The sequence below is a fragment of the Anoplopoma fimbria genome, chromosome 2 (genome assembly GCF_027596085.1).
Source record: "Anoplopoma fimbria isolate UVic2021 breed Golden Eagle Sablefish chromosome 2, Afim_UVic_2022, whole genome shotgun sequence".
Taxonomy (NCBI): Eukaryota; Metazoa; Chordata; class Actinopteri; order Perciformes; family Anoplopomatidae; genus Anoplopoma; species Anoplopoma fimbria.
This window is the reverse complement of record NC_072450.1, coordinates 24,041,929-24,100,274: the sequence shown is the minus strand read 5'-3', so window position 1 is coordinate 24,100,274 and position 58,346 is coordinate 24,041,929. Positions and strand designations below refer to the sequence as shown.

The 58,346-nt window shown below is 38.7% G+C and overlaps 6 protein-coding genes across 12 annotated transcripts; 4 read left to right on the top strand and 2 right to left on the bottom strand.

Annotated features, from left to right (window-relative positions):
• Positions 1 to 6,116: 6,116 nt before the first annotated feature.
• On the bottom strand, positions 6,117 to 24,965 carry LOC129099641 (coiled-coil domain-containing protein 81-like). Of its 3 annotated transcripts, XM_054608975.1 has the most exons (17): positions 24,757 to 24,965; positions 21,584 to 23,218; positions 14,688 to 14,749; positions 14,165 to 14,318; positions 13,760 to 13,944; positions 13,596 to 13,670; positions 13,325 to 13,496; positions 12,275 to 12,389; positions 11,497 to 11,590; positions 10,944 to 11,090; positions 9,691 to 9,789; positions 9,227 to 9,396; positions 9,065 to 9,143; positions 8,171 to 8,281; positions 7,741 to 7,850; positions 7,521 to 7,646; positions 6,117 to 7,381 (listed from the first exon to the last, which is right to left on the bottom strand). In XM_054608975.1, exons 2-17 carry the CDS (start codon positions 21,618 to 21,620, stop codon positions 7,243 to 7,245), a joined length of 1,875 nt encoding a protein of 624 aa, XP_054464950.1. In that variant the 5' UTR covers positions 21,621 to 23,218; positions 24,757 to 24,965; the 3' UTR covers positions 6,117 to 7,242. The 3 variants fall into 3 exon arrangements, with proteins under 3 accessions (XP_054464950.1, XP_054464932.1, XP_054464942.1); XM_054608957.1 differs by lacking the exons at positions 21,584 to 23,218; positions 24,757 to 24,965 and adding an exon at positions 14,908 to 15,062; XM_054608967.1 differs by lacking the exons at positions 21,584 to 23,218; positions 24,757 to 24,965 and adding an exon at positions 14,908 to 15,062 and having other exon boundaries at positions 12,275 to 12,386.
• LOC129099667 (interleukin-18 receptor 1-like) lies at positions 16,060 to 23,103 on the top strand. The gene is made up of 10 exons (XM_054609000.1): positions 16,060 to 16,191; positions 17,413 to 17,665; positions 18,675 to 18,861; positions 18,954 to 19,098; positions 19,184 to 19,246; positions 19,332 to 19,455; positions 19,546 to 19,691; positions 19,928 to 20,068; positions 20,174 to 20,326; positions 20,419 to 23,103. The coding sequence occupies exons 1-10, from the start codon at positions 16,140 to 16,142 to the stop codon at positions 20,751 to 20,753; spliced, it is 1,599 nt and encodes a 532-aa protein (XP_054464975.1). The 5' UTR covers positions 16,060 to 16,139; the 3' UTR covers positions 20,754 to 23,103.
• A 308-nt stretch (positions 24,966 to 25,273) lies between the features above and the next one.
• On the top strand, positions 25,274 to 31,363 carry LOC129099659 (interleukin-18 receptor 1-like). Its single transcript, XM_054608987.1, has 10 exons — positions 25,274 to 25,535; positions 26,776 to 27,028; positions 27,664 to 27,841; positions 27,934 to 28,078; positions 28,175 to 28,237; positions 28,349 to 28,469; positions 28,581 to 28,726; positions 29,099 to 29,242; positions 29,347 to 29,499; positions 29,583 to 31,363. Exons 1-10 carry the CDS (start codon positions 25,316 to 25,318, stop codon positions 29,915 to 29,917), a joined length of 1,758 nt encoding a protein of 585 aa, XP_054464962.1. The 5' UTR covers positions 25,274 to 25,315; the 3' UTR covers positions 29,918 to 31,363.
• An 842-nt stretch (positions 31,364 to 32,205) lies between these two features.
• LOC129106246 (interleukin-18 receptor accessory protein-like) lies at positions 32,206 to 41,133 on the top strand. 2 transcript variants are annotated; one of them, XM_054617628.1, is made up of 13 exons: positions 32,206 to 32,284; positions 32,453 to 32,491; positions 32,592 to 32,787; positions 33,770 to 33,935; positions 34,026 to 34,194; positions 35,991 to 36,059; positions 36,478 to 36,607; positions 36,761 to 36,915; positions 37,667 to 37,813; positions 38,730 to 38,840; positions 38,931 to 39,074; positions 39,192 to 39,307; positions 40,400 to 41,133. In XM_054617628.1, the coding sequence occupies exons 3-13, from the start codon at positions 32,642 to 32,644 to the stop codon at positions 40,655 to 40,657; spliced, it is 1,611 nt and encodes a 536-aa protein (XP_054473603.1). In that variant the 5' UTR covers positions 32,206 to 32,284; positions 32,453 to 32,491; positions 32,592 to 32,641; the 3' UTR covers positions 40,658 to 41,133. The 2 variants fall into 2 exon arrangements, with proteins under 2 accessions (XP_054473603.1, XP_054473596.1); XM_054617621.1 differs by lacking the exon at positions 32,206 to 32,284 and having other exon boundaries at positions 32,300 to 32,491.
• Positions 41,134 to 41,141: 8 nt separating this feature from the next.
• Positions 41,142 to 44,824, bottom strand: LOC129106259 (PEST proteolytic signal-containing nuclear protein-like). Of its 2 annotated transcripts, none has more exons than XM_054617641.1 (5): positions 44,707 to 44,824; positions 43,620 to 43,849; positions 43,297 to 43,374; positions 43,151 to 43,206; positions 41,142 to 42,997 (listed from the first exon to the last, which is right to left on the bottom strand). In XM_054617641.1, exons 1-5 carry the CDS (start codon positions 44,750 to 44,752, stop codon positions 42,886 to 42,888), a joined length of 522 nt encoding a protein of 173 aa, XP_054473616.1. In that variant the 5' UTR covers positions 44,753 to 44,824; the 3' UTR covers positions 41,142 to 42,885. The 2 variants fall into 2 exon arrangements, with proteins under 2 accessions (XP_054473616.1, XP_054473624.1); XM_054617649.1 differs by having other exon boundaries at positions 43,620 to 43,846.
• A 688-nt stretch (positions 44,825 to 45,512) lies between these two features.
• stk16 (serine/threonine kinase 16) lies at positions 45,513 to 50,682 on the top strand. 3 transcript variants are annotated; one of them, XM_054614731.1, is made up of 8 exons: positions 45,513 to 45,594; positions 46,001 to 46,125; positions 46,457 to 46,676; positions 46,763 to 46,896; positions 47,218 to 47,305; positions 48,622 to 48,750; positions 48,896 to 49,017; positions 49,917 to 50,682. In XM_054614731.1, the coding sequence occupies exons 1-8, from the start codon at positions 45,589 to 45,591 to the stop codon at positions 50,053 to 50,055; spliced, it is 963 nt and encodes a 320-aa protein (XP_054470706.1). In that variant the 5' UTR covers positions 45,513 to 45,588; the 3' UTR covers positions 50,056 to 50,682. The 3 variants fall into 3 exon arrangements, with proteins under 3 accessions (XP_054470706.1, XP_054470715.1, XP_054470698.1); XM_054614740.1 differs by having other exon boundaries at positions 45,560 to 45,626; XM_054614723.1 differs by lacking the exon at positions 45,513 to 45,594 and adding an exon at positions 45,701 to 45,878.
• Positions 50,683 to 58,346: the final 7,664 nt, after the last annotated feature.

Genomic DNA, 58,346 nt, shown 5'->3' with positions numbered 1-58,346 from the left:
GAGTGTGTGTGAACTCTGTTGGTGGTCAGTAGTGGTGGAAGGTGACTTAAGTAGATGACTTCAAGTTCTGTATTTAGTTTGGCTACAATTCTGAGGTACTTATACATCAGATTAAAATTCCCTAAACGAATAATAAAGTACTGAAATGAACATATGCCAGGAAACAAAATGAAATATATTAGTAACAGTGTCAGCTTTATATTTTTTTAATTTGTGCTCATATTTTTTTGGGAAAGATGACAAATTTGGAGGAAATGTGATTAAGTGACATAGGGCAACTACAGCAAGTTATATTTTCTCTAATCTCTATAAACAGATTCTGCATTCACATGTAGAAATAAAACCCCTTGATCCCAGAGGCTTATCCGTCATCAGACCGATGGGTTCAGAGGTTGTATTTTCTGTCTTTTTCCTCCTCTCTTTCTCTCCATCCGTCAATCACTTTTTCTCCATCTTCCCATGTCTACTGGCTGTGCTCTGAGCGACCTCAATGGCATAGTTTGACCATAAACAGGCATGAGAGAGGGTTGGACTCTTAGAAACACACAAACATAACATGTAGATGTGCACATGTACGTACTCACAAAGACACACAACTGAAAAAAATGATTAATGTAAGTTGGGAGTCGTTTGAAATGCAAACTCTACCTGCTACTTTTAGCACATAAAAATATAAAGCAACGCACAACAAAGACAGCTGCAGATGCTGTTTGGGAAACTTTAGAGCTAATTTATCTTCTGCTTATCATAGAAGTAATTATGCTCAGTTTTAATTGCAGATCACTGCCTGAACAGTTGAAGTCCTGTGAAGCAACTGACAGCTTGAGAAACTGTGTCTAATGACATTTTACTGTTCAATTTAACAGTGTTGTACCACAAAAACGCAGTAAGCGTTTTGGAACATCCATATTGACCTCTCTGCGCGGCTCCCTGCAGCAGCTGTGTCTTCATGCTCATAACTGAAGGAATGTGTGTTGCGTTAAAGTGGACAGGAACCTCAGGTAAAACACAAGAGACCGGCAAACACAAAGGATAGATGAAAGTATGATGGGATAACTATGTGGAGAAGTGGTGGTGAAGGAGAGGAAGTCATCTAGAAGGACATTAATCAAATTCACAAAGAAAAACGTGAAGAGAAGGAAATAGGCTGGTCAAAGAAAAAAGCAAAATGTGCACAAAAGAGGAGGAGAAGGGGAGTTCTGTGTGAACCATTGGGATGTACCTTATGATCGGAAAGAGGAAAAGGAAAGGCGTAGGTTTCAAGAGAACAGTACAAGTATATTTTCATCAGGAAATAACATTTTTTGACATGCATAGTATGTGACATGGGATCCCCCCTCTGGTTTTGTGAGACTGTGTGTGTGCGTGCGTGTGCGTGCGTGTGCGTGCGTGTGCGTGTGCGTGTGTGCGTGTGCGCACTCACGTGTTAGAATGTAAGACACTCTATTAAGGGCTTGAGGGAGCAGGCGTGGTATTTTCTGTGCTCTCGTCTGCACTGGTTTCATCGCAGGTTCTCATTCGTGTAGAAAATGACACTAATCAAGAACAGATCTCTCTTTCATCATCAATTCTTTCTGATATCATTTTGTCATTTTGATTTTTTTTGTCAGTGATAAAAATGTTATTGCAAAACTGAACTCATAGTTGCTCATTCTGTTTTTTTTAAATCCCAACAGCGGACAATGTCTTCATTAAAGAGCTATAATCCTCCACGTATAGTTCTATCGAACTAACACCTTTGTTTGTTGTTACAATCAGGTGGTTCAGGTTGCTGGCTGGCTTTAATCCATACGTGTTTGTATTTCCCAATAGTATATTTTCACCTTCAACATTAAGAGAAAAGGCTGTGATCTTAGCCTTACGTACTGCAGTCTTGGGAATTGTTGGCAGTAGTTGCTGGGCTTTATAAACTTCCCCAAATCCAGTTAAGAGCAGGCAGGAGAGAGCTGCTAACATTCCCCTAAACACAGTGGGACAGTATAACACTGTGGATGTGCCAGTCCATAACAGAGTTTTTTTTAACATAACTGAGTTTTATGCTCCAGATCCACACTCAAAGCTATTCAATATGTGTCGTTTAACCACTGATTGATGGTTTGATCCACGGCTCCTCCCGTCCGCATGTTGAAATGTTGTTGAGTGAAACACTGACCCCCAAGTTGTTCCCCGGGCTCTTCACAGCACCTAATGCTTAAATGCAGAGGCCAAATTTCATGTATATGCACCTGTTTGTTGTTTTTGTTATACGTTAAAGTAGAATAAGTTCATCAGGACTTTTTGCTTAAAACAAGGAGTCAAGATTTATGAGAGCAGTGAGAGTGAACCAAACAGAAAAGTTGTGGGATTTAAAACCAAAACCAATGGGCTGAAATAATTTAAAACGTTGAGCTGAGGGGAATGCAGAGTCATTTTCTGTGGGTTGGTCACTTTAAGAACCCCCTTTTACAATTCATGAAATAATTTGATCTGTTGTTAATATAAAAATGTTGACTAGTGCAGCTTTAAAGTGTCATCATATAGACACAGGGCATCCCACAGTATTCAGGGTAAAACTGTCTGAACTACTTGAACATACAAGGACCGTTTCGTTTTCCTTCTTATTTCATCTGAACCCTATTCATCATTTTTACAAACCAGTTTTTTTTACAGCTGACATACACACAGTGTCATTCCACATTAGAGTGTATACAGCTGATCATGAGCTGGTTGTCCCTCAAAGACCCAGCCCAATTGCTCCCACGGTGCTTTTGGTTTAAGGGGATTTTGCACCGGTCATTGTAGGATGGCGTGTGGGCAGGGTGGAAACATCTGGATCTGAAATGAAGCTCGGACACTAACTGTCACAAAGCCAACCACAATTTGCCTGCCAGTAAAACTAGGATGAATATCCATTAGATCTACTGGCCCTGGGAAACACCACACACGCACACACACGCACACACACACGCACACACACACGCACACACGCACACACACTAAAGAGAAAATCCGAGGGAAGAGAGAGGGAAACGGAGGGTGTTCACTATGTTTCACAAGTTTCCTTAATTTCACAGATTTCCCCCAGAGGAAATAACTTCACTTTTCAGCCAGATATGTGATGACACTTTTGTGCTGTTGCAGAGCAAATTTGCTCAGCCTCATGTAACCCCATTCATTGTCAATCAGTCATCATGTGCGTGACAAACAGTATAAATATGTTGTCGTTGGTCTTATACTGTCTGCTTCTCACGGAGGGGCATAGAAGACCGTGTCCTCCACCCCTCTTATTTATAACGCTCAATGCTCTCCAGTGGCTCGCTCAGACAACATCGCCCCAGTGAACCTAATATAAGGCAATGAAGAGTCCACACATCACAGCTGCACATATGGGTAGTTAACAAAATGTCATGGCCACGCCTCTTTTTGGGGGGATAGAAAACCCCAAAGATCATACAGAAGCTGATGCCATTAGCCTTGTCAAGATTCTGATCAAACAAGAGTTTGTGTGCATTTATTTATTGTTAAGCAAACGTTTGTTTTATAGACATGTCTAATAATTGTTTTGTGACCTTGCATGAATTCAAGTGTTCGAAATACTTTAATTAATTAAGGTTGGTTGCCGTCATGCGCCTTCAGTCTTGAAGTCCAAGTGGATCAATGATATTCATACATATTTGATTGAATTAAGTCAGACTAAATGTTTTCTGTAATACCTGTTAATAGCCAACTGTTTAAAGGTCAGACTGATATTTATAATGCAGAAACCTCCCACTCAAGTCAGATATCCATCAGTATTAACTGTCACCAGCATTGTTAAGCCATTAACCCCATTGACAGTGAATATTCATGTATCATATGTGCTTCAAATACAGTATGAAAGCCTACAGCAGCCTTTCTATATTTCCCTTAAGTGACAGTGTGTTTCTTTTCCCAAAAAGTGAGTTCCCCATCTTGGAGTCATAAAGCCCTTCTATCAGGATCTTTTTGGGACATGGCAGGGTAATAAATCAAAGATCAGCGTTTTGTTTTTTTATTTATTGATAGTTTAACCAAACACACAGCAACTCTTTGGCATAGAGTTATTAATTGGAACTGTTTTTTTCAAAGTAGACGTGTTGGGACATGTGTCAACCAACTCTGTTGCTGTCACCGTCTAGGATTGTTTTCCCCGATAAGGGGCGTGGTGATGAGAGCCTGCTCTGAATGACGTATAGCGTTAAGGAATTAGTCCTAAAACTCTGAAATAAGTCTGGACTTCTGGTTCCCACATCTCAAAGTCAATGTTTTTTCTTTTTGTTTTTTTTGGTTAGATGCCAAAATAAAGGATAAATTATTTATATAGATAAAATGATTAAATTTAATGAGGGGGAATGGCCGGGTCCAACACAGAGACAATCAAACACTTGAGGCAGAGGAGAAAAGAGTGGGTGAGGGATCTCTCCCTCACTAAATCTGTTAAATGACCGTGTCTCTGACTCATGTATGGATTTCCCCATGCATGTCTCATCGGGTAATGTTTTACAAGCTTATACAAATATGGATAAGTCATGCTGTTGTAGCAGCAATTTATTGTACAGTAACTAGTTTTATAGCTTCAGGGTGGGTCCTGTTCTGGATCACACATCTCTTTCCTGAGATATACAGCATGCGTTGTGAGGTATGTTTCTGCACCACAACACACACTCACATGTTTTTGTCAATACACACAATCTGTCTGTCAGTCAGTAAATTAATCATCCAGAGAGTGTGGGCAGTTAATTGTGCATCTGTTTTGATACAAAGACCTTCAAATTGCCTCCATGAGCTCATTAAGGGAGTTCTGGTTCACAGAGAACCTGGACTAAAGCCAGAATAATATTGCCATGATCCTGCAACACATTCATCATCTATAGAAACTCCCCACTGCATGAACCCATCCTCCCATATCAAATCCACATACCTTCTTTCATCCTCATCTTGTTTTGTTTCCCTCACTTTTCTTTTTTTGCTCCAATTTGTTTTCAACCTATAATGACATGTGAGGAAACACACAATGATTTGCAAGGTTTTTCTGCGTTTCCTTCCATCTGTCCCTGCTGTCCTCTCAAACTTGGGGCCCATGTTGGGGCCCTCCTGCTTTTCATCTCTCTTTAAGTTATGTACTTTTCTGTATGTATGACTACTGTAGCATATACAACTACCCCCATCACTTGTGGGGGTCAGATATGGGACAGTTGCCTCTCAAAGTATGTAATGCCTAACAGACTCCCGTAGCCACTGTGCTGCACTGGAGAAAATCATGAATTTTCAAAGTTTCAGTATCTGGAAAAAAAACTTTTTTATGTTACAGTTCTTCTCATGTTTTGTAATTTTTTTTTTGAAACGGCCTCAACATTCTCTGAACTGTAAGTGTCCCAACTGTTTCATGCGACATCACAACTCTGCATGTCTGCAAAGGGTAGTAACTCACCCGAAACATTTCGTTCATGTCTCAAAACATAGTTGTGTTTCAGTAAATTAACAACAAAAATGAAAAGTTGTTTTGTCATTTTGCTACTTTGGTGTCAGATGTGAAGGAATTTCAGCATAGCCACATCTCCTGAAGGGTCCAGTGCGTCCAATTTCTGTGGTTCAATGGTTCATGCGGTCTCCTTTTTCTGGTAGTACTAATGTCATTCCACATTAGAGTGTATACAGCTGATAATGTGCTGGTTGTCCCTCAAAGACACAGCCCGCCTTCTCCCATGATTTGTTTAGTTCATGGGGATTTTGCTTGGGTCATTGTGGGATAATCTTTTTCATTTGTTTTCTTCCCAGGAAATATAGTTTTTAGTTTTTCCTAAGAATTACATTTAGTTTCAATTTTCTAACAACCATTTTTCAGTGCTTATTTTATCCGGTTTCAGTTTTAGTTTACCCCAGTACAGGTCAAAATGTTTAGATTTCTTTTCAACATATATGGCAGTTCTAAAAGTTTATTGGGAAATATCAATACCGTAGTAGAGAGAAAAATGCATCGCACATTTGTATGGAAATTTATCTTTGATTTTTCAGATAAAGTCATAGCAAAACCAGCAAAAAGAATAAACCTGCAGTACTTTAGTAAAAAAAATAAATGAAAATGTACCTCCTCGCAGTATGTAATACCTATTTGTTATAACTGAATGTAGGCCTTGTTTACACCGTACTTAAATGCATTGACTTCAATCTACATGCTAACTACTGTAGCTACGTAGTGATCAACTTGTCTCCAATTATACACAGGGCATCTTAACCAAACTAAATGAGAACATCAGAGTAGAGATTTGTTCATGGGGGTCAGTTCAAGTCAGTTTTATTTTTACAACCTTAAATCACAAATTTATCTCAACGGACGTATGCTTGGGAGTTGCAAAATAACACAGGGCATTGCTAGTTGATTGCTGAGTGTTTGTGAGGTTGTTTTTTCTTAAGTGTTTGGTACTGTTAGATTATGTGAGTGTCACTAAATTGCTGCTAGGTGGTTGCTATGGTGTTCAGGGTGGTTGCCAAGGTATCTAGGTATCAGTTGCATGGACAGTATGCCTACACTATTACTTGTATTTTTTGTGAACAGATCTTTGACCTGAACTAAATATGACGCTGCGTTCCATTTATCTCAGATGTCTGAGCTGGAAATGACATCACACTGAAGTTGAAGGCATTCCAGTAAAAGAAGTCGGAAAACGTAATGTTCTTTGCTCCAGCCATGTTAGCCGTTGTAAGCCATACAGGTTGAAAACATTCATTATGCCATTTTTTTCTGCATACAAACAACTTAGCAACATGTCTGCAGATAGGAGTTTGACAGCAATGTGTATGTCTGATCTATTGAGACACAAATAAGACAGAAGTGCTCATAAACAGTATTCACTGCAGCTTTTTTTCTGTAGATGCGCAAAGCTGCCATCTTGGATTTTGAGGTCGGGGATGCTAAGATTTGCCCGACTCTCCCAGTGGGAAATCTGACTTAAGGCGGATTTCCTGCTGAAATTTCTAACGGGGAACTCAAACATTTTCGAAATACTAAAATCAACTATATTCTAGGGAAAATATAAGTACATCAAACATGATTTTTGCGCAGACAAAAGGAGAAAGAATAAATCTCACATTAACACAGCTGATAAAAGTACATGCTTCATATATGCTTATCGTATTATTTAAATCTTAAGTGACTGTCACATGATGAGGCACAAGGATTGATAGCTTGTTTAGGTTCTGAGGAATTGATGTTTAAGTTGTAGATGCTATAGGCTACACTGTTCATCAGATCATGAACTGTGAGCCAGAGAGGTAATGAGAGTCCTTCCAGATGTTGGTCTCTCCACAGTTGGCGGTCTTCCTCTTACACTGGCAGCAGCGCCTGTACTGTGCCAGTTTATCTACCAGAAGCTCACCAGCAGACCTGACCGCAGGGAAGACAGAATAAGTCAGTAAGTATGTGAACGGTTAACTTATATATATATATATATATATATATATATATATATAAAAATGTAAACGCATGGGTGAATGCTGACGGAGGTGATCCCACATCCACAGACCTCAGGAAGCGCCTCTCCTCCTCCTCTCGCTGGTGTTTGAGCTTTGCACTGCGACTCCACTCGTCCTCCAGTGACTTACTGATGTCCCGCCTCTTCTCAAAGCGATTGATGCGGTCCATTATAAACCTGGATAGGAAACATACCAGAGAGAGCCAAACTACCATAGGTTCCTCATCCTCATTGTTATCCATTTATTTCATTCTACCTTTCCATTACTCACTCCATTTTGTTGTGTTTGAGAACTTCTCTTTCTTTCTCCACCTGTTTATGGCGGTTGTGCAGTTCTTCCTTCTTCCGCTGAGTGGCAGCACTGAAATTTACTTGGAAGAGCTGCCGATAGAAATAATAATCCACTGTATATAAAGTATTTAGCTACATCTCAACCAGCTGCAGCATGAAACTGTTAATGCATGTTAATGCATAAATAATATTAATTCAAGAATATATAACCACAGAACATATTCTATACATTGTTATTGCTACTTTAAATTGAGTACAGGATCTGAGTACCTCTTTCACCACTGCAAAAAAAACCCAACCTATGCAGATGCTTTTAATTGAACAACAATGACTTTGATTATTTCTGATGTCTGCACAAGGCCAACAAAGAAAAAATAAGGTTGTTGGCAGCCATAACAAACAGAGTTGACCTTCTGTGCCCTCTCTCGGCCTCCTGCGTTGTTGGCTGGTGTCTCACAGCGGTTGAACCCGGAGTTGTCAGCTTGGCACTCTGGAGGATCTGTGCACTTTTTATCTTCCATCTAAAGAACAGAACAGACTTATTTTAATTGTAAGGATGCCACTGAGCAGACCATGACTTTCTACAGGGTGAAAACTAAACCGAACGAAAAATTTAACATAACCAGGCAGCAGCCTCTGGGTCTGTATGGTGAAGCCAATTAGGATGTACCTTAAACCTGCATTCTCTCTAATGGCCATCAGGGGGCAACTCCTCTGATTGCAAGAAGAAGTCTGATTGTATGGTCTATATGAAAATGATTCTAATTCTCAATTGATTTATTACCTTAGTAAACACTTAAAACATGAGTATATGGTCTCAATTGCTAATTTCAATTCCTCTTCAATACAGAATAATGTTAATTTAGTAAATGATGCCTTGTGAATGACATGTCGCCACCATGGCATTGACCGGTCTGTGTTTCGTCTTACTACTTAACCATTTTTATAGTTTTTTTTTCAGTTCATGAAAGTTGATTGTAGCACCTAAGTCGCCTTAAAAACTGTCTAAAAAGTATTAAGTGTTTGGGTTTTAGTTAGCTCCACCCTTTCGTGTCACTTCTAGTTGCAAAAATCTTCATAACTTTACTACTTACTTCTAATGCTGACTTAAAAGCTATTTTTGATATATACTAATATTTGGAAAAATGAATGACTGTTAGACTTAATATGTGAAGTAACTTTGCTCACTTACCTTACCATATTGTCACTTGTGATCACTGCTGTTTTGGTTTACAAACAAAAAATAATTTCACCAACATCCTTCTCAAAAGTCTGAAAGTCAGCTTTGTGAAGTATTTTCTTGCCTGTGTGTCAAGAGCCCTCTTGTAATGCGTAGTTCTCTCGTGTTTCTGCTGAAGCTGCTGAGCCTTCTGCAAAGCTATCCTAAAACACAACCACCAGGTTACACACTAGCTATCTCAATAGATTATGATCTTAACTTCCTGAGCAGTACCACTGTTACTCACTCCTGGACCAGCTGAACCTGGTCTAGACGCTCCATGAGCAGATGGTTCTGCTGGTCTTGAGCCTCATGTTGCCGCCGCGCCTCTATCTGGCTCTGAAGCTCGTTCATGTACCGATGCTGCTGGATCCTCCTGGCTGGGGTGAAGGGCCGAGCCGGGAAGACGAACGAAGTCTAAACACATTTCAACAAGTCACTGTAACACTTAAAAGATACAGTGAGTGATAGTCTGCAATAGCTTTTGAATGTATTTACATTCTGACCATGACCGTTGATCAAAAGTGTTTTAAAATAAACAAGATATGGCCATTTTCAACATTTTTACTTTGACCTGCTGTTGTGTGGAAAACTATTTGTGCCGCATGCAGTTTGTTTGGCTGTAATGTAAACCGATACAAAAGTTGGCTGCTCGAGGAATGTTGCCTACCAGGATTAAATCTTACAACTCTAACATGAAGTTCTACTCACAGGGAAGAGAGGGCAGCAGGTCTTCTCTTTCTTCTCTGATATTTGCAGGTTGAAAGTAGCAACCTGCTTTGCATGCTTACGTTGCTCATTCAGCTTCTCCTGCCAGACAAACACACAAAAACACAAGCTTTGTATCATCATGTTGACTGAAACCGCAAAGACATTACACGCATGATACTTACCAGGTTAAAAAGTTCAATTTATTAGTTTATTTAAACCATGAAATAATTGGCAAAAACAACATGCAAAGCAATTCAAGAATGTTTCATTTTGAATTTTTATATGCCACATGTCCCACACATCTTCCCCAGTGGTGTAAAGAGGATAAAGCTGGTTTCTCAGCTCCCTGGCTCCAACCAGTCTGGAACCAACCTGAACGCCTCAATTGTTGAGATGTTTTTATTGTTTGTGTTTTTATTGCGGCTTTTACTCTTTTGACATAATGGTATGAGTTTACCTCTGCCTTGGGCCTTGTGAAACCAGCAGTTTCACACCCTCAATAAGTGTGTTGTTTTCTGATCGCTTCTTTTCTTCTTTTTAGAAACCACAAATAAAATCCCCAGAGCAATGAGCAAACTGTTTTCTGTCAAAATGTCTGGCAGTCGGGGATGCACTCAGCAACAACATGTCCTTGAGCATGCCACCATATCGTGCAACCCACAATATTATGCAGTTTGCTTCAGCTGAATGTGAGATTAGTCGTGGACAGACAGAGGTGCACACTCACTCACGGATGCATACACGTACACACGGGCAATCACATAATTCTCCTGGCAAAGCTAGCTCATCACATTCCTATCTGCTTCAGCTGTACAAAACAGCAGTTTCAGTGCATTAGCAAATGTTAGCATGCTAAAGCAACTGAACTTAGTTGTGAGGTTTGGCTGTGTGTTCAGATAGAACGTGAATTTTAGTGATTGCATTCAAAGTAAATGTAAAGACTCTGCCACAAAATTGCCCAGGGCTGTGCAATTTGAAAGTTTGTCAACTTGAGTGCTTATCCCCGAGCTTTATTAGTCTGCTTCATAAACGTACAGAGACGAGAGGAAAGAGGAGAAAGACTGAAAAAAAAGGACAGGAGTTGCTGGTGGTGACAACACATTCCCACAGATACAGTCTGTGCGTCTGATTGTAGCTAGCCTATAGATAATGATTTTGCAGTGTCATTTGTGCATTTTTTGCTTGGAGAGAAACACTTATTGTAGAAAAAGAGCTCAAACACACCAAGAGCACACATTCATGCACATGCACACCTGTTCTTTCTCCATGTACTGCTTGTCTCTCTGTTGTTCTTTAAGCAGTAAGAGTTTCTCCTGAGCTCTCTCCTCGGCCTGCTGCTGCTCCCTCAGGTAGACTGGAACATCTCTTTGGTCCCGCTGCATGCACAGGTAGCACAGTTCCTGCGATGACAAGACAGGTATTACAATAATACACAGTAATTAATCTGAAATGTAAACATATAGTTATTTACATGCTGTCTTATATATATATATATACTTTGTAGCTAATGCATTGTTTGGGTTTTATATAATATTCAGATTTAGGAACATCCCCACTCCTTTGACAGAGATCGGCTGTCAAGGGAGCTTTACATCTGGCATTGTATTGTCAAGCTCTACTTCCTACGTTATTTAGGAGTGGAACCAGAGCTATATTAGACTCAAACGCTCATAGCAATAAAAGCTAACTCCCTATGAATAACATCTAATTTCAGTCTTCCCAACCGCTATAGCAAAAATAGTGAATCCAACTCAGTAAAATTCAGTTACGATCTCCACCTATATACCTACAGTACACAGTACACACCTGTCCAGCACGGGTGTGGCCAGAACAGCTAACAGTCACGCGAGGCTTCTCCAGTTTGGGAGTGACTTCTGGTGGTGTGATGGAGGTGAAGGGCCTGGGAGAGGAAACAGATCCTTTACCACTGCATACTGCTCATCAAAGAGAGCGGCTCCCTGGTGCACGTACAGTTTGGTGTTATCTTATTACAGTCAAGTGGATTAACTAACCAGTGTGATTTCCTTGTGCGTTATACATTTGAATTCTTCCAAGATTAATATATTGGAGTTTACCTGACTGCATGAACATGTCAATTTGAGGGCTATCCTTGACCAAAGGAATCTTTAGTTGACTAACAATATGATCTTGTCAACTAATATATTGGCTGATTTAATAGACAGATCTATTGACAGATCTGTCTGTGGAGTTTCTCCACTAAAATGTCATGCAAAAGCATCACTTTAAGTCCCGTGTTTACCAGAGATGTGATCATAAGTTAATTCATTGTCAGATCCTAGTACTGGGTTGTTTCACTAAACCCAGTACTAGTACAAGATACAAAATAACAGGGATATTGTAAGAATTGTGTGTGTGTGCTGACAGTGAAGGTGAGGTGATGACAGAGGAAGAATCTGTCCCACAGGTAGTTTTGCATCATTGATGAAGCTAGAAGCTGCCTCGGGGTGGTAACAATATAAGACCACCTCAGAGCTCTCAGCTCACACTGACCCATCTACCTGCAAACTGAACCTCTCCATAGACTGTGTGTGCTTGTCTGTCTGTGTCTTTGTGTGTGTTGTACCTGTGTGTGGCCTCCATGGGGGGTTTTGGATTCAGCTCTTCAGACAGGCTGACAGCTTTCATCTTGGCAAGCTGCAGGGGCTGATGGGATTTAGATTCTCTCTGTTGGGGAACTTCTGTAGAGACACACAACACTCTGAGTGGGTTCACTGTTAATATAACTGCACTTCATATGACAGCACCAGATCTATCCTTATTGATTTTAGACTCAACCTCTTCTACATAATTCAGAGAGATGGGTTTAATTGTTTGCAAGTAAAGTTTCAAGTCTCTTCTGGTTGTAAGGAACGTTCTATCATCCGCGCTGCTCAGAACATGGCATAGCTGTATCTAAGGAATTCAAAACACGTACTCTAACATTACTCCTTTATCTATTTAAAAATGAACTTTGCACTTTAAAATCCCACAGGAAAATTACAAGAGAGATTTTAATCAAATCCTTTGCATTTGATTGGATCGTTTAAAAGTGGGTCAGTCGACTCATTAAGCTTTAACTTATACCATCCTTGTATAATCCAGCTGTTTAACAGAGCTGTCTAACCATAAATATTGGTTATCGTACACCACTTTGAAAGTAGCAGTTGGAGTAATTATAGATAACATGAGAACCGGTGCAACCTGCTGGTGCAACCAGTTCATCAAGTGCAATGACACAGCTTAAAGGAACACCTTGACAATTAGATGAACGTTAGTTGAGAAGATCAACACCACTCGCGGTGGTGATGGTGTTAGCTTAGCTTAGCATAAAACTGGAAGCAGGAGAAAACAGATGTATGTACAAAAGAAAAAGGTAAAAGTCTTTACCCTAAGGTTGCCAGGCAACCAGCCGAGACTCCAGAAAGTCACAAAAAACACTTTGGGACATAACTCCCTTTTACAGTTAGTTCTTTCTTTTTTTTTTACTGTGGCTCCAGCCTTACAGCGAGGAACAGATATCATTCTCCTTTGCTGCACGATTTGAAAGGATTGGACGTGATTCAATGTTTAATTTAGATTCATTGAAGAGCTATCAAACCCAAAATGGTCAGCCTTGTGCCAAAAGCCCTTTCACCTCCTGCATTCCTCTGGTCTGGAGCTGGTGACAAGCCCCGTACATCTTTGTCCCCAGCTTTGTTGTCTAGCTGAGGAGAGCAGACAGTTGGCAGGGTGACGGGGTTGGCAGTCTGTGGCCTCTGAAGCCCGGACAGTCCACCAGACAGTAAAGAGACACTGCTCCCAGGTCTCTGCAGGGACAAAAGTACAGATCATCTGTACCAATACATACACTGCACATTCATTATACACTATAACATTCAAACACACATGTATGTCTTCATACTCACATTGTTAAAGGCTAACAGCAGCTGACCAGTTCCATCCATAGCATTAATAAAACCTCTGTTGAACTTCATCCGCACCTTTGAATTACATCATATGAGATTACATCCAACAGAAAACCATTGATTGAACCATTGACTGAGAAATACAGTATGAGCAAGCGAGCCACCTTGTTGTTCTTGAAGGACAAAACTCCAATTCCCTGGAAGGTGAGGTATATGTTTTGTTCAGAGGCCAGAGCTCTGAAGAGGAGAAGAAGAGTTTCTCTAACGCAGCCCTCCACTACGTCTCGACTGAAAGGAGTCTCTTGTGACACAGCTGCGAAGTTCAGTTGCACCACTGGTAGGTGTGTTGCTGCAAGGAACAAACAAACAAGCCTGTATTATGAAATTATAATACTTATTTTAAAAACGTATCCATTACTCAGAAGCTGATTAGAAATAACGTTTTTCGGGGTCATTCATTTTCCTGCTCTGTGTAGCTATATTTAATCAATTTATCCTTTTTGTTTTTTTGTAGATGAGTTTGTGGTGACGTAAATCCTCAGAAGCCATTTCTTCAAAAACATGCTCACCTGCAGCCAGTGGCCTGACCTGCTTTAAACCCAGAGACTGGACAAGCTTCCCAGCCAAGAGGAAGATGGGTCGTTGGATCACTGTGTACTTGTTTCCTATGTCCAACTTCTGCTGAGAGAAGGTGAACGTCCCCAGTCCTGCCAGGTGGACCCCCTGTTGGATCAATAAATTACGGATGGATGGATGGATGGATGGATGGATGGATGGATGGATGGATAGATAGATAGATAGATAGATAGATAGATAGATAGATAGATAGATAGATAGATAGATAGATAGATAGATGGATGATAGATAGATAGATAGATGGATGGATGGATAGGACCATGATAGATAGATAGATAGATAGATATCATTATTCAATAGATAACATACTTGGATGGATGGATGGATGGATGGATGGATGGATGGATGGATAGATAGATAGATAGATAGATAGATAGATAGATAGATAGATAGATAGATAGATAGATAGATAGATAGATAGATAGATAGATAGATAGATAGATAGGCAGGCCTAACCTTTTGTAAGGTCATCTGACGTTCAATGTAGGCAGATACATCAGCCCAAATAAATTGTATGTCTGAAAAACAAACAAACAAGAAGTTTGGTTATATGACGACATGGAGACAACTTGCGCACTTCATTAGCGGTGTAAACACCGACTATATACAATAACAGCAGCTGAATTAACAGTATACCACGCTGTCACTGGTTTATAAAAACAAGTTTTTGTCTGACCGTTTTCAGAGAGCTGGGAGAGAGGAGGTACAGTCCGCCCGTCCGCTTCTGACAGCAGCCGCAGTATGTCCGTCATCTCTGATAAACTAAATATCCTCACAGAATGAATGTCCCTCTATGATGTCCGTCTTCTACCTGTTTAGCTGCAACTACCAGAGATTAAGACGAGCACTGGAGAGCAGAGGTTGCCCGTAGCAATGCACCCCCCGCAGGGCACGCACTGGTCCGGGACCAGTTCAGTTCAAGTTTCATCCTGTAGCTCTCAGCAATATAATTGATTGATTGATTGTCTTTATTTCGAACATGCAAGCAATAAAAAACATGATTATTAATCAATTAATGATTATCAATTGATTATTAATAGATGAAAATAAAAAATAAAAGAGACAACAAAAGAACACACAAAAGAAGTAAAATTTTAAAAAAAACTTTCTACATGCTCGAAAGGGGGTAGGAGGAAGTAAAAAAAACTTATCTAGTCCTACCCCTTAATAGATCAATTTAGCTTGGATAGATGTCACCAACATGTCAGTATAATGCAAGCTATAATAATGCATACAAATATGAATACAGAATACAGAATAACGTTGGACACACGTCTGACAGAGAGAAGCCAGATAAAGTCATATACAGGAGGGGTCTCTGGGAATAGTCAAATAGCCTTTATTTCAATATAGACTAATAATTAATAATGATAATAAAGTGAAATGGATACAGGTTATTTACAATACCCTAATTGTTCATTAATCAATGTGATTTGAAGAATTGTTATGAAATAGCATTCAGACCTCAATGTTTCTAAATATTGCCCAAACTAACATAACAAAAATGCATAAACACAGCCTCCTTAAAAAAAATCTATGAAAACAGGTTTCGCTTCAAGTGCAACCATTAAAGAATGTGTTCCCGGAGAGTTTACTGATAAGACATTAACCTCTCCCCTACACGTGAAATATTCAGAAATTCAAATACTCTTATGGAGAGTGAATTCATTTTGCTGTCCGTTACTAAGGGAAACACAAATATTGCCACATATAACAGGCATACTTTTTTTTTTAAGTGCTAAATAAACACAGCCCGTGTTATATAACTCAGGGTTGTTATAGGCTAAGTAAGGGCGTGTTTAAATGCTTTCGTTTTCATTTCCTTCCATGGAGAAGCTAAGGGATTCCACGTAAAACCGAGACTTTCTCAGTGACAGTCGTGGATCCCTGATGTGAGGTGTTATCATCATGATGGAGAAAACACTGATGATTCTGATTATTCTCCTCACGTCATTGACAGGTAGGTCTAAGAAAAATAAATCAGTAGCTGCAGGTTGAGTCATGTGTTCATCTGTTTAAATATTCATCATTCAAAGTGAGGAAAACCATCTCCTATATTCAGGTTCATTAAATGTTATTAGCCTATGTTTATGGTATTTGAATACACTGGTATTTAATAGCCTGTGGTGGTAAGTCACTATACTCCAGTGCTGATCTTGAGGAACTAACTTTACTTACCATTTGTTTTGTTCAGTTTTATACTACTTTACCTTAAAGTATACTCAATTTCAGAGGGAAACATTGTACAATTTACTTAACTATCTTATATTTAATACAAAAATAATACAATTTAAAAAAAAAAGAATGAAATAAAACACAAATTTAAGCTTAAACCAGTGGTTACCAACCCCTGGCTCCAGATATATGAGTTGTTATAATTTCCACCAAAGAGTCAGTATTAACAATCCAAGAATAGAAGGGGATGTTGTTATGTGTAATAATAATTTATCACTCAAACATTCTGCTCTCAATGCTTCTGTATTTTGATGGAGTCTGAATTTAGGTCCTGTAACCAACAATCCTATATTAGGAAATATCCATGTGTTTATGAGACATGCGGAACAGCATACAGCATTCAACATAAGCTGGCAACTTCCCTTTAGAAAATAAATCACAAGACGAATTTAGCGATTAAGAAATTGGGATATGCCCCGACAAGCCTAACACTAAACATACACTATGGGTTGTGTTCTATAGTCCTATTTCCACCGTCAGGGTTGCTGAAATGTGAATTGACTGTGGTTAAAGGGAAACTAGATGATCATGACTCAAATTTAAAGGATATTTTGTCATTTTGGGTTATACTCATTCTTGTTGCTGAGAGTTAGATGAAGAGATCAATACCACTTTTGTGGTTGTATGATAAATATGAAGGTAAGGCCAGGACATGGTTAGCTTAGCATAAATACTGGAAACAAGGGGAAACAGCTAGCCAGGCTCTGTCCAAAGGAAACAAAATCCACCTTTAAGCACCTCTGAAACTCACTAAGTAACACATGAGTGTGTAACAATTTCTGACAAAAATAAAGTCTGTATATAATTTCTGGTTTTGTAGTAAGTTATGTGCGGGACTATTTCTTGGCTGAGTGCAGTGACTTTTTTCCTTTTGGACGCTAGCAATTTTACAATGACAAAGATTTTACAAGTAAAATTAACTAACATTTCGGATATTTATTTGCAGGCGTGTGTCCCTGGAGAGCCAGAGAGACGTATGTCAAGGCAGGTGAGATGGTGGCGCTGTTCTGCCCTCATTACAGAGGTTCTAGTCACGGTGATGCCAAAGTGATCTGGACCAGTTACACCCCCCAGGAGATGGATCTGACCCACATGTCCTCAGCTGAGCAGAGTCAAATGGGGTTGCTGGTTTATGGGAGGAGCCTTGTGATTCTCAATGCTTATGTAAACCATCAAGGGAATTACTCATGCTCTCTGGGGTAAAGTCCAAACAAACTGATAAACATGAAAGCACATTTAAACCATGTTTCCTTCCTTAGACATTAACAAGACTATAAAAGTTGCATAGTTCAAGCATGTAAATACATTTTACCCGTAGGGATTATATCGATTTACAGCTGCTAAAATCCCTAATGGATGAGGTCTTACTCTGGTAATTACTATATATGATCTTATAAACTCAAAGTGTGGATGTTTTATATATTTGCTTTATAAGAAATTATAGAGCTCATATTCTGAAAGTATAATGAGTTGATTGTTGTATTATCTAACATCTGCAGTAACATAAATGTTGTCAACTACAGCTTTTTTCATTGCACTGAACCTTTGAACATGTTGCTTGCCATTATGATGAGCTATATGTTTTAAAAGATAAACAGAACCAAAAGCCTAAAGCCACGCCGGCAGCTCTGTGATGACGCTGCTTTGAGCTAAATGCTAACATCAGAATGCCTACACGCTAACGATGACAACGCTAACATGTTGATGTTAAGCAGATAGTGTTCACTTAGTTTAGCTTGATAGAATGCTAACATTTACTAACTGGCACTATACACAAAGTACAGCAGAGGCTGATGAGGATTTTAACACTTTTGCAAGCAAATTGTAAATTTGACCTGATGGATTACAAGTCATCTTTGAGTGAACATGATTGTCCGAACCAAATTTCATAGCAACCCATCCATAAGTTTCCAAACCTAAAGACATTTCACTCTTAATCACAAGATGTAAACTCACAGGAAAATCATTCAGAGATTCCTTGAACCATTCATTTCCGTAGAGTGACAGATTATCCAGAGCTTCATCCCTCCACCCAGACAGTTGTGTGATTTAATTCTTTGCAGCAGGAAAAACCTTGTCAGCCACAAACCAAACGCCATTAGAGATCTGTTGTAATGGGGCGCTGGCAGACATCATTCTTGCAAAAATAATACTAAAACTACCTGGTTAGAGAAATTATTTAAACTTTGCATTTTTTTGACATGACAGGAATGCCAGCAGCCAGTTCTGGTTCAGACTGATAGTATGCACAACACAGTCCAGAGAGTATGAGAAGAGGACCCAGTACCCTCAAATATGTTACTCACAAGAGGCCTGCACATTGAATTGTCCTGAGGTAAACGTACCTGCTGTAAACACCCCCAATATTACCAGCAACGCCATTATATGGCACAAGGTTTGTAAACACAGCTGATTTTTGATTGTGAACAAGATTTGGTTGTGAAAAATAAAAAAACTGCATGTATAACTTATTTTTTCATCGTGTAGGAGGGCGAGTCATTGCCAAAAGACGACTACTTCTCAAGTGTGGAAGAGAAAGACAACGGTGTCTACACTTGTACCAGATCTTACCTGTATTATAGACAAATATATAACATGACCTTTACAGTGGTGCTAAAAATCAAACCAAAGGGTGAGGGAAAACGCTTTTTTGATCTGTTTATTGTCATAGACTTGATTGATATTTGTGTAAAATGTTTGCTCTTTTTCTTGTACAGAAAAATCTGGACAATCAATGATACTTTCACCAGGCAAAAGTGGTGTACGTTATGTAAATTTAGGTGAGTGTCTTTGTTGTTGTCTAGTAACATACACATTATCTTATAGCTTTAAAATGAACTTGTGTAAACTCTGCTTTTTTTCTAGACTCAACAGTGGTGATTGATTGTGAAGCTGTTATGTATTCAGACTTTGACGAGGTGTTCTGGTTATACGAGAAATCCAAGGTGCAAATGAACAACAGCTTTCCGGTTTTCTACAATTACACACGGTAAACACCTGACAACTGTTACTTGTAACCAAATATCCACACACATATCATAGCTTACAGTCCTTCTGGAAATTCCTTCATGCTTTCCAGGGAGAGTAATGCTGCAGAAATAAAGATGAAGGCATCTCTAGTCTTCAAAAGCGTGTCACAGGAGGATTTATCAAAGAGTTACACCTGTAGACTGGATTCTCTATCTGGACCCTCAAGCTTCGTCACCATCACCTTGGCCCAAAAAGGTATACAATATATTTGGCTAAATAGAGCTTCAGCTTTACTTTTTTAACTATTGTATATAGTTTTTGCCAGCAGTGTATCGTAAAGCTCAACCCAGATCAGCTGATGATGCTGTGATTAACTAAATTGCTGTCCCTCTCTAATCCACACGTTCAAATGACATGGAAGTTTAATCTAGCGTCTGCTGCTTGAAATTAATTATAATTTGAAGAGTTATTTGTCCTTTTCATCCCTATAGCTTCTTTCTCCTCCCTCGCCCTGGCTCTCGGCATTGTGGCCGTCATGGTGGCGATGGTTGTAACAGTTGTTTCGGTGAAGCTGAAAATGGACATTGCTCTTTGCCTGCGTGGCACTTTTTCTTTCTATCGCAGCACCTCAGGTGGGATTCATGTTTTGTGTTTCAGGTGCACATTGTTTGTCAGCACTGAATTGCAAAAGCAGCCAGCCATGTTGTCTCTACCAACGCTGTTTGTTGTTTATTTAGATGGAAAGAGCTATGACGCCTTTTTGATGTGTTACAAGAGCGACACAGACGCAGGACTAAATGAAGATGACAGAAAATGTCTGGAGAGTGTTTTGGAAGAGAGGTTTGGTTACAGTCTCTGTCTTTATGATCGTGACGTCTTACCAGGGAAAGGTACGTTCGTAAGACATACTCTGAAAATAAAGAAAAATGTGCCCAAAAATCTTCATGAAACAATGTTTAATCTGAACTCTGGTTGGTTGCAGCTACAGCGGAGGTGGTGCTTGAATGTATAGAGCAGAGCCGGACGGTGGTTTTGGTTCCTACCTCTCCAGATCCTGGTCCAGGATCTGGCCTGCTGAGTGCCATCCATGCAGCCCTTGTGGAGCGGCAGACTCGCTTGGTTTTCATCCAAACTGAGACAACAGAAGCATCTAGCTCTGGTTCGGTACCGGAGGCCTTGCAGCTTCTTAGCGAGGCTGGAGACTGTGTCACGTGGAAGGGCATGAGGTCCATGCCGCATTCCTCCTCCTTCTGGAAGCAGCTACGATATTACCTACCGGCCCCGCAGCAGGCGTCAAAAATAAAGCTTTTACCTTAGACAACTACTCAGGAGCATAACGGTTACAGTATTTACTCCGATATATGGTTTAGGTATATGTCATTAAGTCAAGTCAGACTGCAAGATGGTTGCAGTCTGACTTGACTTACTTTCTTATTATTTATAATAGAGAATTCATATTTACCTTTGTAAATCATTAAGTGTTTTTATATTCTAAAGCTCTCCTTGGATTCATCATCGACCCTAAATTTTTTTCTCTTTCTCACTGGAGCTTCCTCTTCTCACTCATGATGTTCTCCATTCCTTCTTCACTTCCTTTTATTATTTCCCCTTTTCCTCCATATATCACAAAATGCCATGGTTTAGTGTAGTGGTGCCACTACTGGCACACCGCCCACACCTGATCAGCTCTTGGTGATTGGTTGAACCCATCTAATTGAGCAAATCTCTTTTTCTCCTCGGACATTTTCACTTGTCGTTAAGGAAAAACTGAAGGGAGTTTGTGTTTGTAACTTAATAACCAGGAAGTCATGACAGTGACAGTGAACCAGCATGCACAGTACCAGGACCCTGAAAACAAAGTAGCCTACCAGGTGTGGGCACGACAGGGAAAGATGAAAAATATGCACTGCCATACGTGTAGATATTACTGAATTGTTAAAAATGCTCGTTTTCATTTTATCACTACTTTTAAACCTGCATTAATGAATATATATGATATTAACAATATAGCAATTCATATGTGTAATGTGAAAATATTATGCTTGCTGACTACGGGGGTCCCACAAGGCTCAGTTCTGGGCCCCCTTCTCTTCTCGCTCTACACAACATCTCTGGGTTCTGTTATTCGCTCGCATGACTTCTCTTACCATTGTTATGCCGATGACACCCAGCTGGTCTTGTCATTTCCTCCCGGTGACACCCAAGTGGAGGCACGCATTGCTGCGTGCTTGGCTGACATCTCGAAGTGGATGGCGACACACCACCTGAAGCTCAACCTGGACAAAACCGAGCTACTGTTCCTCCCGGGGAAGGGTTGCCCGCACCGAGACCTGTCCATCACCATTGATGATGCCGTAGTGACGCCAACTCGGACTGTGAGGAATCTGGGTGTGACCCTGGACGACATTACATTACATTACAGTCATTTAGCAGACGCTTTTATCCAAAGCGACTTACAGGAAGTGTATTCAACATAGGTATTCAAGAGAACTACTAGTCACCAGAAGTCATAAGTGCATCTCCTTTCTTAAACAAGCATCTTAAAGCATAAGCCAGAGCAAAAGTATAGTGCAGAGGCAAATTACTACGAAAACAATAATTGCAACAGACTAATCCGAATATAGTAAGTGCTACAAACTCCGGCCGATCCACCCGGTCACAGCTTTTTTCTGTCCTGGCCCCTCAGTGGTGGAATGAACTCCCCACTGACGTCAGGACAGCAGAGTCGCTGCCCATCTTTAGGCGCAGGCTGAAAACTCACCTCTTCAAGAAGTACTACCCTGAGCCTTCCTCGTAGCACTTATTGCATTCGTATTAGTTGTTGCACTTACTGTATTCGTATCAGTTCGCTGCACTTATTGAATTCGTATTTGTTTACTGCACTTATCCTATTCGTAGTAGTTTGTAGCACTTATTATATTCGTATTAGTCTGTTGCAATTATTATTTTCGTAGTAATTTGCCTCTGCACTATACTTTTGCTCTGGCTTATGCTTTAAGATGCTTGTTTAAGAAAGGAGATGCACTTATGACTTCTGGTGACTAGTAGTTCTCTTGAATACCTATGTTGAATACACTTCCTGTAAGTCGCTTTGGATAAAAGCGTCTGCTAAATGACTGTAATGTAATGTAATGTAATATTAGTGTGTTAGTCTTGTGTACTGTACTGTTTTGATTTAACATTTTGCAGTCAGATATTCTCATCAAAACCCTGAAGGCAGCAGACTCTTACAAACCCACGAACACCAAACCACAACTAAACCAAAAGATCGGTAAATATTGGAGAAACATGTTGCTTTATGTTTGCTGAATAAGTGGATCATTGTTTGCATAATGAGGACTATTTATATGTCAGCTTGTCTGATGTTTTTCTGCCACCCAGAGGAAGTTCTCAGAACAATTTCGGCCAGCACTAACCTTTGCTGCAAATACATGTCATTTCCTGTGACTTATTCCAAATATAAACCACCCATGTGTTTCACCACTTGAACACTTCAGAATATGAATAGGATTAATTGCCAAGTAATAAACATTGAAGTAGGTTTCACTTTCAATTTGCCTTGGTGTTTGGTGCATACAATAAAAACATTAAGAGGAAATAAAAATACTGGCAAAGTGCTGCAAAAGTCAAGACTATATATTTAGAAATTACAATAAAATATGAAAAATGATAATACATGATAGAGGGATAATATTGGGTTTACATTCACACAGTTTCAAAAAAAAAAAAAAAAAATGTACAGGAAGATAAAATAGCCGCACAGGTAGAAACAAGGACATGAGCTGAAAAAAGGAAGAAATAAACAGAAATGTCATGTACAATCGGTGAAAAGTTGTTTTATATGTAGATAATGTATAAAATGTATATAATACAGGCAAAGTGCTTTAATAGTATATAATATAAAAAAGCAACCATGATCAACAACATGAAAACGTCATTATCAAGTGACTTAAAACTCAGGTGACAAAACATCAACGTCATGAATAACGGTCTCCTGGTCAAAAGTGTATCTTGTATGTATATTGATTTTGGGGTTAACTGTCCTGTTAAGTTGATATGGCAAACTTGTTTGCAGACAATTGCTTATTTACACATCCAGCTGTTAAGGAGTAACGCTATGTTTCTGGCCACTTGGTGTAATAAGTCAACTAATCAATCTCTTTTAGCTCTGGCTTTGGTTACTCCCAACTCCTGAGTGGAAAATCTGTCTCTTTTACCTGCTCTGTTCTACTTTCTTCACCAACTAGTCGCTAACTGCATGTCTTTCTGTGTTTGGTACTGAGCAGCGGTTTTCTGAACTTTTTTCTAAAAAACAGCCCCTACTATTGTTTTCACATTGTCAATACATGTAACTATAAAAAAACATTGATTTGAGCAGCTTTTAAGGTACTTCTGTTGCGTCAGCTAGTGTGTGTCTGTGGTTATGGCTGATGTAATGCTTCTACATTTTAAACAAAGAACATGGCATGTCACATTTGTGTGCATCGTAAATCAGTAAGTACTGCAGGTATTGAGTGGAAATATGTGAGACACCTTGTTGTTTTTAAAGGGAAACTCCGTTGATTTTATACATAGATGTCATGTTATTATGGGGATTAACAGTTCAGTCGTCAAAACAGTTGCATAAAGTCTGGCTGTGGAGAAGCTTCGTCAAGTCGCTAAAAGTAACCCATGATGATGTCAGTGAAAAGAGGCATTTGGTTGCACTGTGGGAACCCTAAAGGATCCAGTCATTTTGGAGCTTGTGAGTATATATCATTGGACCTTAAAGCAGTGGTTTTGGTTCATCACATCTTAAAATGAACCAGTGTCTACCTGGTATGGCTGAGATTTTTTTTTTCTTGTTTATTTGAAAAACCTTATAAGAGTTAATAATAATTTTCAGTAACAACAAAACAATGACAGAGCAAAGTCTGAAAATATAAACATAATTTTGTGTGGCAGAAATGTTTTCTCTGCAGGAACCTGTTAATCATCTCAAATGGCACAACAAAATTATAATGCAGCTGCCGGAATTTACACACTCTAGATAATAGATAATATTCTAACACTTGAATTGAGCTATCTTGCATATTTCTAACTTTTGATACTCTCTACATTTTGCTGATAATACCTCTGTGCTTTTACTTTTGAATGCAGGAAATTGTCTTGCAATGGATCATTGTTTTCATCTTGGTATTATACTTTTACTTAAATAGACCATACCTACTTCTTCCACCATGTCATAAAAGCAACGGCAAATGCATAGATTTAAAAAGTACTGATACTCTTCGAATCATCCTTTTGCTCATCATGTCCAAAAAATTCTAAAATCACAAACCTCATTTCTATCTCACCAGTGCAGCTGTCTTTGTCTGTCCTTCTTCTTCTTCTTCTTCTTCTCTGCTTTTATTCCATTTTCCCTGCTCTCTATATTCTTCAAAAGCATCCCTGTTTAGCCTTTATTGGGCTCACCTGCAGAATTGGCTTGGCCTGCTCTAAACACATAGACTATATATCGTTCTCCAGCAGGAGGGAGATTGAATCATTGTGAACATTTGTCCAACTTTAACTGAGAAAAAGCGAAAGTCCCTGGTCCTAACCCCCTATCACAAGGACAAACTGAGTCACCAACATTGTTTCCTTTTCTTTATAACTGAAACTGCCAGTTTACGATCTGCGCACAGATGCGTGTGCCTCTGCCCTTTTTCCAGAGGAAATATGTGCGTGATTCCAACTGTCACTGCGGATGACACCAAACTTCAACATAGGGTTAGGGTTTCATGAGCTCAACTTTCATTTCTTGTCATTTATCATGGAGGGAAATGATCAATACCAACACATATCACCACAGCTATGATGATAAAGATAATATCTTGATAGGAGAAATGTGACGGTTGATGGGGCTACACTGCGGTTGCAACAACGTGACGCTCTTCCTTATGTTTCGCTTTTCATCATCACCCAATGTGGTTTCACATGATTGGGGAAATGTTCCACTCAGCAGGACCAAGGCTTTAACGACGCTCTTGCATGTGTTCTGTTGTGCTGCGCTGCGTGTCATCATGATGGTGAAAGTACTTCTGCCCTCTCTGATTTTACTCCTTGCATCATTAACAGGTAAGTTAACTTGATATGTTGTTTGAGATAGACAGATAGACGGATAGATGGATGGCAGAACTCACTCATTCAGAACAATGTAACCTTTATTTTTATAATCAAATTACAATTATTGATGCATGTGTAAATCTGGTAAATGTAGAGGTATTTTGTGATTACATTCTTTATTTTTAACCTGAAACTGCAAAAATAACTATTAACTAAAGTCGTCAAATAAATGTAGTGGACTAAATCGTGCAAGAATGGCCTCTGAGTAGAAATATAAAGTAGCAGAAAATGGATATACAAGTACCAGTATTTGAGTAAATGTACTTGACACTGCATGGCCAAAACCACTGAAACATAATGTAGTCATTATGTAGTCAATACAACAGAATGTTTCTATACACTGTGGCATGCAGATGTGATCATAATAGATATCAAACATTTCCAAATCTTCAAATGCATTCTATTTGCTTCTATTGTTGCACTGACCACTGCTGACTTACAGAAACTTGACTCATTTTCCTTCACAGTAAAATCACAAAACTAAAATTGCACATAGAAATTAGGAAGTGGTAAAGAGCCCCCATGTGCTTTCACAACGGTCACATCCGCCAAGCTCATGCTGTTCCACAAATTATCCAGTATGAGGCACACCAAGTGTAACTATCAACTTTCTTTAAATAGCAAATCTGCATTCATGATTAGAGATATTCTCTGACAGGTTGACAGCAGCCAATTGTTAATCAACAGAAATGTGGATAAGGAGAGAAAAAAAAAAACTTTCAATCTATTCAATATGTGAATAGAACAGTTAGCCAACTAATCAGTGTAATCTGTGGGAGTTGTGGTGAAACTCCGATAACGAATGAATAACACAGATGAAAATGACAAAGTGTCAGTGAGGTCATTAACCTCTCTGACTACAAGGTTCAAGGCTCAACACCCAGAAGGGGAACTAAAGTTTTTTAACCAAAAAAAAGAACACAGACAACTATTTAGTAAACTCTTTATGACAACACAACCAAACTTTGATGCTCAAATGTCGCTTGGATCTAGTTCAAAGACGGGTTAAAAATCAAGCATCCAACCCATTTTGCTCATAAGGACCAGCGCAATAGACAAATCCCTTTGTGTGCAATCCAACTTGGGCTGGAAGCCAGCTCTCCGTTGGTACTGATTTTAACCAGCCTCATGCGAGTTCATGTTTTAGCTTTGAACACTAAAATGAAATAAAATTTGTGACACTCATTTGCAGGCGTGTGTCCCTCGAAAACCAGCCAAGAGTATGTCAAGGCAGGTGAGATGGTGGCGCTCTTCTGCCATCATGACAGAGGTTCTAGTCACGGTGATGCCGAAGTGATCTGGACCAGTTACACCCCCCAGGAGATGGATCTGACCCACATGTCCTCAGCTGAGCAGAGTCAAATGGGGTTGCTGGTTTATGGGAGGAGCCTTGTGATTCTCAATGCTTCTGTCAACCATCAGGGGAATTACTCATGCTCTCTGGGGTAAGGTCCAGCCGGTACCACCATGATACTGACTTTGTTTGATTTAATAATATCTTGAAATTATGTTTCCCCGGCATACCTTACAAAACGCATTGACACTATTTCGGATTTCATACACATTTCAACCCTACAGACCTACTTTGTTAGGTTTAAGCAACCAAAGTACTTGGTTCACTTTGGAGGGAGACAAACAGCCGTCCCCCTGCTGATAGCCCTGAGATTTTGCTCTCATTTGAAACTTGCAGTTTCGTTTTATAAGAATGTATAGGACTGACATATTTGCAGGCTCCTTAAACAGGATGTAGAATTGCTTTTTGGTGCTTTGGAGATGAATTTAGATGTAAAGTGAATACATAAGATACTTTGTTTTCTCAGTCGAGTTGCGATGATTTCAAAGATTACAGTATTGAAATGGCTTTATAAACAGCAAGCTGGTAGTTAGCAGACAGTAGCCTCATCACATGTCAGGGAACGCCTCCTTGGAAGTCTGCATTTTAAGACCAAATCCATCATGATAGGAGAACAAAGCTGTTCCGTGAAACTGTTCACATTGAATTATTGTCAGTAACTTGTATTCTGGAAAAAGAAATGTTGAGTTTCATAATACCAATACTTGTTCTTTGATGACATGACAGGAATGGCAGCAGGTGGAGCTGGTTCAGGCTGACAGTTTACACAACACAGAGGGAGGAGAGGACCCAGTACCCTAGAACATGTTCCACACAAGAGGCCTGCGAATTGAATTGTCCTGAGGTAAACGTACCTGCTGTAAACACCCCCAATATTACCAGCAACGCCATTATATGGCACAAGGTTTGTAAACACAGCTGATTTTTGATTGTGAACAAGATTTGGTTGTGAAAAATAAAAAAACTGCATGTATAACTTATTTTTTCATCGTGTAGGAGGGCGAGTCATTGCCAAAAGACGACCACTTCTCAAGTGTGGAAGAGAAAGACCACGGTGTCTACATCTGTACCAGATCTTACCTGTATTATAGACAAATATATAACATGACCTTTACAGTGGTGCTAAAAATCAAACCAAAGGGTGAGAAAAGAGCAGTTTTCTTTCTTCTTATGGTTAACTTCATATGTTAGGTGGGCAGAAAAATGTAAAGTGTTTTCTCCTTTTTTTTTTGAACAGAAAATCCAGAGAAAGTCTCAGTGATCACTTCACCACACAATGATGTATTTTATGTAGATTTGGGTGAGCTTCAATCTTGTATTGTGGACACAGACTCTTGAATATACATACAAGCATTTACTATCTTTCCAATTTACTAATCTTTAATCTTGTGAAAAACTCGGCTTTTTCTAGGCGCACCAATGGTGATTGATTGTGAAGCTGTTACGGATCCAGACTTTGGCGAGCTGTTCTGGTACGAGAAATCCAAGGTGCAAATGAACAACAGCTTTCCGGTTTTCTACAATTACACACGGTAACCACCTCACACAACTAAGACTGGAAGTGGAAATGTTTAAAATGGCCACATGAACACTGGACACACACACAACATAGCTTGTCTTTCTTACTTTTCTTTCCATTCCAGTGTGAGTAATGGTGCAGAAATAAAAATTAAGGCATCTCTAGTCTTTAAAAGCGTGTCACAGGAGGATTTATCAAAGAGTTACACCTGTAAACTGGAGTCTGCATTTGGACCCTCAAGCTTCGTCACCATCACCTTAGCCCAAAAAGGTATACAATATAAATGGATAGATAGAGCTTCGGCTTTGCCTTTTTAACTATTGTATATGGTTGTTGCCAGCAGTGTATCGTAAAGCTCAACCCCAGATCAGCTGATGATGCTGGGATCCACTAAATTGCTGCCCCTCTCTTAACCACACAATCTAATTAGGTATGACAAATGGATGCATTAAATTATGTTTTTCTTTTTAAATGGGGCTGCTAATGGTAATCATGTTTGGATTTATGAACGAATCGTTTAGTCTTTCAAAAAAATGTCAGAAAGCCTTTTTGTGCCAGCTTTCATTCAAATTCAAGTCACTACTACCATTGATGAGTGTTTAAATGAACATTTTAATAATAATCGCCATTATGTCCCCACAGCTCGCCCTTCTTACGTTTCCCTGGCTCTCTGCATTGTCGGCGTTATGGTGGTGATGGTTTTGACAGTAGTTATCTATGTGAGGTTCAAAATTAACATCACTCTTTTCCTAAGAGACACTCTTGGCTACCATAGCCACACCTCAGGTGGGATTCATATTTACAGTTCATTTTAGCAAACAACTCATGTTTAAGAAGCACATATGTGGACATTATGACAGAAGTGACAATGCTCTTTGTTGTTTATTTAGATGGAAAGAGCTATGACGCCTTTCTGATGTGTTACAAGAGCGACACAGAAGCAGGACTAAATGAACATGACAGAAAATGTCTGGAGAGTGTTTTGGAAGAGAGGTTTGGTTACAGTCTCTGTCTTTATGATCGGGACGTCTTACCAGGGAAAGGTACGTTCGTAAGACATACTCTCAAAAAATCTACCTAAAATCTTCATGAAGTTAATAATTATCTGAACTCTGGTTGGTTGCAGCTGCAGCGGAGGCAGTGCTTGAATGTATAGAGCAGAGCCGGACGGTGGTTTTGGTTCCTACCTCTCCAGATCCTGGTCCAGGATCTGGCCTGCTGAGTGCCATCCATGCAGCCCTTGTGGAGCGGCAGACTCGCTTGGTTTTCATCCAAACTGAGACAACAGAAGCATCTAGCTCTGGTTCGGTACCGGAGGCCTTGCAGCTTCTTAGCGAGGCTGGAGACTGTGTCACGTGGAAGGGCATGAGGTCCATGCCGCTTTCCTCCTCCTTCTGGAAGCAGCTACGATATTACCTACCGGCCCCGCAGCAGGCGTCAAAAATAAAGCTTTTACCTTAGACAGTCTAGGATGTTACGTCATGCCAGAATGATTAACTTTTATTATATCTGTTTTCAGATTTGACTTACAAATACAGTATATAAAAAAAATACCTATTAGGAAAACAGATTTACTGCTGAAGACGATCTAATTCTATTTTTGAACATTTAACTTAAGGTCCCTGTGGCCGATCCACCCGGTCACAGCTTTTTTCTGTCCTGGCCCCACAGTGGTGGAATGAACTCCCCACTGACGTCAGGACAGCAGAGTCGCTGCCCATCTTTAGGCGCAGGCTGAAAACTCACCTCTTCAAGAAGTACTACCCGGAGCCTTCCTCGTAGCACTTATTGCATTCGTATTAGTTGTTGCACTTACTGTATTCGTATCAGTTCGCTGCACTTATTAAATTTGTATTTGCTTACTGCACTTATCCTATTCGTAGTAGTTTGTAGCACTTACTATATTCGGATTAGTCTGTTGCAATTATTGTTTTCGTAGTAACTTGCCTCTGCACTATACTTTTGCTCTGGCTTATGCTTTGAGATGCTTGTTTAAGAAAGGAGATGCACTTATGACTTCTGGTGACTAGTAGTTCTCTTGAATACCTATGTTGAATACACTTCCTGTAAGTCGCTTTGGATAAAAGCATCTGCTAAATGACTGTAATGTAATGTAATATAACTTGTCAATCTAACATATTGCATTGTTGAATTGACCTCCACATGTTTCCTTATTAGTATGATAGTTGACACAAAGACATGTAAAGTTATTATGAATGTAATGTAAAAATGTATGTTACATTTTGTTACAACATTAGTATATGCACGGTTACATCAGTACACACTGTTACTACTGACAAATCCAGAAATTTCCCACTAATGTTTTCTCATGGAAGGTGTTGCTTTTCACAGTGGCTCATTAATTGAAATCTCTGTTTAAATTTTAATGTAGTAACTGGATTTCTTTTCTTTATTTTTCTAAGTAAGTGTTCTGTGTGAAACATTGAAATACATTTGTTTTAATATCTGTGCTGCAGTTTTTACAAGTGGCCAAATGAATGCTTACGCTTTTTCATAATGGATGTGTCACTAGACCATACTTATTGCTTATTTGCAAGAATTAACAACAACAAAAAATAAATAAATATCTTCTTCTTTCCAAGAGTGCCATGAAGAGATCAATACCACTTTACCTCCTCACTTAACCTTACTTAGCATAAAGACTGGAAATAACTTACCAACACCTTCAAAGCTCCCTAATTTAACACATTGTGTCTTGTTTGTTTATTATTGTATTTTGGTTTCAGTGTGCAGCATCCCAGAGGCTAAATGTTGGTTCACAGACATGACATTGATACAGAATTTCTCATCTCAAAGAGAATACTTTTGTTTTCAAAATAGATTTTCTGCGCTCTTTTGACCAAAACATTATTTTGGCAGCTTTAAAGAACAGGTACATTTTTTTCAATACACAGTGTATTACTATGTTTTGCTATATTGAAAATATTGAATATTGATAATTTTACGAGTCACACATTTTTTTTCATATATGCTTTTCCCCCTGCAGCAGAGTCAGCAAGTCTATGTTAACTGTGTACACCAGACTAATATGTGAAATGATTCAGTCATGGTACTTGGTGTTTGTCTGTATTAATATAGAGCTTTAATATAAATATAATATACCAAAATCAGTGTAACATCTTATAAAATATAGTATGGGAAATAATGATATAGTATGAGATATGACATGAGACAAGGAGAAAGGTAGAAAAATAGTTGTTATATGTATTTATATATATTGTATGGTACACCATATAGTACAGGCAAAAGCAGACAGCAGATGCAGCAGAGAAAGAGATGGTGGAGAGGAGGTGTCGGCCAGAATATGTGGTGAGATTAGAAACCAGGCCAGTCAAAGTACAGGTGTGTCCCAGAAAATCGGGGTCTTGACCACTTACCACAGCGTAAAGCAGCGAGCACTGTGCTTTATGATTCTAAATTTACTCTCAGAATATGTTTGTCTCTCTCTTTTGTAGCTAAATTTGATAATATCAAAAAGCATTGCTTGTATATATCTAAATGTCTGTTTTTCTTAAAATAACTTTTGTGTCTCCCATTGTCAGTGCATCATACTAGCTTAGTACTTGTATTTGTTTTGCTCAAAATCATGAGAACTAAAGTTTCCTTCCACAACCCAATAAAAAAAACACCTAGTTCACATAGGAAGTGGCTTGCAATTTACAGGAACACAACATTAGAGCAGCTTCTTGTGAAATCCTTTTCAAATACAACCAAACAGGAAACTGTACCAACTACTACATCTACATGTCCTGTGATAATGTTGCAGTTCATGTTGATGGAGATGACGAGCAAAAAACCACAACGATGGTAAAATACCAAGAACACATAGTGTTACACAGAAAAGATGCTCAAATGTAAAGGGAGCCTCATTTCATCTACATCCTGACTGAAATCGTCAAGCGATGTTAACAGATTAGGTACACAGGATGCAAACTGGATATATTCTGTTTTTTTTAATCTTTCCCATTTTCTCAGAAGGATGCTGTGTGGGAAACCGTCAAGAGAAAAGAACGGGTACTGTGCTTTTTAAATTGGGTTTAAAGGGGAGCATGTATGTAATTGTTAAGGTTGTCCTAGACCTGTTTATGTCTGAAACAAACACTACTCTCTATAGGTCTTCAGCGAGATGCTACACAGCAGCACTACAGAGCTGTGGAGGGGGAAATGTTTATTATGCCCTGCAGCGAGTCTGTGACCCGGCACATGAACGTGGTGTGTTCAAGGACCGGAGAAGGAGCTGAAGCCACGTCATTCGTCTGCGGGAGTGAGTTCCCAGCGGAGGCAAAACATTCTGGAAAGTACACATGCAGGTAAATAATCATGTTTTAATCCCCAAATGTGTTTTTCACTAATGCAGTAATTCACTAAAATATGATGTATATGATAATATTTTAAATATGGTATATTTATTAAGGGACTGGTAGATTGAAATTGTTTCAAGCAAGTCTTAATTCAACACTCACATGCCTATATGAACAATGAAACAATAATAATGACCAATATTGCTTAATCTTAGCTGTGGAGTTCAAAATCAAGTCCCAAGAAAACACAAAAATCCTAATCTTTGTCATCCTACTCTATTCATTATGTGTTCTTCAACAAATGTAATACCATTTTGCTTAGGAGATGATGAAGCCCTGGTATTCAATTGATATTATCGTTAGCGCCAATGTCAGGTTGTGTGATGTCAGGAAAATGAACCGTTGATTTGCTGCACACTTTATATAATAAAGGCTAAAGTCTAAATAAAGTCCCAAATTATTGTCAAAGTCTGTTTACAGTTATTAACCACTAGTAGCACTATGGAGAGATGTTTTTCTATATGGGACCTGTCTTGTTTGTTCACATCAAGAATGTGGTGATACACAGTCCTCCCAAAGGTTTCACACTGTTCCACTGACCTACAGGTTACCCGCCTAAAATGCAGCAATTTACCAACACAGCAATATTTAGTTTCAGGTAATTTTACATTAATAAAAACATAGTTATCAATAGTATATTCCATTTCGGCCAATAGCTCCCCCGAGATCCTACACGCTGGCACTTTAAATCTAAAGTTCACGTCTCGAGTCTGACATCAGTCAAAGTCGAGTCCTCACCTCTGGTTACTAAGTCTGCAATTAATTAACAGCGTCATTGCCATCGATCCACATCTGAATCTTAATAGTAAAGATATTGGTCTGTTTTGTTTTTTCTTTTCTTTTCTTTCTGGTATACATACCAAATTCCGATTTTCTTTTTGTGTAAACAGCATGTCAACTTCTATCAAGTGTTCATTTCTTTGCTGTCCAGTGGCAGCAAGCTGTTCTTCCACTTACAGGTGGTGAAGAGGTCAGAGTTCAGTCTTGGATGCTTCCAGCCTGAGGAGAACAGTGTAGAGCTGCGCGTGAATGTAGGTGGGAATATCTCCTGCCCAGGTCTCAACTGTAGTAGCAACACACATGTCATCTGGTACAAGGTGAAGAATACACATGAACAGGATTATACGTCTCACTATGGAAACATATCAATCACGTCAAAATCTCACAACAAGTGTGCTTTCTTACAGGGTAACACAAATTTGTCTAAGCCGAAAAGAGCCTCCTGTCAGAGGAGTGGGTGGTTATATCTCTGCCAAGTCAGTGAATATGACACTGGTGTATATTACTGTGATCGGCAAATAAGTGAGCAGGGAGTCATCTGGACCTTCAGGAGGGCTGTTAACGTCACAGCCTTACGTGAGTGCTTTGTGTGTGTCGCTGTTTGTGGTAGAGTTTAAGTATGCTATACAAATAAATACATTTTATTTTATTTTATTTTATTTTATTTTATTTTATTTTATTTTATTTTATTTTATTTTATTTTATTTTATTTTATTTTAATATCACAGTTATCCCCTTGGTAAAGCCATGGTACACATGAAACACCACCAGTGGACCTGTTAACATGCTAGTGTTAGCATTTAGCTCAAAGTACAGCTGTAGTACAGACTCACAGAGACAGAAGAAGGGGCTTTTATGCTACAGGGGTAAAACTGAAGAAGGAACCATGTTTGAGGTGTCCTGTTAATAAGCTGCCAGCCAATTAGAGATGAGTATTGTACTTGGCCATGTTATAATTTAAATGAGGACCCAAGCTACTTAACTAAATAAAAAGAAGAAAAAACTACTACAATACATTAAGAACAAAATAAGTTTAATTCATTGTCGGAATACACACATAGAAATGATCTATCCCACATTTTTAGATCTTGTTACATACTCACACAGGTGTTCTCATTAGCATTCTTTGTCACCCACTCTTACACTCAATTGTTTATTTGAAAAGATATGTGTATCAATTATATATGCCATGGTCAGATATTCTTTCAATAGTATTTAAACCTATTTTAAACATAATTGCCTTTTCTTAGAATTCTAGTGAAAAAGGATTGCAGGACATGTATGAATACAATGAGGGATGTTAACACCCTTTACTACAAACCACCATTTGCATGTTGTTTTTCCAGACACATTTTGATAGACCTTTTCAAAATAGACCTTTTGATCAGGTTAAACAAACTTTTTATCAGGTCTGTGTAAGCTTCAAGAAGCTACTCAAATTACAAAAAATAAAAATAAGCCTTTGCTGAGGAACTCACTACTTCATGATGTTTTTTCACATTTAGTACAAAGGCTAAAGTAAAATTGTTTATGAACACTCACCCTTGCTTACCCCAAAAGACACAGGCTTTCTCCACAGCAGGTGGTTAACTGCCTGTGTGGTTACTGCAATCATTGCCCTGATGTGCAGGATGGCATGCACGCTTAAAAGCCACAACAATGAAAGTTTTCCATGATATTTGGTACAGACATCCATGTCCCCCTCAGATATAATTATTTTAACTTGGGTGCTGATGTCTTTAATTTAATGCCATCATCAGGTAAAATTGTAGCTAGTTCAATACCAAATACCTGCAAAACTGTAGTATATCGACCTCTGCTGTGCTTTGTGTTTAGTGCTAATTTGGAATTGTGGGCATATTAACAAAGGTGTTAACCATAGTAAAATTTATACTCATTTAGTATCAGCATGCTAGCTTTATAAATGTGAGCATGTTTGCATGACATTAGCATTTAGATCAAGGCTCTGCTGGCCCTAAGTAGAGCCAAACAGAGCTGGTGGCATGACTATATTAGTCTGAAATGCAAACCTCTTCAATCCTTTTTAATATATGTTTTTCATTTAATAATGACACCGTAAATGCATACATAAAAAGGAAATTCATAATAATGTATTTTTAACTTTGTCTCTTTGTTTGATTTGTTTTCATTTAGGCATTTTAAATCTTTCATACACAACTTACCAAGGCATTTGTTGAGTGTCTTATTGATTTCTCTCATCCTTTGAAGTGTTTTGTCTTACATATGGGTGTTGCTGTGTGTCAAAGCAAAGTTAAGATCTGATTTGTACAGTATGTATGTTTCTCAGGCACACACTGAATTAAACCGATTTGATGCTGTACTATCTGCCTTTATTTCCCACGCCCAAACAGCTGACAAAGCGAGTTACCCACCCAGGATTATTAATCCCAATGGCAACATAACAGAAAAAGTTGAGCTTGGTAAGTGTGTGCAAATGATATGACATGATCCCACAGCTGACTTAATAACTCATTCAGATGGTTTTGAACTGCCTTTCTCGGAGCCATATCAGCTGTATGAATGTTAAAAAAACCATTCAAAGTTGATACTTGATTACAGTATACAGCAAGAGTTCCAAGAGTTGTTTGCCCGCTCAAAATTAGTTCTTATAGTTATAATATATATGTATGTCATTCTTAATGCTCAACATGTTGCTGTAGTTTATACTTAGGCTACATATATGCCCTGATAATGACATGATGGTCTCACCTTTGTCTGAATGACCCATTTGTGCATCTTACAATTTGGTATGATGATCAGACATCAAATTCCAGTATCACTTGTATCATGACATTGAGTGTTAAATTATAATGGCCAATGTTTTTGTACCCGTTGTAGGTCGGTCACACACTCTGATGTGTAAAGTATATTTTCCTTTTGAGAAAGAGTTTTCGCGGGAGGTGCTGTGGTACATGAATTACGATGGCAACATGGAGAATATGATTCTACTACCAATGGAGGAGCCACAGTGAGTCGCTGCAGTCCCTCTATCAAAGTCTTTCATTATGCAGCGCCAGTGTTTGCTCGTTAAAATTTTGACAAATTGTAAGGATGATGATTCAGCTTAATGATAATTATTCCTTAGGATGCAACGGAGCTGACATTCTTCCCTCTGATTCAGACAGGAAAGAGTGAAATTTACAGAGTACAAGGTCATACGAAGAGCCATCATTAAACAGGTGACTCCCCAACACTTAAACCACAGATATACCTGCACCGCCGGCAATACTGTCGGGAACAGCAGTGTCACCATCCGGTTGAAGGAGAAGATTAAAGGTACTATTGTTTCTATTGTCACCATTATACGTTGTATTCATACAATAATTTGTCATAACATTGTAACGTTGCAGTTTAAATAAACCTCATATTGCTAAAACTGATAACGTTCCATTTAATTCGATGAAAAAATGTAACCAATCCAGTGAGTTGTATGGTGAAAGCAACTTTTCACACATAAGGGCACTGACTTATACCTATTGGGAGTTTGAAACATTAGTTTTAATTTTTCTGCAGGCAATGATTAAAGCTGAACAAACCCATAATTTATACTGAAAGGGATCACTCTTATGAATCCACAGATATTTATAACTTGACTCACTTTCAGCTCAAGAGTTTTCGGTTTCATGACCTGCAACTGCCACTGGTTCACTCTGACTGCTCTCATCAGCATTGTTTTCATTGTGTTTTTTTAGCAAAAAGCTCAGATAAACCGACTGTATACCTTCTACCAAATGGTATACTGGCAAAGTTATAAATTGTCTAGTGAAGAAAGTGGTGTAAGTGGAATCCAAAAAAGAGCTAAAAGGAGAGGGAATATTGGACACAAACATGACTATAAATGGATTCTAATATTGCTCTGTGTCTGCTGGATATTTAATCAGTAACTGTTTGCCAAAAAGTTCACCAAATCAACTTAATAAGGTGGTAAAAATTCAACTTTGTGTTTACACCTCGAACACTCAGGTCCATTATTGCTGCTTTAAAGACACAACAAAACTCAATGTGCAAATTTTTGACTGGGTTTCAGTGAGATTGCTGTCGCTGGTTGGGTATCCAGTTGCTTCTTTGCTGTTGGTAGCTGGAATAGGAATCTTTTTACATGTGAAATGGCTGGAAATACAACTTATCTACAGATCCCACTTCCAACATGGAAAACATGGAAAACATGATGCAGGTCAGAATGCAGACAAACAAACACGCTTGTCCACACACATGCACACACACAGGGCTGTGTTTTCATGATTTTTGGGGAAATTGCATTGACTTACATTCATTTCCTGGAGAGACCAGAACACTTACCATAACCACCTCCAGCTTAATCCTATCTTTTACCCTTACCTTACTGTAAACCTAACCTTAAACCAAGTCTTCACCCTAAAATCTTTATGATTTACATTATGGGAATGTGCATTTGTCCCCATGATGTCCCCACAAAAAAGACGAGTCCCAACAATGTGATTGTGTAACCAGATGTATGTCCCCACAAGATAGGTCAAACATACACACACACACACACACACACACACACACACACACACACACACACACACACACACACACACACACACACACACACACACACACACACACACACAACACACACACACACACACACACACACACACACACACACACACACACACACACACACACACACACACACACAATATCGAGCAGAATCTCAAAGGCAGACTCTTGCATACTCTCGCATTCTGTCCGCAACTCCTCTTCACAGGATGTGGGTTAACTTCCAGATAGAGCTTTACCACAAAATATATATGGCATTTGAATTTAATTGATTCAAACCTACAAAACATGACATTAATAAAGTAACTTAAATATAATCATAATAATTAAAAGTCCTTATTTAAATTCACTGTATGTGCCTCAAAAAATGTAGGTAGGACACTATGATATTGCACTTAATGTGGTCACAAAAACCAAGATTACAATCTTATCACACTCTAATCACTTCATCAAAGTGATATTACACTTGCACTTGGAACGAAAATACATGCAAGAATCCAGGTTTTAATTTCTGTTTTGTGTTTCTGTTTCAAAATTGTTTTTTCACCTCCACCGCCGATCAGATGAGAAAGAGTTTGATGTGTTTCTGTCGTATACGTGGAGCCCTCCATCAGCAGAGGTTGAGGGAGTTTTGACCCTTTACTCCCAGAGAGGACCTGACAGTGATGAGGAAGGTAGGCCAATGTGTTCAGGGACTGATAACTGGATTTTATTGTCATGTAACTACACTAGAATTGTAAATTAGCAAGGACTTTTATTTGCAGCATGTTTATCCAGCATAGACCCGCTGAACACGGAGGAGGATAAGTCCACCCAGAGGCCACTAGAAGTGCTGCTCCCCCAAGTGTTAGAGGACCGGTGGGGGTATCGCCTCTGTCTGCTGGAGAGGGATGTGGTTCCTGGAGGAGGTCAGAGAATGAGTGTGTGTGTGTGTGTGTGTGTGTGTGTGTGTGTGTGTGTGTGCGTGCGTGCAGGTGAAGGTGTTGACTGCAAATGTTCATGATGCTTTCTGTTTTGTCTTGCAGCATATACAAGTGATGTGGTCCTTGCAATACAGAGGAGCCAAATGCTTATCTGTCTCCTGTCAGCTGACTACCTCTCCGACAGCAATGCTGTGTTTGTGCTGGAATCGGGAGTCCAGGTGGGAACTACATTTCACAGAAAGCAGAAGACAAATGCCACTTTCATGTCAAATCTGATTTATGATGATTTATTTTATAACTACAAATTTCCAGCTTCTGGGAAGTGCCAACTTTTCTGAAAGCTCTGATATGTGCGACTAGGCGCTTCATTATATGGATTTGCCAGAAAACTAAACAAATATGGACTCCTCACATCTGCCTCTGTCTTTCAATGTAATTAAGGCCAAAGTGATATGGTTTTATACTGTCCATGCACATTATTTTAATCTCCACACGCAAATGAAAACGTTTATCCCACATGACATGAACATGGCATAAACAGAACGCCAGTGGTGACAGTGGAACTAGAGTTGTTGAAAAATAACAAAAGTCTGTCTACTCCATAAAAGTTAACAAATAAGGAGACCTACTGTATCTTCCAAGGGTATCGGCAGGATTTACACATAATTAAAATAAATAAATAAAATAATATTAGACCGTTTTCATACTACAGAATACAATTTAATAGCTGTTATGCTTTCATACTAGCCAAAGTTTGAAAGTGTGATGGAAAACCAATAAAGACGATATGACCTAGAATTGGAATTATTATTATTTCTTTGTACTTCCCAGCAAGACATTACAATAATTCCTAACATTAATTATTACTTAATTGCAACCACGATTCATACAAGGGGATAAAATCAATAGATAGATTAAATTCAAAATGATGACCTTTCACAGTAAGTTTTTGCTTAAATTGACACTTTATTCTGCCTTGTGAGACAATGAATCTCCTAGCCACTGTAGCTTGCAGTAGAGACAGTGTTTGTTACAGATATGTTGGCACTGACTGAAACTCAACAGTGTCCTTTTATTTTGCCAGAAACTGTTGTCTTCTGGTTTGAGTTCCCAGCAACATAAAACCTAAATTAACTTCTCAAATAACTGCATTGGTTTCCTATTATTGATTTACTTACATCAACTGAAACCAGTAGCTGCGTGGATGGTAGGAAAATCTGTGTTCTGTGTTGTGTTGATTGGTAAAGTTTATCTTTGATGACAAAATGTGTATGATTTTAAACCACTGATTTGCTACTCCATATATTTAGGCTTTGCTGCAAAATTCTACCTTCAAACTCCTGCTAATATGGACCAGTAGAGCCTCAGCATCCCTCATCCAGCCGGACTCCCCGCTGCCCACGCTGGTCCAAAGGGCCTTGAAGGTGCTACCCAGTCTGGATTGGACCTCAGGCAAACCCGCCAGAGCCACCAGCAAATTCTGGAGGTCTTTGAGGAAGGCCATGCCTGATCAGAGAGTGAAGCTGGTTTCACTCATGCAGAACCAGACACATTTTATCCTAACATGATGTACAGCGTTTTTATTTTACAATGCAGCCTCTTACTGCATTCTGCTCACTAGTGCTGTTTGCCAGCCAGTGGAAGACATAAATGAACAAATGTATCAATGTAATGTCCATAATGGTAGGATTCAAAATCATAAAGTATCATTTTCAAATGAAAGGAAAAAAGTGAGTCACCCTTTGTACCATGCACAGGGCACTCAGTGGAATATACTCTTATCTTTAATTTCCATCTGAACCAAAAATAAACTTTTAGTTTAACAGTGCAACATAATCAATTACCTATCGACTCTAAAATAATTAAAAATAATGAATATAAAAGAGGATTTGTACTACTACTAAAAGATGGATGCTATTACCAATTTTCCTTTAAGAACCTTTGATGTGGCTGTTTCTATGTAAGTTTAAGGAGAGAAAACTCCTTAAACGTAGTTTAAGTAGTTCATGTATTGTACCAGCAGACATGTCAGCAAAAAACATTTGACACATATTCATCCCTCAATTTTTTTATTTGACTTTTAATTGTGTAATGAAGAGAGTTGTTTGATGAGACAGGTTGTATCACTGGATGTGATTAATTTGTGAAAGCACAACAGTCATAAAACCCACGGAGGGAGTCAGAGTTTATATTTTTGATTTAGGGAATTTTCCAAAACGTGTCAGGCACAGGAGACGTCACCACATTTATCCGAACTAAAAGGATTGGGGTAATATTTCAGAAGTTTGGGCTTTCTGAAGTTAAAAAGGCAATGAAAAGTTTTATTGCTAACCTGCATTGTAACCTGCCAGAAATAATTTAAAGGGACAGTTCCCTCCAAAACTAAAAATGTGTTTTTACTTGTAAAGCTATTATAAATCTATATTGCTTTGGTGTGAGTTGCCCAGTGTAGGAGGTATAAGCCATAGAGAAATCGGTCATCTCAAGAAAAAATGGCACTCTGCTTATTGTGCTCAAAGGGCCCAAAGAAATCTAGTTCAAAAACTCAACAGTAATGTCTCTTTCTAGAAATCACGACCCGATTACTCAAGATAATACATAGACCTTACTGTGGGGAGTTTATCATATAGGAACTATTTTCTTTCTACCAAACTACACCCACAAACCTCATAACCGAGCAGAAGGAAGTATGCATCTATACTCGAATTCTGAAAAGAGATATTGCTGTTGAGTTTTTCAAATGTATTTTTTTGGCGCTTTGATCAACACTGACAACCGAATGCCATATAGTACAGTTATATTAGAGAACAGGCAGATAATTCTACGGCCAATATCTCCAAAACTAGGCAACTCACATCTAAACAATGTAGATTTATTAATAGACCTACAAGTAAGAGGGAGAATATATATTTATTTTTGTTTTGGGGTGAACTGGCCCTTAAACATGACTGTTAGCAGCACCCTGGTAACTATGTGACGGCTGCCTTCACATAGTTGTCAACTAAAAACAAATTAGCAGTCCTTTCATTTGGAACAAATAAAAAAAAATTACAGACACATTTTTTTGACAGATTCCATAAAGCAGACAGAAATAAAGCATTGAGCAAGCAAAACCAGAAACACTGGCACAAAGGTCAAACAAAATAAACTGCCCATGAGGTGGCACAGCTGGTGAAAACAAAAGGTTTTACATTGATGCCGAGAAACGAAATACAACAACAATCCATCTGTGCGTCGTCTTAGCCGCACATTCACATTAACATAACCCTTAAACACACACTCCTATTTGTGTATTTAAAAATAAAACATTATCACAGTTCTATGTACGTTTTTATACAAATATTTGACAAGCGACACTTGCTCAGGACCAACATCCAACCAGCTTCTGGTAGGAACAAGCATGTCACAAAAGGGGAATGAGGGCACTACGGTGCTAGATTTAGTCATTATCCAGCTGAAAACAACCGTATAATTCTGCACAGTTTAAACAATATTCCGGCAATTTTGTTTGTCCCATATCTCCATCCCCCTACTCTGCACCTCTCGTCACAGAGGGTTGACACACTGGTACCTCTCCTCTCAGTAAGCGTCAGCCGGTAGTGGTTTGAAACGTAAACGTGGGTTCAGTCACTGAGTATCAAAGGCTTAAAGTATTCCTCATTGCATGTCCACACAGCTGAGAAGTTGTCAAAACCGAGGGTACAGTGAGGAATCATTTGAGCCTTCATAGATATCTCCATGACATGGTTTAAACTATACAAAATCCTCCATTACTGACAAAAACTGTGGCAGTCATTTACAATTTGTCTGCTTGGGACTTCATCTTCCTCTCCCAAAGTTTTTGATGATCAGAGAAACCCTGCTTGCCCTTGTTGAAGGAATTAGGTCCCGCAGATGTTGGTGTCTCCCTAAAAAGATAGCAGATTGATTAGTCATGTCACTAATAACGTAATGTAAAATTTGGCATTTACTTGAAAAAACATTCAAAAGCTGAATGTTTTGATTAAAGCAGAAGCTGACGGAACAATTGTAAAGTACACAATTTATCTGTGTGGTGATACCTGCCAATGTTCTTCATCCTCATCTTTGCTTCTGGGGGCATCTCTTCAGGTTCACTCTGCATGGCATGCAAGAGTTTAAGTCAGCCTCTACATGTTTGTTTAAGGACTTGTACAAATATGATTTTACTGTGTTTGTGCGCTCTTACGTCATCATCGTCTTCGTTAAAAACAGCGGCCAGCCCTAACTTTTTAGGAGGAACTGACGGTGCAGGCTCTTTGGGTTTCTAGAACAGATAGGACATATTGAAAAACAAAAAAGCATCACACCTCTTCACTCTCTTCATAAAAATGCATAAGAAAAGACACTTAAACTTATCAAATACGAGGTTTTGCAGCTGGTCTTGACTTAATGGATAAATGTATTCATTTCATCGATGAACTTATTAATAATTGTTTCAACACCACTGACAATGACGGTAACATTCACACAGCAGGCTATGTGTTCAGGCAGTCAACGCTACACACTCACTGTTGCTCCAAGTTTGATAGATATGGGGTTCGACTTCTTCCCCATCGGACTGCTCATGCTAAAGCCTATCTTGGAGACTTTGCGGGGTGCTGGTGGGTCCTCTGGGGACTCGTCCTCATCTTCAGGTGCGAGATGCTGGGATTTGCGTTTGACCGCGGTCCCTTCTCCTCCCACAGTGCTACAAGAGACAGGCTTAGTTTTCACTCTGTCCCCCTCCTCCAGCGGCCCTGCTTGAGGCAAGACAACTCAACAAGGTGAACAGCTGTTTCCTGGGAACTTGAGAATAATAAAAGCTATCACCTTTACCTCGCTACGTTTCTTGCCATTAACTAACCACAGTGAACTGAAGTTCTTACTGTTGTATTATTAGTAAAATAATCCCCATAAAAGTCCCCCGTAAGGGCTGTGTGTGAAGAAACTATGTGCAGTGTTATGGTTTGAGTTTACCCATGAGTTACAGTACCAGTCAAAAGTTTGGACACACCTTCTCATTCAACTACTTTGAAGAATGTAAAATATAAAACATATTCTGGTTTGTTGAGCATTTGTTTGTTTACCACATAATTCCATATGTGTTCCTCCATAGTTTGGATGTCTTCAATACTAATCTACAATGTAAAAACAAATAAAAATAAATAAAGAAAAACCATTGAATGAGAAGGTGTGTCCAGACTTTTGACTGGTACTGTACATCAATGAGAGCAGGTCACGTGGTCACTGTTATTAACCTGTGCTAGCTCAGTAGCTAGGCTAAAGCCAGGTTAGCAAGCTAACAAGACACATTTCTGCTGCAAGCCAGTCTTTGCTTTGTAACTGTCTAAGGTTAGCATTAACTGTAGCCCCGTAGTCACTGCCCGCCGCTTTAACATATCCAAATAAAGGTCGTTAACACACATTAATCTGTCACCTCGCGTTAGCATTAGCTAGCAAACGATACGTAGCTAGCACTAGGTTAGCTCAGTGGATTGTACGGACGTCTCCTCTGTCTGACATTAACACGTTTAATGGATAGGCAGCATTCCGAGCTAACGCTAAATACGTCCTATTTCTCAACCACATGTACACTTTGAAACAGCACAAATATCACCTCCGTCGTCGGTGCCTCCTCTTCTGTTATGCTCGTCATCCGCCATCACTTCTTCTGTGAACAGTTCCGGTTTACGCCACTACGGCCCGCGAGCGCTGTGTGGCGAACACGCTCCGGAACAGACCGTTTATTAGCAGAGAAGAAGAAGAACGACAGCACCATCTATACCATGGTACTATATATATATATATATATATATATATATATATATATATATATATATATATATATATATATATATATATATATATATATATATATATATATATATATATATATATATATATATATATATATATATATATATATATGTGTGTATATATATATATATATATATATATATATATACATATATATATATATATATATATATATATATATATATATATATATATATATATATATATATATATATATATATATATATATATATATATATATATATATATATATATATATATATATATATATATATATATATATATGTAGTACCAGTCAAAAGTTTGGACACACCTTCTCATTCAACTACTTTGAAGAATCTAAAATATAAAACATATTCTGGTTTGTTGAGCATTTGTTTGTTTAGCACATACTTCCATATGTGTTCCTTCATAGTTTGGATGTGTTCAATATTAATCTACAATGTAGAAACAAATAAAAATAAAAATAAAGAAAAACCATTGAATGAGAAGGTGTGGATCAAGCAATATAATTATTTTTATTAACAGGATTAATGGCCGCACAGGAGCGTGTTGTGGGGTATCGTGTCATCTCTGGTACACACTCCGAGGTGAAGGTGGCGCTGGTGCAACCTGCACGCTGGCTGTCAACCTCATTTAAAAGCCACGAAGAAGAAGACAAGGAGGAAGAAGATGGAGAATTATGACAGTAAGCTAATTCTGTAAACAGACAGCTAGCTGGTAAGAATAAAGACGTAAAGCCACCATTTATAGCGTTAGGGTTGTGATGTAGAGCTGTTCACTGTGTTAGGTAATCAATGACAACCACACATCGAGGGGGAAAACGTTTTAAATCGACGTTTATGTGGCATTTTGGCACTGGTAGCCTGTAAACTGCTAAGCTCATGTCAGGTGATGCAGGTGTGCTGTGTGAGCGTTTGTTGACACTGTGTAAGCTGTCGTACCATATGTTTCTCTACAATGGAGCCAAAGGTTGTCGCGCAGTTTGCTTTCAACAATGAATGTTTCAGCTAATAAGTGGCATTGCACTGTTTTCTGTACTTCTCTGGCTGTCTTTCTCCAATAACTTTGTATTTGTCTTTGTCCTCTCCCAGGCCCTTAAAAGCTTGGTGTTAAACAATGTACCAGTCAAGATGGGGCAGACCCTGTGCATATGCTCCCGTGGCTCGATCACCATTGATAACAAAAAATACTACTTTGTCCAGAAACTAGACGAAGGGTAAGATAACAATTTGAAGTGTGATGATATTTGATTTTTTGTTGTCAACTAAATATATATAAAACGCATCACTGAGCTGACTGAGATGACATTTATCTTCATTACATTAAACGCAGGCACTGAAGGTGATTTAACGTCAGTCCTTCATATACTGTCCCTGATACACTTAACATAAACTAGCAATCCAAGTCCACAAAAAGCACTATTTATCCCTCTTTGAGGACCATCTTTGATACATGTAGTCCTTGGCTGTTACGGGAAATGAATTAGACTTTTAAAGAATTAAACTCCAACCCCTCGATTCAAATCTCTCTGTGTGTCCTCTCCTAAGGGGCTTCAGTTACGTTGATCTGGTGGAGGGGGCAAAGGATGGGCGGTTCTACGCCTTGAAGAGGATCCTGTGCCATGACCGTGAAGGCCATCAGGAGGCTCAGACAGAAGTGGAGATGCATCAGATTTTTAATCACCCCAACGTCTTGAGTCTGGTTGCAAACACCTTTGTTGATCGTGGAGGCAAGACTGAAGCCTGGTTACTTCTGCCTTACATCAGAGTAAGTTGGTGCGGCAGTTAATATGACCAAAATATCCCTGGTGGAAATGATCTGATTCTGATATGTTGGTTTGTTTGTGTGAACAGAAAGGCAGTCTGTGGTCTGTTTTGGAGAAGCTAAGGGACAAGGGGAGCTCAATGCCTGAAAAACAAATTTTGCATATCCTGCGTGGCATCTGCTCTGGACTCAAGGCCATTCATGAAAAAGGCTATGCACACAGGTAATCTGTCTCCACATACACAAACTTAAAAACAAACATTTACCAGCATAACGACCCTTGTGCTGGCTTGGAGTGCCACACCAGGGTCTTTTTGGATTCCTGGAGTCTTTTCTGATCATAGTATACACACTGCACTTTGTTCAAAAAGCAGAATCCATCTGTAGAGATATCGGCTCACGGCTTGTTAGCTACAGGCTAATATATATTATGTCTTTCTTCATAAAGTTATCCAAAACATAAATACCTGTTGTTTTGAATACATTCTCTATTGGCACATCGTTCCATACATTTGAATGCTATGCATCTGCATCTCTTTGACAGAGACCTGAAGCCCACAAATGTGCTTCTGGATGAGGATGACAGGCCGCTTCTGATGGACCTTGGCTCTATGAACCGTGCCAGGATTGAGGTAAGGCCACAGAGGCTTTGAAGAAATTGTTAGATTGTAACGATAACTTTAGAAGCAATGATTGTATTTGTCAAAGCCCAAATTAGTTTGATTTAAGCCTGAGATCTCTTTGTTCTTTATTCAGCACCAAAAGCAAAATTGATGTGTTGTTCGTGAGGTTGGATTCTTACTGTGTAAGAACAGAGTGAACCACTTCTACTATTTCTTCTGTGATATGTTAAAGTAATATTTCAGTATCTTTTAGTTACAAGAAAGTTGTTATAAATGTAAGACCAAGGGGTGCAAGCAAGCAAAGACAAATAGCAATAGTAGGTCATTTCTAATCACTTAACTGCAATAATAGTTAAAATAGTTTTTTCTGTCTGTAAATATAATATTTCAGTTATTGTTCTACTGTTTTTTATTGCTTATTTATAACACTTGTTTTTTTTATTTTCATTTTTTATTTTTATCTTGTCTTTCTTTACTATGTCTCTTGTGTGCACTTTACCCTATGCTGCTGTAAGCCTGCAAATTTCCCCGCTGCGGGACTAATAAAGGATTATCTTATCTTATCTTATCTTATCTTAACATTTAGTGGAAACTGTCAAGACTCACCATTCTTGACATTATTTTAGAAAGAACTTCCAGATATCTACCGCTAGATGGCAGAGTTTTAATGCCAATAAACCACATCAATATCATGCTGATTCATTTCTCAGATACAGCTTTTAACTTTCCGGATGTTTAACAATGTTTACAGAGATGTAACAAGCACCAGCCTTAATCATGTTACTTGGGGTTAATCTTAAAGCAAAATAAATTCCAAAGTTTTCTGCCTCGAGGAAATTTCTTAAATGCTTCAAATAATGTGGGTTGCTCTGTCTCACTTTAGAGCATTTAAACGGTAGAGCTTGTACAAGTTTATCATGATCCTGTACATGTTGCGTCGGAAAGTTTATTTTATCATATTTGTGGTGTTGTAGCTAACAACATGAATGTGCCCCTTGAAACACTTATATTGTACTTATGACATTTTGCTGTTTTGCTTTTTCCTCTACACAACGGACATAATTGCAATGGATAAGTAACTTTACATGTATTAAGCTAACACTTTATCCAAAGAGACTTACAATAAGAGCTTTTAACCATGCAGGCACAACCCCAAAAAGTGAAGGAATCAAGAATTTTTCAAGTATTGCAATATAAAAAGTATTTACATAACAATTTAAGAGTGTTAGGCAACCTTCCTGCTTTTCTATTCATCTTCATCTACATTAGGTCCTCTACATGTTTCTTACCCTGTGATGAATTTAATGAAAATGAGTTAATTTCAGGTTAGAGGAACCAGAGAAGCCATGACCATACAGGACTGGGCAGCCCAGCGCTGCACCATTTCTTACAGGGCTCCTGAACTCTTTAATGTAGAGAGCCACTGCGTTATAGACGAGCGCACTGATATCTGGGTAAATGCTTTTCTTCATTCTCTTTGTACATTGTGCTTGTTGTGTTCTTAAGGGATGTCTCTGAAACCAAGCGCTTATTCTACTGTGGAATATTTGCTGACTACTTCTTTCTCTCGTCTTTTGATGTCTTCTCATTCTCTTCCAGTCACTCGGCTGTGTGCTTTACTGCATGATGATGTTGGAGGGGCCGTATGACATGGTATTTCAGAAGGGGGACAGCGTTGCCCTGGCTGTCCAGAATCCAGTGACCATCCCACAATCTTGCAGGTCAGCTATAACTTCTATTTACAGTGTTACTTTAAGAAAGTTTCCTTAGGTCTCGGTGGGTGGGTTGTGTGTAAGTCAGTATGCTTTGATGGAATTTCTTCAAATTTAGCACACATGTCCACTTGGACTCAAAGATGAAATTATTATTTACCTAACAAAAAAGGTTTTGGGCCGTAACTCAAGAATGCATATGCTAATTATGAAAATTTCTCACAAATATCTAATAGGATAAAATTATAAAGTGTTGGCATTTTGGACATACATGAAGGTAAACTGCAACTTGAATGGTTGGCAGAGGCATACAACAGCACAGGGATAACTCTATTTTCCATTTAGATGTTAAACAAACTAATTGCAAGTAGGTGATTTTAAGGATTAACTGTAAACTTTAACTTTTAAAATCTGCTCTATACATAATTCAGAGCATATCCATTGCCTCCACATGGCGCTCAACATGGAGATGGCTGAGCAGGCAGCTAACAGAACTAACAAAGGCAACCATGCTGACCGAGTTTACAGTGCACTTAAATGCATGCGTGCCTGCCCTGCTATGTCAGCAAAGCACAGAGAAGCTCAGTATACAACGCACAGAGAGCAAAGGAGAGCTACTTAATTCTCTGCTCAGGTAGCCATTACTCCAGCTGCAGCTGAGTTAATGTGAGTCAGAGTTTTTCCGTTTTAGGTCGTTTCTGCTGCGTATAACCTCAGCTCTGTCCTGGAAACCTCGCTTCCTGTTCCATTTTGTGCAAAATAACAGATTTCATATTAAAAATGATCCTGTGATTGGTGGTAATGATGCACGCTTGTGCTTCAGTTTGAAAGTCACTTATAAAGGTCTGTTTAACGAATTACAGATCATACTTAAGTTCTAATTAGTTTTTTGTTTGTCTTGTGCCTAGCTACTCGCAGGGCCTGCAGATGCTGCTGAGCTCCATAATGGTGTCAAATCCCCAGGAGAGACCCAACATCCACTGGGTTCTTGACCAGGTACATGACCTGCAGAGTTGCAGCCCCAATACCCAAACCAACATGGTCTGATCTTGCACGGTGCACTGGATGTGGGATCTTGGAAACCTTTGCACACTTAAATGAGCGTCTATTACTTTGAGCTTAATAATATTTCCTTTATTTATTGACTTTAGTGTAAAAGCCTAGGTGCAGACTTTCACTCTTGGCAACAATTAGTTTGAATGATCTAATCAAGCCTGCGTATCCCAGTGGACTCTTGTAGGCTTCAACTGAAGAATTTTGAAAGGCCCTGCAATATAATACATAATGCTTCTCATAATTAACTGGTTTTACCTTGTACCCGCTTTCACGTCATTCAATGTGAAGCTGGAGCTAGCAGCCTGTTATCTTAGCTTAGCATAACTACTGGGAGGTGGGGGAAACTGCTAGCCTTCTGAAACTCTGTTGTTATAATGTTATGTCTTTTTTTGTTTAATCTGTACAAAACCAAAATGTAAAAACACAAAATGTTGGTTGTGTGAATATAATGTGTTAGTGAGCGTTAGAGGTACTGGTATGCTGATTTAGTTACCTTTGGACACAGCCAGGCTATCTGTTTCCTCCACCTCCCAGTAGTTATGCTAAAATAAATGTCTTCTGGCAGTAGCCTTAGCAAAAAAAATGATTTCTAAAGATTCCTTAAAAAAAAAAAAAAAAAAAAAAAAAAAAAGAATCCGTTTTTGTTTTTAAAAGTTTGAATTAAGTGCATTATTAATAAGAAAAGGGAAAATGTAAGCGCTTTGCCAAACTTTCCAGTGTGTGAAAGCTACCTGTGCTCAAAACATATCAGATTTCATTCCCTACCTTGAAGGAATATGGTCCAGTTACCTTTAATTTGTTCATTTTGATTCCTCAGTTTTGTGTGTGTGTGTGTGTAACATATTGTGGTTACACATGTGTGCTGTAACCAGTGAAATACAACTACGCCTTCAGTTTTCCTCACACCTTCACTCTACGTGTGTAGAGTTAAATGGCAGAGTCCTCCTCACCTGCAATGCTGCATTTAAACACACAGAGGTGCTCCACCATCACAGACCCCTGCTCCACATATCAACATGGTGATGTTTCTCTCTGTTTAGTTGATAGTGTGTGAATGGGTTCTTTTGTAAAACACAGCGAAGAGAGTGTGCTTGCATGAAAGTAAAAAGAAAGGGGTCAGTCAGTAGTACCATAAAATAATAACTTTCAATCAGTTTAAGGAATGACGTGTTTTTATTAATTAAGTCAAAGCCATCGTCATATTATTTCTGCCATTGCAGTTTAGATTTCACTTTTCACTGTATGGTCTTTTTAGTCATTTTTTTCCCCATGACAACTCTGCTTGTGTTAAATTCTGGGTTGCCTGTTGTGTGAATGTGGTCTCACACTTTTGTTCTCTCAGGGTTCACCCACATCTCAAAGGGCCTGACAGAAATGGTACCATTTTAATAGCATTATTAAATAAAATAATACTTTGGGCATTTAAGTTAAGATGAATGCTTTTGTGACTCTGTAATGCGGTGATATTTGCAAGAACTAAACATATCCTTGGTAGTTAACTTCTACAGTTAATTGTTGGAATGGTTATTGGTATACTGTTTAAATATATTATCTTTTTATTGCCAAGTTTGGATTTGTCAGATGACTTAGAATTTTTGTGTTATTGGCGAGCTGATACGGACATCATGCAGCTGGTAAACTAAGGGTTTCTTTAAACGTACTGATGAAGTTCACTGATATTAATAAGTAAGAGTGTGTTATTTGATTATGGAAAATGTTGTTGAAATTCTGTTTCATCTTTTATTCACTGCACAGTAAAGGATAAAGAATCATTATATATGTAGCGCTCTGTATACACCTTTTAATATAATTTTGAAATAAAACCACATCCTTCATTAAAAAGTAGTTGGTCAAGAAAAATTTGTGAATCAATACTACCGTTACCTGTATTGTTTAGTCAGCATGATGTAAACAATATGGACAAAAGTATTTAAACGGCACTTGTATTTAGTTGGTTCAGCTGCTTAAAATCAAGCAGACAGCTCAGAAGTCTCCATCCACAAACATTTGCAGTAAAATAGGTTGTACTGAAGATCTTAGTTACTTAAACCTGGCAGTGTCATGGGAGGCTTTCCAATAAGTCAGGTCATCAATTTTCTGCCCCGCTCTCAGTGATGGTGGAAGTATTCAGATTTTTAACATGGCTTAAGGCAGTAATACTGTAGTATAAAATATCCATTGCATTACGTTACGTGAAAGTATGTAAGTATCAAAAGCTAAAATATTCATAATTCAGAAGAATTTAGAAGTGTTATGTATTCTATTACTGCATTATTACTACGTTATTATAACTGATAATAGATGTTTAAGTTACATTTGATTGTTGTAGTTGGTTGAGGTCATTTTTACTAGTTAATTATATATAACAGAGCATCATCATTTAGAATCTAATGTTTTTTTAATGTATTTTTTAACTAAACTACTTCTGTTTTTGGGGCTGAGCAGAATTATAAAGTTGCATGAAATGGAAACAGTATTGTACACAATTGTATGGAGGGACAGTACTGGAGTCATTTTAGGCTACTTAGTTTAATTCCATCGCCTGCTAGATTTGCTGTCGGGTGTGAAGGAAAAAAGCCAGAAAAGCTCACAGAATGGGACTGCAGTGTGCAAAAATCATTTGTATTCCCTTGATTAGTGTTGTCATGTCACTGTTATTTCTTCGATACAATACCATTAAGAAGATTGGTATTCTGTACCCTTTTCAATACCACGGGGAAACATTGACACAACATTGAGGGCATGAAACTTTAGATTTTTATTAACAGACATTTAGCGGTGTGTGTGTGTCAGCTCGCTGTCGGACAGAAGAGCGAGCAGACAGCGCTGCTGGTACCCATGCTTTGATACTGTGGTAAATGAATATTGAAACTTTCAAATATTCAGTCTTGATATGTATTGATACTCCCAAGTTCGAGACTTTCTTGAAGCTACTGTCTATGAAATGGGTTTCCATGGCTGAGCAGTCGCACTCAAGCCTAAGTTCACTTTGAGCAATGCCAGTCGATGGATGGAGTGGCGTTAAACACATTGGCCCCTGGAGCAGTGGAAACGTGTTGTTGTGTTAAAGTGATGAATCATGCTTTACTATTTGGCAATGCAATGGATGAAACGCAGTTCGGCAAATGCCAGGAGAACAATAACTCTCTGTTTTCATAGTGGCTAATAAATATAGGTCTAATGGTTTGGGCTAGGCCCCTTATTTCCAATTAAGAGAAATGTTAATTATCCAGTATTTAGGACAAAGCGTGCTTCCAACTTTTTGGCAACAGTTTGGGGAATATAATTTCCTGTTTTAATTTGGCAATGCCTCAATGCATAAAATCAGGTCCAGAAATAAGTTTGTTTTCCCAGTTTGGTGTTGAAGAACGTCACTGGCCTGCACAGAGCCCAGACCTTAAAGGGGAACACCACATAAATTAAGAATCCCAATATATTCTTTCCATGACCTAGAAAAATTCAATCAATATCTGTGAACAGGAGCTACTCTAACTCAAAGCCAAAGATGTATTTTTTACATTTGTGATGTCATCAATTAGTTTAGTTTTAGTTTATTTTTAGTTTAGTTTATTTGCACAATTGAAAAATATAAAAAAACATAACATAGATAAATAATATTACAGTGCAGGAAGAGGCAGAAAGCCCACTGGGCTTATTTGAAGCCTCCACTTATATAATATTAAACATTCACAATATACATATGGTATGAAATATTGTTGAAAAAGCATTTTTACAAGATATGATTTATAATAACAATACATTATAAACAACAAAGGAATAAAGGGAAAAAATGAAGTGTGTGAGTGTGAGTTCATATGTGTGTGTGAGTTCATATATGTGCATTTGTGTGCGTGTCAGAATAAGCCGGGTTTGATTTTGATTAAGGGGATTTGGGTTTGTACCCCTGCATTTACTCCTACACAAAAGTAATGTTACAAGACCCTATGAATGCAACAACTACAGATTAAAAATACAAACTGAAAAAAGGAATACATATAATACATAAGGAAAGTAATTACAAAACAGGGGTAAGATTGTCTTTTACGCATCTTTTGAAACATTTTATAGATGAACACTTTTTTGTTAAGTGTGAAAAGCCATTCCATAATTTGGTTCCCCTCAATCTTATCGAAAATTGACCTCTACAAGTAAATAATTTAGGAGGATGAAGATCTAAAGATTGATCTTTGAGTAAGAAGGATGAAGATCTAAAGATTGACGAGTTGAGTAAGAATGAACCTGTGAATTTGCTTTAAAGAAGGTATTGAAATGCCGTTTTTAAGCCTCGAGTTCTGCGTTTTTGGGCCATTGCCATTATGGCTTTCGGCAACCAGTGAACGGAAGCTGGACTGCAGAGGAGTAACATAGGGACTACCCATACGGGTCTGGTAGCGGTAGCGACCTGTCAATCACAAGGAAGCCCCGCCCAAAGCATACTCTGCTTCACTGTCTATTTTACTTTAAATGAGACATCATTTATTAAATGAACATCATATTGTATTGAAGAAGACTGAATCTAGCGATTGAGACCATAAACTCCTGTTTATAATGTTAACTGAGTTAATTAATCATGTGAGAAGTAGGGTTCTTTTCTCATAGACTTCCATGCGATCAGACTTCTTTTTGAAACCACAGGAGTCGCCCCTACTGGCCAGTAGAGAGAATGCAAGTTTAAGACACTTTCACTTTGTCTTCACTCTTTCGGGAACCAGATAATTGCCGCCTGGTTTCAGCCCTCTAGTTTTGGGATTTTGGAGAGAGTTGTTCATGTTTATGTATATTTTGGACTCTCTTAGACCATAGGAACATGTAAGAATTTAAAAAATGGGCATAGTTTCCCCTTTAACTCCAGCCAACATATTTGGGATGAACTGAAATTCTGAATCACCTAACATCTGTGTCTGACCTCATACCTCTCTTGTGGCTGAATTAGAGGAAATCTCTGCAGCCAGGTTCCAAAATATTTTGCCAAACCTTTCCAGAAGAGTGGAGGTTGGAGGCTGTTACTGTGTCAGAATGAGATGTCCAACTTCTGATTTTTTCTGGTGTAACAGTGTCAATGTAGAGCTTTGAACATTTTTCATCTATGTTATGCAGTTTTGCACTAAATGAGAAATACTTTACTTTTTGAATCAAGCAGGCACAGTATTGGATGAATCATCTCCCATGGTATAAAAGCACAACCTTTATCGGACAGCATTTTGAGCCCTGGTGGCCATTTCCTCCATCTCTCCGTGTGTTTGTGTGTGTGCTTGTGCACACATGCTTGGAAACAAATATCAAACTGCTCATGTAGCGGGATTTACAACCCTTGCGTCCACTCAGATCAGTGAGATGTCACACTTCACTGCTGTCCCAATTACTTTCAAAGGTAATTTCGACCTTAGCAGCCACACAAACACACACACACACAAATGACCGGTCATAAAGTATACATAACATACCACATATTTACAGTGCATATGCCCTTTTATATACAAACACCCTAAGGATTCATTACACTTGAATTAATGATATCCCAGCTGATTTCTTCTTCAGGCCCACCTACAAATGCCAGACTCCCCTGGGACTGGGTCTAGGACGGAGCTGTGTTTATGGGTTCGACGTGTGCCCACACACACACACACACACACACACACACACACACACACACACACACACACACACACACACACACACACACACACACACACACACTTTTTATATTCACTATCAGCTGCCTGTGAGGGGCTGAAATGATGTCATACAACACAAGCGCAAGGTCATCCCAATGTTCGCCGACATTTTAGCACCAATTTCATGTGCTTTTGCTTACCGTTCAGTTGGGGGGGATGCACCGATTGTTTGGATCAAGTGTGCGTTTCATTTGTAACCCAGCCCCAGCCCCTCAAACACAAACACACTTTAGCTCTCACACCATAAACCATCTGCAGGCTTTATTGATTTGGCAATGAATCAATTAGTGAATTATTTAATTAGCAAAGCATTATGGGTCAGCACAGAGCTGGGCCCACCCTGCAGTGTTCTCAGGTCTCTTTAAATCATTTTACACATATGTCCTGGGGCCCATGTGGCTGTGAGCATGAAGTCTTGTCTGTGCAGAATGTCCGTAGAAAAGTTTTCTCAATTCAGTGAGTTCAGACATGGTTCCTGTGAGACCTTGTAAAGTCGCCCAGTAAAGTTTCCGTTGTTACTTCCCAGACGGGCGATCCTATTTCTCTAAAGCTTTATGTGTGCAGACCCAGAACTTTTGCTGTCACTCAAGTCCAAATTAGCCTTGGCTGCTGCTGAAAGAGGGAGAAATATGGACGTTACGTCTGCCCCGTTGAGTGGATAAGTTACGACTTGTGTTCGTGATCGAGGCGTTCTTTCCGTCCAGGGGCTTTCTTTGTGCTCATTAATTCATGGGAGTGTTTGGGTTAAAATGCATAATGAGTTCATTAAGGTGGATTGGCGTAATCAGGAAAGGTATTGCCTTAATTACTGGCTCAGGGCCAGACCCATCCGTTCTCTGTGAGATCTGCAACCCACCCTGTCCACAGAGCTCACTAATTTAATTAAGTGTACAAAATGCTACACCCTAACGTCGCCCTTGGGGGCAATTATGGCACTAGAGATTGAAAGATCTCCGCCGGGGGTGTTTTACTTACTGGCAGGAGATTGCCTGTGTCAGTTAGCTGATTGCATTGATTATATTGATTTGTAACAGCTTTTCGGGTAATTTCATCTGCAAAGGTGAGAGCAACACGTTGGCCCAGCGACTTTTTTATTTATTCTTTCTTTATTTAGACCTCGGACTCTTTTGCCAAGTGATTAGATGAAATGGAGCTCCACAATAAGTCTTTTAAAGTGGGAGTTGGAGAGCGAGGATCGATAGTTTTTATTTTACGTATAAGGTCAAGTTGGATGTTATGTATTCTTTTAAAGAAATAACAGCACTTTCACCTACAGTGAAAGTGCTGCGTGGTTGTGCTGAGGCAGCAACATTTGTCTTAAACAGGCAAGACAAAATCTTTAGCTCAAAAGTCGCACAGAATGGAGAGCTTCTAGTTTACCTAAATCACACAAACAAGCACAAACAAATAGATCCCTTTAAATCTGATCTTCACCCAATGCTGAATTTCCCAGTGCTTTATATAGATACCTCTTTAGTTTTTATTTGCTTCTATTAAAGGTTGTACTTTTAGACAGAGTTTATTTATTTCAGCAACGTTTAAATAAAAATGTAGAATCCATTTCTTCAATAGATACCTTCTTTAGCATCTGATCTCTATGGTATGTAAGGTCCTAACAGAATACTCAAAATAATGATCATCAGATTGTTTAAATGATTAAGAAAAAATATTAGAATTTTATTAAAGAAGGATAGGAATATTTTACGCCATTTCATACCCAGATAACAATTTAATATGGAAACAACATTGTTTAATTCACATACATGACAGATTTGTTTAAATCCTTCATCCAATTCTGCATTTCCCTCAGAAATATATCGCAACTTACAGACCTCGACGCACTGAAATTTAACAAGCAAATGAGACAGAATCAGCTTTCTTCTAACACAAAAGGAATTTGACAGTGATCAGAAAAATTGCAAATACCTAAAACAGAAGCAAACTAAGAAGTGTTAATGTGCCACAATTTTTATTTGTGGCAAAGATCATTAAACCACTTGTGTTTAAGTTATTTGTACCTTTTTTATTATATTTATTTTTTCAAAATGCCTTCATTTCATCGAAGTTGGGGAGATATTTCCTTGCAGTGCGTTGAAAGCTGAAGTCTCTTGGTCACTGTTCAAAAGCTACTATAAGCTATTATAACTATTCTGTCAATGTATGTAGAGAAATGTGGCCCAACCGAATAGTTATAATTACAGGCATTTGATCTGTGCGAAGCATGACAAAGGCAAAGGATGGCTAATAGTTTGATGAGCAGTTCATCAGCACTGATTAAGAGGATGGGATGACAAGATAATCCAGAGGTGTTGCGGTCATTAATGGTGGCCAAAGAGCAAATTAGCTGATTAAACAACTCCCCGCCCAGCCAATGCCAAGAAGGCAGAAGGGAGGGGCTTCATGAGTGATGGATGAGGAGGCGTGGAGGAAGTGTTTATGTCGCTTGCCAGTAGAGTTGTCACTGAATGAGTGAAGTGTCTTCATCAATTTGGAGCCATTACCATGTCAAAAGGAGAGGATGGTGCTTGAAGGAAGGGAACAGATTGGGGGAGGAGAGAAGTAGAAAGCCCATTTGCATACTACAAGCTTATTCATTTTAACACACAC

Coding starts and splice junctions, on each gene's coding strand:
- LOC129099641 (XM_054608957.1), bottom strand. CDS start 14,983: ATGACGGACATACTGCGGCTGCTGTCAGAAGCGGACGGGCGGACTGTA. Junction 13,497..13,595: donor TGCTGTTAGCCTTTAACAAT/GTGAGTATGAAG, acceptor TTGTCCCTGCAG/AGACCTGGGAGCAGTGTCTC. Junction 9,790..10,943: donor AGTACATGGAGAAAGAACAG/GTGTGCATGTGC, acceptor TTTGTCTGGCAG/GAGAAGCTGAATGAGCAACG.
- LOC129099667 (XM_054609000.1), top strand. CDS start 16,140: ATGATGGAGAAAACACTGATGATTCTGATTATTCTCCTCACGTCATTG. Junction 19,099..19,183: donor GCTAAAAATCAAACCAAAGG/GTGAGGGAAAAC, acceptor TTTCTTGTACAG/AAAAATCTGGACAATCAATG. Junction 20,327..20,418: donor TGACGTCTTACCAGGGAAAG/GTACGTTCGTAA, acceptor GGTTGGTTGCAG/CTACAGCGGAGGTGGTGCTT.
- LOC129099659 (XM_054608987.1), top strand. CDS start 25,316: ATGGGGCTACACTGCGGTTGCAACAACGTGACGCTCTTCCTTATGTTT. Junction 25,536..26,775: donor ACTCCTTGCATCATTAACAG/GTAAGTTAACTT, acceptor ACTCATTTGCAG/GCGTGTGTCCCTCGAAAACC. Junction 27,842..27,933: donor ACGCCATTATATGGCACAAG/GTTTGTAAACAC, acceptor TTCATCGTGTAG/GAGGGCGAGTCATTGCCAAA.
- LOC129106246 (XM_054617621.1), top strand. CDS start 32,404: ATGCAAACTGGATATATTCTGTTTTTTTTAATCTTTCCCATTTTCTCA. Junction 39,075..39,191: donor GGATGTGGTTCCTGGAGGAG/GTCAGAGAATGA, acceptor TTTGTCTTGCAG/CATATACAAGTGATGTGGTC. Junction 39,308..40,399: donor TGCTGGAATCGGGAGTCCAG/GTGGGAACTACA, acceptor CCATATATTTAG/GCTTTGCTGCAAAATTCTAC.
- LOC129106259 (XM_054617641.1), bottom strand. CDS start 44,752: ATGGCGGATGACGAGCATAACAGAAGAGGAGGCACCGACGACGGAG. Junction 43,207..43,296: donor TTAACGAAGACGATGATGAC/GTAAGAGCGCAC, acceptor CATGCCATGCAG/AGTGAACCTGAAGAGATGCC. Junction 42,998..43,150: donor AGGATGAAGAACATTGGCAG/GTATCACCACAC, acceptor CTATCTTTTTAG/GGAGACACCAACATCTGCGG.
- stk16 (XM_054614723.1), top strand. Junction 46,126..46,456: donor GTCCAGAAACTAGACGAAGG/GTAAGATAACAA, acceptor TCCTCTCCTAAG/GGGCTTCAGTTACGTTGATC. Junction 46,677..46,762: donor TACTTCTGCCTTACATCAGA/GTAAGTTGGTGC, acceptor TTGTGTGAACAG/AAAGGCAGTCTGTGGTCTGT.